General features: G+C 30.8%; 2 protein-coding genes and 3 long non-coding RNA genes across 5 annotated transcripts; 1 reads left to right on the top strand and 4 right to left on the bottom strand.

Annotated features, from left to right (window-relative positions):
• Positions 1 to 12,527: 12,527 nt before the first annotated feature.
• Positions 12,528 to 14,446, bottom strand: LOC143922490 (uncharacterized). The gene is made up of 2 exons (XR_013261581.1): positions 13,533 to 14,446; positions 12,528 to 12,997 (listed from the first exon to the last, which is right to left on the bottom strand). It is a non-coding gene; the product is annotated as an uncharacterized LOC143922490 (long non-coding RNA).
• Positions 14,447 to 26,918: 12,472 nt separating this feature from the next.
• LOC143922489 (integrator complex subunit 12-like) lies at positions 26,919 to 28,332 on the bottom strand. Its single transcript, XM_077445739.1, has 2 exons — positions 27,650 to 28,332; positions 26,919 to 27,580 (listed from the first exon to the last, which is right to left on the bottom strand). Exons 1-2 carry the CDS (start codon positions 28,049 to 28,051, stop codon positions 27,248 to 27,250), a joined length of 735 nt encoding a protein of 244 aa, XP_077301865.1. The 5' UTR covers positions 28,052 to 28,332; the 3' UTR covers positions 26,919 to 27,247.
• Positions 28,333 to 30,444: 2,112 nt separating this feature from the next.
• LOC143922487 (uncharacterized) lies at positions 30,445 to 34,150 on the bottom strand. Its single transcript, XM_077445738.1, has 2 exons — positions 33,977 to 34,150; positions 30,445 to 33,882 (listed from the first exon to the last, which is right to left on the bottom strand). The coding sequence occupies exon 2, from the start codon at positions 33,552 to 33,554 to the stop codon at positions 32,601 to 32,603; it is 954 nt and encodes a 317-aa protein (XP_077301864.1). The 5' UTR covers positions 33,555 to 33,882; positions 33,977 to 34,150; the 3' UTR covers positions 30,445 to 32,600.
• Positions 34,151 to 36,150: 2,000 nt separating this feature from the next.
• Positions 36,151 to 40,254, bottom strand: LOC143922488 (uncharacterized). The gene is made up of 3 exons (XR_013261580.1): positions 40,083 to 40,254; positions 39,271 to 39,459; positions 36,151 to 38,676 (listed from the first exon to the last, which is right to left on the bottom strand). It is a non-coding gene; the product is annotated as an uncharacterized LOC143922488 (long non-coding RNA).
• A 3,633-nt stretch (positions 40,255 to 43,887) lies between these two features.
• LOC143922486 (uncharacterized) lies at positions 43,888 to 46,501 on the top strand. The gene is made up of 2 exons (XR_013261579.1): positions 43,888 to 44,147; positions 44,687 to 46,501. It is a non-coding gene; the product is annotated as an uncharacterized LOC143922486 (long non-coding RNA).
• The last annotated feature ends 25,588 nt before the right edge of the window (positions 46,502 to 72,089 follow it).

The raw sequence follows: 72,089 nt of genomic DNA, 5'->3' as shown, positions 1-72,089 counted from the left end.
ACAATAAATAATAGTGAGCACAAAACATCAATTTGCGATTCAAATATTTTAATTTATCGAGTACTTATTGTTACAATACATATTACATCAATTTTGAGATTAAAATATTTGATATTATTCAGGAAACAACATTACAATAAATAATTGTAAGCACAATACATCAGTTTGAGATTTAAATATTTAAATTTATAGAGGACATATTGTTATAATACATATTACATCAATTTTGAGATTAAAATATTTGATATTATTAAAATATTTGATATTACAACATTACAATAAATAATAGTAAGCTCAATAAATCAGTTTGAGAATCAAATATTATAATTTATCGAGGACATATTGTTACGATACATATTACATCAATTTTGAGATTAAAATATTTGATATTATTAAAAATTTAATATTTGATATTATTAAAATATTTGATATTACAACATTACAATAAATAATGGTGAGCACAATACATCAATTTGAGATCCAAATATTTTAATTTATCGAGGACATATTGTTTCAATACATATAACATCAATTTTGAGATTAAAATATTTGATATTCTTCAGGATACAACATTACAATAAATAATAGTGAGCACAAAACATCAATTTGAGATCCAAATATTTTAATTTATCGAGGACATATTGTTTCAATACATATAACATCAATTTTGAGATTAAAATATTTGATATTCTTCAGGAAAAAACATTACAATAAATATAAGTAAGCACAATACATCACTTTGAGATTCAAATATTTTAATTTATCGAGGACATATTGTTACAATACATATTACATCAATTTTGAGATTAAAATATTTGATATTCTTCAGGATAAAACATTACAATAAATCAAAGTAGGAACAATACATCAATTTGAGATTCAAATATTTTAATTTATCGAGGACATATTCTTACAATACATATTACATCAATTTTGATATAAAAATATTTGATAATATTCAGGATACAACATTACTTGAGAATTACATTACAATATTTATTGAGATTCAAATATTTGATATTATTAAATATTTAATATTTGATGTTATTAAAATATTTGATATTACAACAATACAATAAATAATAGTGAGCACAATACATCAATTTGAGATTCAAATATTTTAATTTATCGAGGACATATTGTTTCAATACATACAACATCAATTTTGAGATTAAAATATTTGATATTTTTCAGAATACAATATTACAATAAATAATAGTGAGCACAAAACATCAATTTGCGATTCAAATATTTTAATTTATCGAGTACATATTGTTACAATACATATTACATCAATTTTGAGATTAAAATATTTGATATTATTCAGGAAACAACATTACAATAAATAATTGTAAGCACAATACATCAGTTTGAGATTTAAATATTTAAATTTATAGAGGACATATTGTTATAATACATATTACATCAATTTTGAGATTAAAATATTTGATATTATTAAAATATTTGATATTACAACATTACAATAAATAATAGTAAGCGCAATAAATCAGTTTGAGAATCAAATATTATAATTTATCGAGGACATATTGTTACGATACATATTACATCAATTTTGAGATTAAAATATTTGATATTATTAAAAATTTAATATTTGATATTATTAAAATATTTGATATTACAACATTACAATAAATAATGGTGAGCACAATACATCAATTTGAGATCCAAATATTTTAATTTATCGAGGACATATTGTTTCAATACATATAACATCAATTTTGAGATAAAAATATTTGATATTATTAAAAATTTAATATTTAATATTATTAAAATATTTGATATTACAACATTACAATAAATAATGGTGAGCACAATACATCAATTTAAGATTCAAATATTATTATTTATCGATGACATATTGTTACAATACATATTACATCAATTTTGAGATTCAAATATTTGATATTATTAAAAATTTAATATTTGATATTATTAAAATATTTGATATTAAATAATTACAATAAATAATAGTTAGCACAATACATCAATTTGAGATTAAAATATTTTAATTTATCGAGGACATATTGTTACAATACATATTACATCAGTTTTGAGATTAAAATATTTGATATTATTCAGGATACAACATTACAATAAATAATAGTTGGCACAATACATCAGTTTGAGATTCAAATATTTTAATTTATCGATGACATATTGTTACAATACATATTACATCAATTTTGAGATTAAAATATTTGATATTATTAAATATTTAATATTTGATATTATTAAAATATTTGATATTACAACATTACAATAAATAATAGTAAGCACAATACATCAATTTGAGATTCAAATATTTTAATTTATCGAGGACATATTGTTACAATACATATTACATCAATTTTGATATAAAAATATTTGATAATATTCAGGATACAACATTACTTGAGAATTACATTACAACATTTATTGAGATTCAAATATTTTAATTTATCGAGGACATTTTGTTACAATAAATATTACATAATTTTTGAGATAAAAATATTTGATATTATTCAGGAAACAACATTACAATAAATAATTGTAAGCACAATACATCAGTTTGAGATTCAAATATTTAAATTTATCGAGGACATATTGTTATAATACATATTACATCAATTTTGAGATTAAAATATTTGATATTATTAAATATTTAATATTTGATATTATTAAAATATTTGATATTACAACAATACAATAAATAATAGTGAGCACAATACATCAATTTAAGATTCAAATATTTTAATTTATCGAGGACATATTGTTTCAATACATACAACATCAATTTTGAGATTAAAATATTTGATATTTTTCAGGATACAATATTACAATAAATAATAGTGAGCACAAAACATCAATTTGCGATTCAAATATTTTAATTTATCGAGTACATATTGTTACAATACATATTACATCAATTTTGAGATTAAAATATTTGATATTATTCAGGAAACAACATTACAATAAATAATTGTAAGCACAATACATCAGTTTGAGATTTAAATATTTAAATTTATAGAGGACATATTGTTATAATACATATTACATCAATTTTGAGATTAAAATATTTGATATAATTAAAATATTTGATATTACAACATTACAATAAATAATAGTAAGCTCAATAAATCAGTTTGAGAATCAAATATTTTAATTTATCGAGGACATATTGTTACGATACATATTACATCAATTTTGAGATTAAAATATTTGATATTATTAAAAATTTAATATTTGATATTATTAAAATATTTGATATTACAACATTACAATAAATAATGGTGAGCACAATACATCAATTTGAGATTCAAATATTATTATTTATCGAGGACATATTGTTACAATACATATTACATCAATTTTGAGATTCAAATATTTGATATTCTTCAGGATACAACATTACAATAAATAATAGAGAGCACAAAACATCAATTTGAGATCCAAATATTTTAATTTATCGAGGACATATTGTTTCAATACATATAACATCAATTTTGAGATTAAAATATTTGATATTCTTCAGGAAAAAAACTTTACAATAAATATAAGTAAGCACAATAAATCAGTTTGAGATTTAAACATTTTAATTTATCGAGGACATATTGTTACAATACATATTACATCAGTTTTGAGATTAAAATATTTGATATTATTCAGGATACAACATTACAATAAATAATAGTTGGCACAATACATCAGTTTGAGATTCAAATATTTTAATTTATCGATGACATATTGTTACAATACATATTACATCAATTTTGAGATTAAAATATTTGATATTATTAAATATTTAATATTTGATATTATTGAAATATTTGATATTACAACATTACAATAAATAATAGTAAGCACAATACATCAATTTGAGATTCAAATATTTTAATATATCGAGGACATATTGTTACAATACATATTACATCAATTTTGATATAAAAATATTTGATAATATTCAGGATACAACATTACTTGAGAATTACATTACAACATTTATTGAGATTCAAATATTTTAATTTATCGAGGACATTTTGTTACAATAAATATTACATAATTTTTGAGATAAAAATATTTGATATTATTCAGGAAACAACATTACAATAAATAATTGTAAGCACAATACATCAGTTTGAGATTCAAATATTTAAATTTATCGAGGACATATTGTTATAATACATATTACATCAATTTTGAGATTAAAATATTTGATATTATTAAATATTTAATATTTGATATTATTAAAATATTTGATATTACAACAATACAATAAATAATAGTGAGCACAATACATCAATTTAAGATTCAAATATTTTAATTTATCGAGGACATATTGTTTCAATACATACAACATCAATTTTGAGATTAAAATATTTGATATTTTTCAGGATACAATATTACAATAAATAATAGTGAGCACAAAACATCAATTTGCGATTCAAATATTTTAATTTATCGAGTACATATTGTTACAATACATATTACATCAATTTTGAGATTAAAATATTTGATATTATTCAGGAAACAACATTACAATAAATAATTGTAAGCACAATACATCAGTTTGAGATTTAAATATTTAAATTTATAGAGGACATATTGTTATAATACATATTACATCAATTTTGAGATTAAAATATTTGATATTATTAAAAATTTAATATTTGATATTATTAAAATATTTGATATTACAACATAACAATAAATAATGGTGAGCACAATACATCAATTTGAGATTCAAATATTATTATTTATCGAGGACATATTGTTACAATACATATTACATCAATTTTGAGATTCAAATATTTGATATTCTTCAGGATAAAACATTACAATAAATCAAAGTAGGAACAATACATCAATTTGAGATTCAAATATTTTAATTTATCGAGGACATATTGTTACAATACATATTTCATCAATTTTGAGATTAAAATATTTGATATTCTTCAGGAAACAACATTACAATAAATAATAGTAAGCTCAATAAATCAGTTTGAGATTTAAATATTTTAATTTATCGAGGACATATTGTGACAATACATATTACATCAATTTTGAGATTAAAATATTTGATATTATTAAAAATTTAATATTTGATATTATTAAAATATTTGATATTAAATAATTACAATAAATAATAGTAAGCACAATACATCAATTTGAGATTCAAATATTTAAATTTATCGAGGACATATTGTTACAATACATATTACATCAATTTTGAGATTAAAATATTTGATATTATTAAATATTTAATAATTGATATTATTAAAATATTTGATATTACAACATTACAATAAATAATAGTAAGCACAATACATCAATTTGAGATTCAAATATTTTAATTTATCGAGGACATATTGTTACAATACATATTACATCAATTTTGATATAAAAATATTTGATAATATTCAGGATACAACATTACTTGAGAATTACATTACAATATTTTTTGAGATTCAAATATTTTAATTTAGCGAGGACATTTTGTTACAATAAATATTACATCATTTTTGAGATAAAAACATTTGATATTATTCAGGAAACAACATTACAATAAATAATTGTAAGCACAATACATCAGTTTGAGATTTAAATATTTAAATTTATCGAGGACATATTGTTATAATACATATTACATCAATTTTGAGATTAAAATATTTGATATTATTAAATATTTAATATTTGATATTATTAAAATATTTGATATTACAACAATACAATAAATAATAGTGAGCACAATACATCAATTTAAGATTCAAATATTTTAATTTATCGAGGATATATTGTTTCAATACATACAACATCAATTTTGAGATTAAAATATTTGATATTTTTCAGGATACAATATTACAATAAATAATAGTGAGCACAAAACATCAATTTGCGATTCAAATATTTTAATTTATCGAGTACATATTGTTACAATACATATTACATCAATTTTGAGATTAAAATATTTGATATTATTCAGGAAACAACATTACAATAAATAATTGTAAGCACAATACATCAGTTTGAGATTTAAATATTTAAATTTATAGAGGACATATTGTTATAATACATATTACATCAATTTTGAGATTAAAATATTTGATATTATTAAAAATTTAATATTTGATATTATTAAAATATTTGATATTACAACATTACAATAAATAATGGTGAGCACAATACATCAATTTGAGATTCAAATATTATTATTTATCGAGGACATATTGTTACAATACATATTACATCAATTTTGAGATTCAAATATTTGATATTCTTCAGGATAAAACATTACAATAAATCAAAGTAGGAACAATACAACAATTTGAGATTTAAATATTTTAATTTATCGAGGACATATTGTTACAATACATATTTCATCAATTTTGAGATTAAAATATTTGATATTCTTCAGGAAACAACATTACAATAAATAATAGTAAGCTCAATAAATCAGTTTGAGATTTAAATATTTTAATTTATCGAGGACATATTGTGACAATACATATTACATCAATTTTGAGATTAAAATATTTGATATTATTAAAAATTTAATATTTGATATTATTAAAATATTTGATATTAAATAATTACAATAAATAATAGTAAGCACAATACATCAATTTGAGATTCAAATATTTTAATTTATCGAGGACATATTGTTACAATACATATTACATCAATTTTGAGATTAAAATATTTGATATTATTAAATATTTAATATTTGATATTATTAAAATATTTGATATTACAACATTACAATAAATAATAGTAAGCACAATACATCAATTTGAGATTCAAATATTTTAATTTATCGAGGACATATTGTTACAATACATATTACATCAATTTTGATATAAAAATATTTGATAATATTCAGGATACAACATTACTTGAGAATTACATTACAATATTTTTTGAGATTCAAATATTTTAATTTATCGAGGACATTTTGTTACAATAAATATTATATCATTTTTGAGATAAAAACATTTGATATTATTCAGGAAACAACATTACAATAAATAATTGTAAGCACAATACATCAGTTTGAGATTTAAATATTTAAATTTATCGAGGACATATTGTTATAATACATATTACATCAATTTTGAGATTAAAATATTTGATATTATTAAATATTTAATATTTGATATTATTAAAATATTTGATATTACAACAATACAATAAATAATAGTGAGCACAATACATCAATTTGAGATTCAAATATTTTAATTTATCGAGGACATATTGTTTCAATACATACAACATCAATTTTGAGATTAAAATATTTGATATTATTCAGGAAACAACATTACAATAAATAATTGTAAGCACAATACATCAGTTTGAGATTTAAATATTTAAATTTATCGAGGACATATTGTTATAATACATATTACATCAATTTTGAGATTAAAATATTTTATATTATTAAAATATTTGATATTACAACATTACAATAAATAATAGTAAGCTCAATAAATCAGTTTGAGAATCAAATATTTTAATTTATCGAGGACATATTGTTACGATACATATTACATCAATTTTGAGATTAAAATATTTGATATTCTTCAGGAAACAACATTTCAATAAATAATAGTAAGCTCAATAAATCAGTTTGAGATTCAAATATTTTAATTTATCGAGGACATATTGTGACAATACATATTACATCAATTTTGAGATTAAAATATTTGATATTATTAAAAATTTAATATTTGATATTATTAAAATATTTGATATTAAATAATTACAATAAATAATAGTAAGCACAATACCTCAATTTGAGATTCAAATATTTTAATTTATCGAGGACATATTGTTACAATACATATTACATCAGTTTTGAGATTAAAATATTTGATATTATTCATGATACAACATTACAATAAATAATAGTTGTCACAATACATCAGTTTGAGATTCAAATATTTTAATTTATCGATGACATATTGTTACAATACATATTACATCAATTTTGAGATTAAAATATTTGATATTATTAAATATTTAATATTTGATATTATTAAAATATTTGATATTACAACAATACAATATATAATAGTGAGCACAATACATCAATTTGAGATTCAAATATTTTAATTTATCGAGGACATATTGTTTCAATACATACAACATCAATTTTGAGATTAAAATATTTGATATTTTTCAGGATACAATATTACAATAAATAATAGTGAGCACAAAACATCAATTTGCGATTCAAATATTTTAATTTATCGAGGACATATTGTTACAACACATATTACATCAATTTTGATATTAAAATATTTGATATTATTCAGGATACAACATTACTTGAGAATTACATTACAACATTTATTGAGATTCAAATATTTTAATTTATCGAGGACATTTTGTTACAATAAATATTACATCATTTTTGAGATAAAAATATTTGATATTATTCAGGAAACAACATTACAATAAATAATTGTAAGCACAATACATCAGTTTGAGATTCAAATATTTAAATTTATTGAGGACATATTGTTATAATACATATTACATCAATTTTGAGATTAAAATATTTGATTTTATTAAATATTAAATATTTGATATTATTAAAATATTTGATATTACAACATTACAATAAATAATAGTGAGCACAATACATCAATTTGAGATTCATATATTATAATTTATCGAGGACATATTGTTACAATACATATTACATTAATTTTGAGATTAAAATATTTGATATAATTCAGGAAACAACATTACAATAAATAATTGTAAGCACAATACATCAGTTTGACATTCAAATATTTAATTTTATCGAGGAGATATTGTTATAATACATATTACATCAATTTTGAGATTAAAATATTTGATATTCTTCAGGATAAAACATTACAATAAATCATAGTAGGAACAATACATCAATTTGAGATTCAAATATTTTAATTTATCGAGGACATATTGTTTCAATTCATATTACATCAATTTTGAGATTAAAATATTTGATATCATTCAGGATACAACATAACAATAAATAATAGTGAGCACAATACATCAATTTGAGATTCAAATATTTTAATTTATCGAGGACATATTGTAACAATACATATTACATCAATTTTGAGATTAAAATATTTGATATTATTAAATATTTAATATTTGATATTATTAAAATATTTGATATTACAACATTACAATAAATAATGGTGAGCACAATACACCAATTTGAGATTCAAATATTTAAATTAATCGAGGACATATTGTTACAATACATATTACATCAATTTTGAGATTAAAATATTTGAAATTTTTCAGGATACAACATTACAATAAATAATAGTGAGCACAATTCATCAATTTGAGATTCAAATATTTTAATTTATCGAGGACATATTGTTACAATACATTTTACATCAATTTTGAGATTAAAATTGGAGGAATCTCGCAACCGCAAATCGAAACTATCGAAATCTATTGCGACGGAGAATACATTTCTCACGCTCAACCATCTCAAGTCGAAGAACACCTGCATCCAATAATTTAAATCGAGTGGAACGACGCCAAACATTCGAGCATATTCCACCCCAACAAACCAAGCAGAACGACACGAAGAACACCTGCATCCAATAATTTAAATCGAGTGGAACGACACGAAGAACACTTGTATCCATTAAACTAAATCGAGTGAAACGATGCCAAACATTCGAGAAACGTCCACCCTAAACAACAAACCACATTCCTCGCATAACTTGCACACGTAAACACCACGTGCACCTCTCGGAATCAATCGCCAAACACAGGTCACGTGGATCCCCAAAAACAATATAAAAGGAGGTCCAGCCCAAACAACTTCAGTCGACCCACAGCAACAAGAGTCGACACACAGCAGCAGACCAGTCAACAGGCAGCATCCACCACGACAGCAGTCGACATCTAGCATCTGAGCAGCTACCACATTGCAGATCCAGCGGCCCGCACATTGCAGATCCAGCGGCCCGCACGACACCAAGTCAACAGCCAATAGCCGCTTCGAGAAAACTTCCTCAAATATTCTAATACACTTGTACAATATTTAGGCAAACAATAAAACAACTTAAAACAAGCACAACAGTGTTTCGTTAGGCTGGGATACGGTCGACACTACCTACCCCGCCTACAAAATATTTGATATTATTCAGGATACGACATTACAATAAATTATAGTAAGCACAATTCATCAATTCGGGATTCAAATATTTTAATTTATCGAGGACATATTGTTACAATACATATTACATCAATTTTGAGATTAAATTATTTGATATTATTCAGGATACAACATTACAATAAATAATAGTATACCCAATACATCAATTTGAGATTCAAATACAGGTAGTCCTCGACTTACGACGGTTCGCACTTACGACCGAAAAAAAAAAATATATTTTTTATTAATTAATTATTTTTCAAAAATTGATTGATAAATCTCAAGCGGATGTGAGTTATGAAAACGGGGAATTCTATTTCGGAAGAAATCAAAAAAAAACAGAAAAACTGAAAAAAATGAAAAATCTGAAAAAATGAAAAAACTGAAAAAATGAAAAAAAAGAAAAAAATCAAAAAAAATGAAACTGAAAAAATGAAAAAATGAAAAACTGAAAAAATGAAAAATATCAAAAAAAATGAAACTGAAAAAATTAAAAAACTGAAAAAATGAAAAAAATGAAAAAAATCAAAAAAAATGAAACTGAAAAAATGAAAAAATGAAAAAACTGAAACAATGAAAAAACTGAAAAAATGAAAAAACTGAAAAAATGAAAAAACTGAATAAACTGAAAAAATGAAAAAAATTAAAAAATGAAAAAATGAAAAAACTGAAAAAATTAAAAAAATTAAAAAACTGGAAAAATTAAAAAAATGAAAAAACTGAAAAACTGAAAAAAATTTAAAAACTGAAAAAACTGAAAAAATGAAAAAAATTAATAAACTGAAAAACTGAAAAAATGAAAAATAAGAAAAAAAAAATTTGTTCCCCATACTGGTTGATTCATTATGTTCGGCGAGAGTTAGGACACACACCCACACACACACACAGATTACCGTCTTTATATATATGACTAGTGTTGGACCCGTTGATTTCAACGGGTGGTTTCGAAAAGGAATTGAAACTCGAATAAAAATAAAGTTAAAGATATTGAATCGACTGGTTTCGAAAAGAAATTGATGCACGAATTACGAATGACAAATTACGAAGTGATTACGAGTAATTCGTATTACATTTTGTGCATCGCCGACGCCTCCGGCACCCCGGGGCCTTCGCCCCCAGCGCCGCCGACTCCTCCGGCGCCCCCGGCGCCCCCGATGCCTTCGGCACCCAAAAAAATTGGAAAAATGAAAAAACTGAAAAAATGAAAAAAATGAAAAAACTGAAAAAATTAAAAAACTGAAAAAATGAAAAAAATTAAAAAATTAAAAAAATTAAAAAATTGAAAAAATGAAAAAAATGAAAAAACTGGAAAAATGAAAAAAATGAAAAAAACTGAAAAAATTAAAAAAATGAAAAAACTGAAAAACTGAAAAAAATGAAAAAACTGAATTAAATGAAAAATTTGAAAAAATGATAAAACTGAAAAAATTAAAAAAATGAAAAATATGAAAAAAAAAAATTTGTTCCCCATACTGGTTGATTCATTATGTTCGAGAGAGACACACACACACACACACAGATTACCGTCTTTATATATATGATGATTATCGATTTGAACCTGTTTCTCTTTGCATATACGAAAAAGAAAAAAAAATGTCGAAAATATTACTAACTTAATCGTACAATTTAGCGAACGTCTATAATTTGACGTAGATAACGAAGACATCGAAACCGCTGAAAAAAAGTTGTATTGAAATAAATGGCTGCTGCTTTTAATTTAATTAATCAAGGAATACAAAAGTTTGAAGTGATGGAACCAGACATTGAAAGATTTTCAAATGTGAACCGCAGGATTCAAGAAAATCTTGCATGCTACCAAGAAATATATAGAGAAAAAATACAGGATAATTTTCAAACAAAATTAGACACATTTTTCAAAAAAACTCATACGACTGTATCTCAAACTGAAGATGAAGAAATGGATTGTACTTATGTGATAAGTGATGAGGATGTATAATTTATAATTAATAAGTACGGATGATGTAGATTTTTTTTTAAATTTAAATATGAATTCATTTGAATTACTGTATTAATAAAAGTAAGTAAAATCACCGAAAAAAAAAAATATAAATATATTCCTCGACTTACGACGGATTCGACTTACGACCGGGGTTCAGGAACGTATCTCCGTCGTAAGTCGAGGAATACCTGTATTTGAATTTATCGAGGACATATTGTTACAATACAAATTACATCAATTTTGAAATTAAATTATTTGATATTATTCAGGATACAACATTACAATAAATAATAGTGAGCACAATACATCAATTTTGAGATTAAATTATTTATTTTAAACATTTAGTAAATTTCACAAATAAACTTATTTAATTTTTGATAATTTTTTTTTTTTTTTAGATGATTTTGAAACATTGTCAACCTTTCTTGTTACATTTCACAATTTTGTCAACATACCGAATATACCACCAAGAGGCCAAATGTAACATTATGATTATGCAAGTTAAACGTTAAACAAAAATTGCAATGTGTTTATTTTGTATTGTTTCGCTTATTTTCACGGTGTTTGTTCGACTTCTTTTTGACAATCTGAAGCCGCTAATCGTCCGATATGATGTTTATAGTCGGTGTTACAACCTTGGGAGGAGTAGGCAGCTCGTCCAACGGGATTTGAGGCGGGGGTCTCACGGAATTGGCTTTTTCCGGAGATATCGGACCGCTGGCAGTCGACGACGAAGAACATTCGATCACCATCGGCGGAGAATTAATGCTGCTCGCATTGTCGAAGTCTAGAGCGTCGAGACAAGTCATACACTGCCAGGCAGATTCTGCATCGGTATCGCTTATAATTGGACTGTGACCACACTCCTAGAAAAGTCAAAGGTTGAGTCATGAGATTTAATCACATGTTTTTACATATATATATTTATTTATTTATTTATTTATTTATTCACAAATTTGCCATAGTGACTTTACAGATCAACTCCAAGTCGACACTATGGTTATATAAAAAGGAAATTAATTTCTATTATATTATAATAATATTATATATTAATTTAAAGACAAATATGGATAAAACAAATACAAAAATACAAAATTGTTAAATATGAAATATAAAAATACAAAATTGTAAAAACATGAAATATAAAAATACGAAATTGTAAAAACATAAAATATAAATATATAAATTGTAAAAATAAAAATATAAAATTGTAAATACATGAAATATAGAAATATAAAAAACATGAGAAATAAAATTATAATGAAAAATAATAATATGAAAGATAAATATATAAAAATATGAAACATAAAAATATAAAAATTTGAAAATATAAAAATGTAAAAATATGAATACGAAAAAGGAATATGTTACAAGTTGCTACGATCTCAAACTAAACAGTACCTCAACCAGATCAGTATCAGATCAGTATCTTTCTCCTTTTCGCGTTCCTTTTCCTTCTCTCGCCCCGTGTCCAAATATTTCAGCTCATCTAAAGCTGAACGCAATTGGTCGGTAGAATCGCTGCTCGAAGAGTGCAGCAATCGCAGAGCTTGGCAGATGGTGGGGTCCAGCTCTAAGGCACACATCGTGATGTCGTAGACTGACAAGCTGTGACTGACGAAAAATTAACTGAAGGCCAAAGGTTGTCAGATTTAATCAATACTTCATTGGGATATGGGTGTATAATGGTCGACTACTGCATGACTTGTACAAAAACCAACTGTTGCTCTTTATTGCGAATCATTACTAGACACGATGTCAATAAATCTCACTGCTATTTTATTTAAGACACAACAAAGCAACAGGTGTTTTTCTACAAAATATATTATTTATTTATGAGAATATATGGGGAAGACGGCGGAAGCCGATAGGTCCACGGGGCCTAATCGCTTAGTATAGATAATGATATAAAACACTAATTACTCATAACATTAATATGGTAAAAGACAAAAAAAGTAAACACTATAAAGGATATGACTAGAGATGATAAAAAATCTGTATAATGGAACATCTGGCAGCCGAAAAGTCCATCATACTAACGATAACTATCATACTAACGAGAACTCGAGTGCCAAAAATTGTGTATTTGCGATTTTCATGGAAAAATTGTCTTTGTGACCACCGCAATGTGACGAATAGTCCAATTACCTTTTAGTACATAGGTAATAATTAAAGAAAGGTCATATTAATTTAAATATAAGACTTTTTATAAAATTATTTGAATGTCAAATATCATATTTATTCAAAATTTATGCATAAAATACATTTAATATATGTAATACAAGATCCTCTTAAACATTGAAAATTTTATGTATGTATTTATATTTTAACAATAGATAAAGGACAGTTTGATACATATATTGCTTTAGCAAATGCTCTATCAAGTTGATGACATTCGGAATCAGTAATATTGTCAAAATATGATTATATTCACCTATGGTTTATGCTAAGTAAACGTGCAGTAGATTCAATGCATGAAGATTCAGAAGTAGTGGACTGGTCTATAGCATCCATGTCAATAATATCGGTATCTATGTATTAAAAGTGATGTCTCAACTACGTGATTTTTTTTCTTTTTTCTTGATATTTAGTGCAGGTAGATATGTATGTATATGATTTATCGCGCTCACATACGCACACGGTACGAGAGAGGGAGACAGAGCAGAGCCATCATCAGCGGAGACCAGACCACAGACGACGAAGGAAGACACCGTGAGGAAAGCCACGCTACTCTTACCGCTGAGCAATTCTACAAACATCACGTCCAAGTGGCTTCTCGATTGAGAACCCCTGGCGTCCATACAGTTACATTTCGTATCACAATATCTACATACAGCTGCAAACTTCTTACTTGTTCCGCATTCTTGCAGAATTCTTTTAAAGTGATTCCAAACTGCTGATTTTGGTCTTACCATTTTATAATGGGATTAAAATATGAATGAATAATAGAATTATATTTTTGAATTAATGAAAGCAAATGATATTGAAAAGAATTTATTACTTTGGATGAAAAAATAAATTCTTTATATCCACGATTTCGAATTCCGAGATCGACATATTTGCCACTTGCATTTCGAACAAACGACAATTGTACGGACGCCAGGGGTTCTTAATCGAGAGTCACCTGATGTCGGTTTATGAGATAGCTCGTGGTTAGCGTGGGCGGGGCTGGTTTCCTCACGGTATCTTCCTTCGTCTTCGGTGGTCTGGTCTCTGCTGATGATGGCTGCTCTGCTCTATCTCCTTCTCTTTCGTATAGTGTGCGTGGGATGCGTGATGTGGAAAAAGGGCGGGAGATTATATAATAGCAACAGGTTGTAAGTCTGTTTGTATGGCGACTGTATTTTATATAAATTATACAGAGATCAAGCAGGGGGGAAGGGGGGAACGATTTCGAATTCCGAGATCGACATATTTGCCACTTGCATTTCGAAAAAACGACAATAACTAATATCCAACTCAAATACAAATTGGACTCTCCTGGCGGCGACTCTCGTCGGGTGTACCGCAGGGCTCTGTCCTCGGACCATTCCTGTGGAACGCTATGTATGACGGGCTACTGAGTGTAGAGCTCCCGGAGGGTGCCAGCGCCGTTGCTTTTGCGGACGATGTCGCAATCATGGTGGTTGCGAAATCCCTCAGAAGCGTGGAGATCTGCGGCAATGATGCGCTCTATCGGGTGAAGACATGGCTAAATCGCGCTGGGCTGGAACTAGTGTGAGATCACAGTTATCGTCATGATCATGGTATCACAGTTATCGTCGTAGGGAGGCAATCTGCTTTAGAGAATATGTCAAGATTAAAAATGCTGAATTCCATAATTTATTGATAAATATTACTTATACTATGCTATTTTTAAATTTTTCGTTCTAGTATATTTAGAACTGAAATTTGGATTTAATGTACGTTTAGAATCCTAGCTCCACGCTTGAAACCCAATTATAAATGTGATATTAAATTCTGAACTAAAAAAGGAATTCGAAAAAATATGTGGCTTCAAATTTTTAAACTCTTTCCAATGTTAAATTTTATTTATCGCTGTGTGAATGAGCTGATAAGCATTAAATATTGTGCGAAACAATTAGACATGTCACAAACTGCAGTTATTGATTGAAATCATTATTTACTTAGGGTCTGTGTGGTGTCGCAAATAGAACAACCAAATACCATGATCGGTGGAGAAGAGATGGTCATTGAAATTAGCAAACGTCTTTTCGTTTATATACGTACCAAATTTTTTGTAAAAAACTTCTATAGCTTCACACAAGAGTATTTTTAATACATGACTTGATACAATAGTCAATTTTCTTTAACGTTAGTTGTTTTACATATTGATTATTCATATATTGAAAAGAATATATGTGTTCTGTGTGCATATCTAAGTTTCCCATCCGAATTTACGTTGTTACTACTACGACATTTGTTTACGTTTTTACATTTGACATTTGACGTGTGTGCATTGATACCGCGACATATATAATCCATTGAGGAGTCAGTCAGTCAGTCAGTCACTTTTCTTCGAAGCCGCTGATATAGCTGAACGCATATCTAACATCTACTGCCCCTCCTCTATCATGTCCAACTTTTCTAAAGAATACAAACATAACCCCGTGGGTTCCACATCAGATGACGGCTTATCCATAAAGCTTTTTGCCGGGATGGATTTCATTGTATGTTGGTCTAACAAATTCAACGTGGATCGTTTCCAAGTCGAAAAACATTCCCGTGATTGGGTTCCACTGATTTCAATGCTATTTTCATAGTGTAGTGGATGTGGTGGAGGCAGTTCAACAGCATGCTGCATTTTTATATGAAAGAGGTGGAAAAATGACTAGTATGATCAAGGTAATGAATATTTGACAATGAACATTTTATAAAGTACATAATAAATTTAAAATTCTTTTCTTACAGAAAATATACATTCAATGTTAGACTATTCAATGTATAGGGAGAATAGGAGGCGCCAAAATTAAATTTATAGAAAATCCCTTTTCTGTAATAATCACAACTCGGCTAATGAAGAGAGACCAAACCATAATAACATTATATTTATTGACTCAACGTCATCCTGTGATTTGCAACAACACACTATAACTTTTGTTCTGACAGAAAGTATAGCCAGCGCTGTTCCATTAGCAGTTATCACTACTAAAGTCTAACAACTTTTGAGAATTTTTCAGCATTTTCAGCTTTTTTGAAAGATTTCTGGGGAACATAAATCCAAAATATATAGTGACTGCCGATTCTCATGCCGAACGCTTAGCTCTCACTAATGTTGTTAAGGATTTGGAGATGGATCTATGATTGGAGTTTTAATAGTGGATAGACAGATATTATATAGATTATTTAAAAATATAATTATTTCCAACTCATCCCATCTCATGAAGCTGAAATAAACTTTATTATATTTAATAGTTCAGAGGTATGCAGAAAATACTTAGACTGGTTTAAACTTTTGTTTTCCATAAAAATATTGTTTATTTATAGTTCCAAACTGACTAAAATATCACGATTAGATTATAACCTTGTTTTCACATTGTTCTACTAGAACTTAAAATTGATACATACATTTTTTTACATATATTGTTTGTTTATAATGTTTTACCTTTATTACTTATTTATATTGTTAAAATGCAATTTTTCTTAAGATGTGTAATTCTGTTATTCTCATAATTACATATATGACTTAAATATTAATCAGCTAATCACTCACCATATAAAGTTTATCTCTTTTAATTAAAATAATTTAATAGTTCTAATCATTCTCTTTTGCCTATTCTATTGCGAAAAGTCCATTATCGATATTGTGTCTTAAAACTCATGAAAAGAATTCACCGAAGAACGGAGACATCTGATTTTTTTTATTTGGTGATTCTTCAATGATTCAATGTTGAAATCACTTATTTCATGTGTCTTTTTTGTGTTTTACATTAATGAATATATATATTTTTTTTTTCGATTGTTTTAAATGTTATTAAAATTATATTTTAATGCTTTTATATGAATAAATGCTATTCTGTTGCTTGAGTGGCCCGTATTTAAACCCAATTACCTGACTCTTATTTCAATTTAAAACCGAAAAATCAAGGTGGACAAGAAATGGTCAAGCATCAAAAAAAAATAAAAAATAGCCTTTGTTTGGGAATTCCGAGTCATATTATATTTACACGATCAATCATAAATTGGGATTTATTTCAGTGAATTAAGATTTCGAAACATACTTAAGTAATTATAACTCTATAAAATTGCATTATGATAGTTATTTTCTTTCTTAAATATAACATGTAAATTAAAAAGCAGAAATAGTAGATTGTAAGCAGAATATACTACGATGACAATTCATATGTGTGTAGCGGCTGGCGAGCTTTTCTGAAATAAAATTATTGTGTGGAGCGAATAGCTTGTTACAGGGACGAGGAAGAGATGATAAAAATTATAACCATTATTCTCAAATGCTTATATTATATTTTCCAAATAGCAGTTTTGTGTAAACAAGATTTAGGTAGACAAGTTTTGTAAGGAGTATCTATACAATCAGAATGATATTTGACAGTTTAGATTTGAATAGGATGTGTGATTGTAGAGTGTTGAAACAATAAAGGTTTTATTTGTTTATTTAAGATATAGCCAAGCTTAATAACTAATTATATTCAATCACACAAATAATAATGTATTAATATATTTATGTAAATGTAACCCTCTGTGGTGACCGCCGGGGTTCTGGCAGTACCAATGCGATGCACGGTCAGTCACCGTTTTGCGGGAAGCATTCTCTTCGTCAGAATAAACAACACCGTCACTGTTGCACTCGCCTTCCCCCATACCTCTAATAAAATATCTATCGAAATACCTAGGTAACATTTTCTTATCTAACTTATAAATAAAAACCAACATATATATATTTTCAGAGTATCATCAAATTTATAAAATACTTTAACACGGATCTTATACTAATATACCTATGTATTTATGTGCATCTAAGATACTCTTCGTGGCTCTATTCTGTAATGTTTGTAGCCTATCTTAGCCTAGCCTACAGAAAAGATCCACAACACATAAAATGTGGTCGGACAATTGCATTATATATGATAACTGCCTCCACCACATCCACTATACTATGAAAATAGTATTGAAATCACTTGGAAACGATCCACCTTGAATTTGTTAGACCAGCATACAATGAAATCCATCCCGGCAAAAAGCTTTATGGATAAACCGTCATCTGATGTGGAACCCACTGGGTTATGTTTGTATTCTTTAGAAAAGTTGGACATGATAAAGGAGTTAGATGGTGTTCAGCTATATCAACGGCTTCGAAGAAAAGTGTACACTGACTCATTAATGTATTATATATGCTGCATTTTGGAGTACACACACGTCAACTGTCAAAAGTGAAAACGTAAACAAATGTATGTTAGTGTGTCTGAGCTATCGACGCGGCACCGGTGGCAAAGCAAAAACGGACGGGAAACTTAGATATGCTGGCTGTTGTTTGTGGTCTTCGCGAGGAGTTCGCGGGAATCTGTCAGCCCATCTGACGTTCGAGAAGGTTCGCATGGCAATCTTGGCATCCATGGCATTTCACCTTGACAGTTCGAATGTTAGATCAAAATTTAATCTTAATTCACCGCGGTAAATGTACCGCGGGGAGGTCTACGAAAACACTGATTGTGTTAGTAAGAGTATCCTTTATTTATGTTCACTTGTTACAATAGTAATTTTATGTAAAAAAGAAGGTCGTTTTCGTTTCTCAGCTTCCGAGCCAATGGGACGTTGCCATCGGCTTCATCTTTAATATGTAACATTATTTGTTTATCTTTGTTACATTGTAAAACATTTTCTATATGTCAACTATATATTATAATATATATTTAATTGTAAATAGGTTTTTGAGCTCTTTCTCCTTTTTGTTGATGAAACTGGATGATGATATACACATAGTGCTGGATCTGCTTGGATCTCGAGTTGTACTCATACGTGCTGCTAGTTCTGCGTCACGGACTTGCGATGTCACCGTCACAGGTTGCACCGTTTCCTTTGAAGATTCTATGGTAGATCTGCTCTCTCTGCATACTGTGAATTGGCTCTGCACACTGTCTGCTTTCTTGTCAGTTGTCCCGTTAGACGTCAGAAGTCTCCGCTTAGAAGATTCTGGTAGTTGGATTTTTCGCTAGATTTTAAGGATGAAAATCCACCTGGTCCACTTCGAAGTTGTCTATACAACGGTTGTTCCTTCGTTTTAGTAGTGATGTCCAGTTGTTCAGCTATGTATATCCGCACCCGCTGCCACCAATTTTTATGTTACGGGGACAAGTAGGAGATGGTGTAGAATATTATAGTCACAGATTTTGTCAAATGATTATATTCTTTAATTAGCAGTAAATATAAACGAGATTAATGTACAAGTTTGTATTACAAGTTACTAGTCTCGAAGTGCTAGTTAGGCAGTTTAATCACAAGTGCCTTGTGAGACTCTGTTTGATCGCAAGTAACTATGTAGTAATCACAAGTTACTAGTAAGGCAGTTTAATCACAAGACTGTCAGAAATGTTTTAAGTTAGTAAGAATTCAATAATATTTTTCTTCAAGTAATTAGTAATACATTGGTTTATTTGAAATCTATAACTATACTATAAATTAGAATAATATATTATCATTATTAAACATATATGTATATTCAATTAAATCATTGTTTTGTTACCGAGTTATTCAAGAATACACATAACAATAGTTTTTACTTGTTTGATAATTATTATATCAATATATTTTTATTTAATCAAGTAAGCAAACGGTTTGTTGAACTGCTAAATACAAATACAAATTTTAAAAGTTTAAGAAAAGTATTTTATTATATAAAACATTATAATTATTAAGATTAAAAGTTTATTTACTTTTCTTAGTAAGGTATTTGTAACCTTTCAATAAGAGATTGGATTGATAAAAGTTAAAATATTGATTTCCACATATGAAATCAAATTTTATAATTAGTTTCAAATGATAATTTCATTTTAAATGTGTCTATAATATAATTGCTCAATCAATTTTTTTCTAAAACATCCATTGAATTTCAACAGGCACAATAATAATTCATTAAAATGATAAAATAATGTTTCTGAATTATATAATATAAGATTTTTAAGTATAAACTACTTTCGAAGAGGAATTCGAATAGTTTTTTTTATTTAACGTGTTGTATATAGCGTTAACTTTTCGAATATAATATTCCATTACATTATTCTATGATGTATGGTATATTTTATTTTTGATGTCGTCAATATGTGATGACAATATAAGTACATGAATAAATTGTCATTGCATTAAAATAATTCAAAAATCTTTTATTTATCAACAACTTTAGTTGTCTTCTTTCTTTTTATATTATATGTATACATGAGAGTTCAATAATGTTATACATATTTATTTTTAAATATTGTGTTCATAGTTCTGTCATAGAACTAAATTAATTGTTATTTTTAAATTTCTTTATATATTTTGCTGGTTATAAAATATTAATAAAATATAAATTTTAACGTTGAAACTAACATGTCGATATTAAACCTTTAGGTATCAGGATAACTGGTGTAATTACATTTAAACAGTTTAATTAATTTTCAAGTCATATTTATTTATAGAATATAAAATATTTCATGGGATTCACTGTTATAATAAGATTTATATTTGTTTCTAAGAAATTTACTTTTAGCTTTAGATTTCGGTTTATTTAGGTTTTTATAACTACATATGTTGGTTTACGATTTATATTAGTTGTAGATTGCGAATCTAAATGGTTGTCGATTACTTACAATCTTCTTCTCGAAATTTCACATGGTTTTTTATTTTATTTATTTTTTATTCTATATTATTTAAAATCAGAATTTAATTTATTTTACGATTTACACTTGCGTATACATACTTATGTATGTGTATGTAGTGTTTAAGAACATAGTTTGAATATATTGAATAATGACAAGTTTTACAACTACTGTCAAAATTAGATGTGAAATCTATTTTTCGATTAATCTAATTATTTTATGTAGAACTTTAAAAATAAAGAAATTTCGAATTGTCTGTTGCAACAATTTAATATTGATTAAAATGATTCTTAAAATAATGAGTTTATGAATATGAACTATCATCATTTGGAATTGTTTATTTTCGATTTAACTAATTGGATTTTTTTATTTTTATTATTATTTTTTTTTAATATTTCAAAAGTTATTAGTAATATATTTTTTAATTCTTAATTAAATAATAGTTTTAATTATTCGTAATCAAATTATTCATTTCACGTCTATGTAAGTTGTAATAGTGAAACTGAATTTCTATATTTTTAAATATGTATAGGTTGTTTATAAATTTTATAAACTTAAGATTTTTAAATATCTATATTTGAAAAGTAAGATTTTCCATAATCTTTTATTCTTTTATGATGAAAAATTTTACACTGACCTTTCATTATTAATCTTTATATTCGATAATATATGATTCGAGTATAATAATTCGATAATAATTCCTTTATAGTATTTTAAAATATATTTGACTTTTCATTTGATATAATTTTTTTTTTCATAGATACTAATAATTTTAATTATTTATAATTTGAAATATTTTTTTTTATTTCTTCAACAATATAATGCAATGTCCTACATAATATATGATCTTTATGATCCAAGGAGATTCGTCAATCTTAATAAGATAATTTCATTAGTTCAAAAGTTTGGTAATAAAATTTTAAAATTCGTAATAATTTTAAAATTCGTAATAATTTAATTTATGTAGTTCTGATTCCATTATACCATTATATTATATCTGATTCTAATTCCATTATATGGACATACGTTATATGTACGTAGTCAAAACAGTAGTGTTGAAGTTAATTTTAACAGATTTATGAACGATATTACATATAATCGTATTCTTCTAATAATGATTTGTGTTTGATGGACCTAGATTCAAGATCTTTGATTTTATTTAAAAGTGATTTATAACAAATGTGAATTTTCAACAGATGAAGAATGTTCTAATGTTGAATAATTCCATCATTCTTATTTTATTTTATTTATTCTGAAAGTATACATTTATGTGATAAGTAGATATTTAGTTATCTTACTTTGTAATATGTAATATTACTAGCTTTTTTAGTGAAAAGAAAAGAGTTCAGAAAAATAAGAAGTTTCAAAGTACGAAATTAGTTAAAAAAAATATAATTTTGTTGATCTGATCACTTCAATAGATTTTTATTTATTTAATAGAGATGTGAGGGTTTAAATGTTCCTCATCAAAACTTTGGATTTAAGATATTAATAATAAGTAAATAATCCTAGAGATATTATAATAAGCATCTTTCGCGTATTTGTATTTTATTTTGGAGCATTCGAATTGGTCGAATTATATTTTATTCCTTTCATTTTATTTTTCAAAATGAAATCCAAAAATGATTTTCAAGTTGATACATATTTATTCCTAAGTATCAGTAAGTCAATTGATACTTCTTATCTTATCAAATATAATAATTTTAAGTATCTAATAGAAATAATTTTTATTTATAGTACATATATTCATTATTTATAACTTCAAATCAATTTTCTAATTTTTTCATATATTGTATAGATGAGAGGGATCGTATAACCCTATTTATACGATAAATTTTATTATTATTGTTTATTATTAATTGTTTCAAAATAATCTTCGATATATGCAAATAAGTGTCTTGTCGATATATGTATGCTTCGATATTGTATATGCTTCGTTTATTATTAATTGATTCGATATATGCTTAAATAATGTTTAGCATAGTATAATATTTAAATCCTTTTTTTTATAACTAATTAATTGCTCTTATAAATTGTTAATAATAGCATACATCACTGTCTGTGATATAATTTAATTCATAATTGAAATTTTTAACTTTATCTGACAACTTTCTGCTTGAGTTTCTTAAAAAACATGTTTTTTTTTTTTATTGAAAATAAAATAATAGATCAAAACAATAAATTAATTTGAATCTATGTATTTATGTTGATGATTTAAAGTTTAGTATACATACATGTAGAATGTACATACATATGTCATAAGTGATTTTAAAAAGAGAACACTAGTCATAAATCGTGATGTTATCTAATTTACGATTCTTCATTTGGGTACTATTTCCATTATCAGTTTTGTTTTTATTTTTATTTTTTTTAAATACTTCCCAGATTAGTATTCGTCTACGGGATTTACGGTTTTACTTTGATTATCAATTTTTTATTTCGGAATTACCGAACTCAATAACACATTTTCTATGAAATGGTTAAAACGAGTTGGTTTGATATATTGTCGATACATACAGATAGTTAAATTGTCAGTTAAATGCATTCAATGAAAATTATTTATTTTTTTATTCTGGATAACATGTTCGCATTCATGTTATTTAAATTTCCGTTACAATATCGATTATCGCGATGTACTTGAACGAAAGTGACATGATTTTTCATTTTTATATTTCTTCGAAGTAAATTTATTTTTCTTTTTATTTTTACCGTAGGTTTGCATAACGTTTTGTTAGTGAATCGAAGTTCATTTATGAACTTCGATTCGTATGTTCGATTCGTTCATTTATGAACTTCGAAGTTCGGGGACAAGTAGGAGATGGTGTAGAATATTATAGTCACAGATTTTGTCAAATGATTATATTCTTTAATTAGCAGTATAAATTAGTATAAACGAGATTAATGTACAAGTTTGTATTACAAGTTACTAGTCTCGAAGTGCTAGTTAGGCAGTTTAATCACAAGTGCCTTGTGAGACTCTGTTTGATCGCAAGTAACTATGTAGTAATCACAAGTTACTAGTGAGGCAGTTTAATCACAAGACTGTTTGATCGCAAGTGAGGTTCAATAGATCTAACATGAGCATTTATACACAAAAGAATGATAAGTTTTAACCAATCACAGAATGTTGGTAAATAACAAAGTGATTAAGATACAGAGCAACATCCGTGTGTAAGACAGTTTTAATATTTGATTTATGTATCCTTTGAGAGTATCGAGACATTATTGAGTAGAAACACAATTTATCATAGAGATAAATGGTGATAATAATATATAAGGTTAAAGGGTATTATACATAAGTATATACATAGGTTGTAAGATCGTACCACATAACAATATAATACTATGATTACTAACCAAATAAAATAAAATTGTAAAATAGAAGATGATCAGTAGATCAGTAGCTATTAAAATATGTAGATATAAGATTTATTGTGAACATAATTTCGTAATAATAAAAAGCATTTAAAAATCAAACCAAATAATATATATTCAAGAATATGTTTATGTATAATGTGTTGAAAACATAATAAATCATTGTATTTACTGTGCATAAAAGGTTTTTTTTTTTAATTTTGTCCCTGTAATTTAGATTTAGGTACATACATATATATTTTCGAATTTTTATGTTATGCATTTCAAAGCAGCAAAATCGTAAACTTTGTGTTTGTTTTTAACAATACGGATAATCGTGGTTCTATTGTACATACATATTACTTACTTATCAATACATTGGTAATTAAATCGGTGATAGTCAGCAACTCGAAACAATATCACTTGTACTATTCCATATTTTTCACTTCTCATATTCAACAATTAGCAATGTTTTATATATGTACGAAACATGAAAATATAGGTCTGATGCATGGATCTTATCTCAAAGCTACGAATTGAATTGCTCCCGATGAAATATGAGCGATCAGGCTCGACGGCTGCAGTTTTTGACGGATTAGTGTATATATGTGGAGGCACCGAGGAGTATCCCAATGATTCTTCGATGTGTTTTCAATGTTACCAGCCAACATTAAATATTTATTTACATACTTACATACAAAGAATCTTTCGAAATTATATACTCAAAAGAAAGAAAATCAAGCCCACTAAAAGCTAACAAATAAAAAGTAAAAAAAAAACATTGTTTTTTTTACGAAGAATTTGAAAATTCTTATGATAGAGTTTTTTATTTACGATTTAATTATTATTCTTCCATAAAAATAAATACATAGAATGACCGTATATTTAAAGTAAATGATATAATAAATAAGTAGTTTGGGACGATTCAGACTTACCCATCAGCTGTCGTCATATCGCTTTGGACTTGCTCGATGTAATTATTAAAATTAATTTATTAAAAGTACCATAATGATCGTAAAGCAATACCACTTGCTTGGTAATTATACAATTTCAATTCTATGCAAAGTACTTCAAATCGCCGAGTGTTATTAGCATAAGATGAAATGTACAATAAAACAAAAATAAAAAATTATATATATATATTTTTTTTATATGTGTATAATATTTAATAATATAAATATAAAATAATGATTTTAAACTGATTTTATTATTATTTTAAGAATTTTTTATTTATTTCAAGAATTTAAGAATTTTTGTGTTTGTTTTTAATAATACGGATAATCGTGGTTCTATTGTACATACATATTACTTACTTATCAATACATTGGTAATTAAATCGGTGATAGTCAGCAACTCGAAACAATATCACTTGTACTATTCCATATTTTTCACTTCTCATATTCAACAATTAGCAATGTTTTATATATGTACGAAACATGAAAATATAGGTCTGGTGCATGGATCTTATCTCAAAGCTACGAACTGAATTGCTCCCGATGAAATATAAGCGATCAGGCTCGACGGCTGCAGTTTTTGACGGATTAGTGCATGCATGTGGAGGCACCGAGGAGTAGTTACGAAATCCATCAGAAGCGTGGAACACACAATAAATAACAATAAGCACAATACATCAATTTGAAATTCAAATATTTTACTTTATTAAGGACATATTGTTACAATAAATATTACATCAATTTTGAGATTAAATTATTTATTTTAAACATTTAGTAAATTTCACAAATAAACTTGTTTAATTTTTGATAATTTTTTTTTTTTTTTTTAGATAATTTGAAACATTCAATTAAATTAAATCTAAAGAATGTAGTATTTCAGGGCTACCCTTTCTTGTTACATTTCACAATTTTCTCAACATTCCAAATATACCACCAAGAGGCCAAATGTAACATTACGATTATACAAGTTAAACGTTAAACAAAAATTGCAATGTGTTTATTTTTTATTCTTTCGCTTATTTTCACGATGCTTGTTCGACTTCTTTTTGACAATCCGAAGCCGCTGATCGCCCGATATGATGTTTATAGTCGGTGTTACAACCTTGGGAGGAGTAGGCAGCTCGTCCAACGGGATTTGAGGCGGGGGGCTCACGGAATTGGCTTTTTCCGGAGATATCGGACCGTTGGCAGTCGACGACGAAGAACATTCGATCACCATCGGCGGAGAATTAATGCTGCTCGCATTGTCGAAGTCCAGAGCGTCGAGACAAGTCATACACTGCCAGGCAGATTCTGCATTGGTCTCGATTATAATTGGAATGTGACACTCCTAGAAAAGTCAAAGGTTGAGTTTCTTTTGTCATGAGATTTAATCAGATGTTTTTACATATATACATACCTGGTGATAGAGTTTATGGCAGAAATCACATTCTACGAGTTTGTTGCCTGCTTGTGTGGCTAGATGGCGACAGACAGCACAGGTGAGCTCCAATTCCAGCAACTCCAGGGAAATCTCATCACAATCACGTTCACGTTCACGTTCCCTTTCACGTTCTCGCTCCCGTTCCCTTTCCATTTCCCGATCCATTTCCTTATCTTTCTCCTTTTCGCGTTCCTTTTCCTTCTCTCGCCCTATATCCAAATATTTCTTCGGCAAGACGTTGGCCATGGTGCGCGATGGGTCAACTTTAGCGATCAGCTCATCTAAAGCTGAACGCAATTTGTCGGTAGAATCGCTGCTCGAAGAGTGCAGCAATCGCAGAGCTTCGCAGATGTTGGGGTCCAGCTTTAGAGCACACATCGTGACGTCGTAGACTGACAAGCTGTGACTGACGAAAAACCGATAGTGAAAAAATTCTGTGTTGCTAGCCGATAAAATATTAACTGAAGGCCAAAGGTTGTCAGATTTAATCAATACTTCATTGGGATATGGGTGTATAATGGTCGACTACTGCATGACTTGTACAAAAACCAACTGTTGCTCTTTATTGCGAATCATTACTAGACACGATGTCAATAAATCTCACTGCTATTTTATTTAAGACACAACAAAGCAACAGGTGTTTTTCTACAAAATATATTATTTATTTATGAGAATACATGGGGAAGACGGCGGAAGCCGATAGGTCCACGGGGCCTAATCGCTTAGTATAGATAATGAGATAAAACACTAATTACTCATAACATTAATATGGTAAAAGACAAAAAAAGTAAACACTATAAAGGATATGACTAGAGATGATAAAAAACCAGGACCTCTGGAAAAAAACCGCTTTTATAAAAACTGTATTTAAAATACAGTTTTTTTTACATAAAACTGTATTTTTTAATTGAGAATGGGGCCGTCCACACATAAGATAACGATATTGAAAATAATTTATTACTTTGGATGAAAAAATAAACTCTTTATATCCACGATTTCAAATTCCGAGATCGACATATTTGCCACTTGCATTTCGAACAAACGACAATAACTAATATCCAACTCAAATACAAATTGGACATTTAAAGTACTGCCACTACACGAAAACGTTTAGATTCATTCAAGTTGTAGGAATATAGCACAACTTGTACTATACGAAACTAGGTCGATGATATCACCTATTTTCCTCATCGAACTTAAGCTGTACAAATGACATCCTGCTAACACGAAAGTCATCCTTGGCCGAACTAGGGCAAAGGCACCATAAACTCGCTCCAGATACGCAATTACGAGTACACTGGAACCCCCAAGGAGCCAACTAACAACGCATCAAACATAGCACACAAAGGAAGACCTTGGACCCTTTAGGAATCTTCCAGAACATGATCTCCCAAAAGAAAATTTTTGCCATGAAAACGCGAATACGGAATATTTGGCACTCGAGTTCTCGTTAGTAAGATAGTTATCGTTAGTATGATGGATTTTTTGGCTGCCAGATGTTCCGTTATAGAGAGTGACTTTTGGGCGAGCGTTTTGTAACCAATAATCACCGAACCGTATTAATCGAGCAATAAAGATCCTCTTCAAAACCCAACTGAGTTTTCATAGACCGGGAAACGGTCGAAACCTATCACCCGCCCTATAAAGTGTTGCATGTGTCAATGGTATTGTTGCGTAGAGATGGGTGGATGATCCACATTAAAGGCCAAAATCACTTCACAGCATTTATTGGGTGATCCAAGGATATCCACGCACTGCCAGTACAGCCAGTCCGTCCAGAATGCCTTCATATGGCCTAAGTACCTGCACATAAAAGGCAGGTCGCTCACTGCATCTTCCTCGATGCGTTTGTTTACTTATTGTTATATAGTCATGTACTAGATATGCAGTCCCACGTTTTCGCGCTGTCACCTCTGAGAACTCTAGCGGGAAGTGACCGAATGCCGTTACCGACCACTTAGTCCATTCGGGGGTAAAACAGTCTTGTGATTAAACTGCCTGACTAGTAACTTGTGATTACTACATAGTTACTTGCGATCAAACAGTCTCACAAGGCACTTGTGATTAAATTGCGTAACTAGCACTTCGAGACTAGTAACTTGTAATACAATCTTGTACATTAATCTCGTTTATATTTACTGGTAATTAAAGAATATAATCATTTGACAAAATCTGTGACTATAATATTCTACACCATCTCCTACTTGTCACCGTAACATAAAAATTGGTGGCAGCGGGTGCGGATATAGCTGAACAACTGGACATCACTACTAAAACGAAGGAACAACCGTTGTATAGACAACTTCGAAGTGGACCAGGTGGATTTTCATCCTTTCGAATCTAGCGAAAAATCCAACTACCAGAATCTTCTAAGCGGAGACTTCTGGCGTCTAACTGGACAACTGACAAGAAAGCAGACAGTGTGCAGAGCCAATTCACAGTATGCAGAGAGAGCAGATCTACCATAGAATCTTCAAAGGAAACGGTGCAACCTCTGAGGACATCGCAAGTCCGTGACGCAGAACTAGCAGCACGTACGAATACAACTCGAGATCCAAGCAGATCCAGCACTATGTGTATATCATCATCCAGTTTCATCAACAAAAAGGAGAAAGAGCTCAAAAACCTATGAACGATAGCTGCAGGAGCTGTAATGTGTGTATATGTATGGGTGACCAGTGGCTGTGTGTGTGTGTGTCGTCGTCTCTCGTTCAGCTCGCTCTGGAGCACGTGCTGGAACAGGGCGGGGTGGGGAATTAGACACGTCAAGTCGGTTTTATCCTCGTTTATTAAGGAGTAGACGGCGAGCCGGGGAGTTTCTCGGCGCCTGTGCCCCTTTATGGCGGGAGCTGTGGATGAGTACACTGGCTGGTCAGGCAAGGTAGACCAGCCACGCCAAGACCGTCTCGGCCGGCGGATGGCGGGCGTCTCGTTTGACAGATGAGCGCGCCTCGTAAAATGAGTGCGCGCCCGTAAGAGCCCAAAACACGACCATGTGGGTTTTTTGGCTCGGACATACTCCCCGGGGTTGGAATATTAACAAATATTTCAAGAATCAACATAAACAATTCAAATGATACAGATAAGAGGTCTTTGCAATCATTTGCAAAGCTAATATGTTGAGCTCCGAGCAGTGGTAACAAACATCAACATTTTTGTCTATTTTAGTGGTAAAATAAAGTAGGGCACCGCTTACACGGCAGGCCATCATAAAGCTAATAGAAAAGAAATAGCCTTCAAACATATATGAAGCTGTAAAATAAGAATACAATATTAAACATTGAGTGCATAGCAGAGATTGGCTTATTAAACTAGGACAAAATTCATTAAACAATGAATCACTAATACCGCGCTAACTAGCCGGGGTGGTATGAATTCACCATCACAAACACAAAACAAAATTAAAGGATAAAGCGTCAATTAGCGCACCACAACCAAACCACTACTACACCGGCAATGGCATTTTTGTCATAAGTTTTACCATCACCACAGAACAAAACACAAACACAAAATTATATGGGGGCGGGAGAACAGTGAGTGCACCCAGGCCTAGTCGGCTGGTCAGGGGGCCAACGAGCGTCTCGCCAGCTGCCCTGTCGGTGATGCCCCTCTGAGTGCACAGGGTGATAATTCGTGCGAAGCCGTCGTGCCCAGGAAGCACCAACGTGACTCGCCCCATGTTCTCCATGCCGCACGATCGGCAGTCGAGCTACTCGTTGGGCTGCCTTCCTGGTGTTGCTGTTGAAGGAGTGTGCCGCACTCCTCCAGTGACCATCTCTGCCCGCTGCTGCAGATGCTGGTGCGGCAGCGCCCGTGCTGCGGGCTGATTGAGCAGATCCTCCCGCTGTTGAGCAACCAGTGGTTCGCCAGCTAGGAATTGACCAGGAGTTTTTGGAGCTGGGTTGGGAAGGTCGGATGAAATGAGGAACAACGGGTGCGGGTTTACCGCGGCTTCTTTTAGAAGCGGGTTCCCTAGGCTTTGGCAACGGAACTCTTCGGTCCGCCGACGGATCACGAGAAGCTTTTTGATGGCAGTTCCCGGAGCGGTTGGTTGTTGGGACTGAGCCCAGTTCCCCACTAACAACCCAGCCGAACGAAGTGTTCAACAGGTGAATGGTAGAGCCCCGTTCGCTGGCGAGTGAGGGAGGAATGGAAATATTCCTCCTACCGTCTTTAAGGGACTGATGGAATGCCAAGCATCCGAGGACCATGTCGACTGCCCCCGGCGAATCAAATGTGGGGTCAGCCAGGTAAATACGCTGGGGCAACCCCAGCCGTAATTCCGACAGGTCTCTGGATGGAGCATTGTTCGTGATCTTAGGGATCACTAAAAACTCCATCTCCTTTATTTTGGCATGGCTCCTCGACCCCCGAGGAGCAACGTGCAAGACTACGCCCTGGGAGATTGGCGTTTCCTTACAGCCTATCCCGACCATGCTTGCATTCAATGCATGCGGTTGGACGTTCAACCGCTGACGCAGGTCATTGAAGATGATGTTCATCTCTGACCCACTGTCGAGCAGTGCTCGACACTTATGCCAACGCCCATCGCCTCCACGGGCAGACAGCACCACTGTGGATAACAGAACGGTGCGAGGGGCTGTTGCTGCCCTGACGGTTGAATGCAGGGAATGAAGGCTAGGCGCGTGTGGCGCTTCGTTAGCGAAGCTTGCTTCCCTTGGGGCAGGAGCAGCGTTGAGGTACTTAGAAGTCCGAGTAAACTCGGCGTGCAGAAGTATGTGGTGTGGGTTGCGACAGTGGGAGCAACGAGTTTGGCTCTTGCATGCTGTCGTATTGTGGCCAGGACGCAGACAGTTCATGCAGAGGTTTACCCTTTTGACCAGGCTGATTCGCTCTGGTAGGGCCAGCTTCCGGAACGATGAGCATGAGTGGAGCAAGTGGTCACCCCGACACTTAGGGCAGGGAGCTACCTTGACTCTCGCGTGGTGAACGAAAGCCTCTGGATGGCCTCACCGTTCATTTGCACCTGGCACTGAAACTTGAGGAAACTCAGAAATTTTTCGAAGGTCCAGTCCTCGTACTTGACCGACTGCATGTCCCATTGCCGGGCCGTGTACCGGTCTAGCTTGGACGACAGGGAAGTCACGAGGACGTCGTCCCATTTGTCGACGGGGATGCCCATGGAACCGAGGGTGCGGATATGCATGGTGATGTCATCCACCAGCCGCCGCAACCCTTGACCGACGTGACGGCCCACAGGCTCAGCGTTGAGCAATGCTTGCACGTGTCTCGGGACCAACAACCTCTTGTTGTTGTACCGGTTCTCGAGAATGGACCAAGCGGTGGTGAAGGCCCCTTCCGCACAGTCGAGGCCGCGGATAATGTTGCGGGCCTCACCGGTAAGACTGGCAGTAAGATATTGGAAGCGGACTGAATCCACCTTACTGCCGTCTATTGCGGCTTGGAAGCGTTGGGAGAACTGGGGCCAATCTTCGAGCTTCCCATCGAATGTTGGCAGTTCCAGTGCCGGGAGACGAATGGGTTGGTCCACTGGGGGAGTAGCGAGTTGGTCAACAGTGCGACGGACGGTTTGATCGACCGGGAGAAGGTCACTTGGGGGGGAGGTTCCTCCCGACAAGGTGATGCGCTTTGCGGCATCTAGTTTGTCCAGCACTGCATCTGTATATGCCAAATAGGCGTCCTCAAAATCGTCCCATGTTCGCACGGAATCCTCCGCCTCTGTGGGCTCCAACGCTTCTAACTCGGACTGCGTGTCCAGAAAATCGAGACGCAGTTGGCGCGCCTCCTCGAGCTTATATTCGAGTCGGGCCACGCTCAGCGGTAATTGCTCGACCAGATTCGCGTTTCTCGTCAGCATTCCCCGAAGGGCGCCACGACGACTTCGCAATTGAGTCGCCATGACTCCGAGAAACTGTAAGGGGTGAAACGAGAAGAGAGGGGGGGGGCACGCCGTGATGCCGAAGGCCAAACGAAAATGGCGGGAGTTTAAACAAAGAGAAGCGGGATCACAAAATGGCGGGAGCCCGAACAAAGGGATAACGGGAGAGGCAAAATGGCTGACGACCAACCTGGTGCTCTGACGACAGAATCCAGCGCTGAGATCATCCCGATTCGAAGGACCATGAACGATAGCTGCAGGAGCTGTAATGTGTGTAGATGTATGGATGACCAATGGCTGTGTGTGTGTGTCGTCGTCTGTGTGTGTTCAGCTCGCTCTGGAGCACGTGCTGAAACAGGGCGGGGTGGGGAATTAGACACGTCAAGTCGGTTTTATCCTCGTTTATTAAGGAGTAGATGGCGAGCCGGGGAGTTTCTCGGCACCTGTGTCCCTTTATGGCGGGGGCTGTGGATGAGGTCAGGCAAGATGAGGATGAGGTCAGGCTGGTCAGGCAAGGTAGACCAGCCACGCCAAGACCGTCTCGGCTGGCGGATGGCGGGCGTTTGATTTTGACAGATGAGCGCGCCTCGTAAAATGAGTGCGCGCCCGTAAGAGCCCAAAACACGGCCATGTGGGTTTTTTGGCTCGGACATCCTATTTACAATTGAATATATATTATAATATATAGATGACATATAGAAAATGTTTTACAATGTAACAAAGATAAACAAATAATGTTAGCGACGATTTATTTATGTAGATGAGATGTAACAAGTTCATTATAAAATGACGAATTCACTTGTAGATACCGTCCATATTAAAGATGAAGCCGATGGCATAATCATCGCTCTTGTACAAACATGCAGAATGAATCTCTGGCAGCGTCCCATTGGCTCCGAAGCTGAGAAACGAAAACGACCTTCTTTTTTACATATAATTACTATTGTAACAAGTGAACATAAATAAAGGATCCTCTTAGTGTTAGTACACAATCAGTGTTTTCATACCTCGTACCTCTCTGCGGTACATTTAGCGCGGTGAATTAAGATTAAATTTTGATTTGATATTCGAACTGTCAAAGTGAAATGAACGCAAAAGCGATTGCCATGCGAACCTTTTTCGGATGAGCTGACAGATTCCCGCGAACTCCTCGCGAAGACCACAAACAACGGCCAGCATATCTAAGTTTCCCGTCCGTTTTTGCTTTGCCACCGGTGCCGCGTCGATAGCTCAGACACACTAACAGACATTTGTTTACGTTTTCACTTTTGACAGTTGACGTGTGTGTACTCCAAAATGCGGCATATATAATACATTAATGAGTCAGTGTACACTTTTCTTCGAAGCCGTTGATATAGCTGAACACCATCTAACTCCTCTATCATGTCCAACTTTTCTATAGAATACAAACATAACCCCGTGGGTTCCACATCAGATGACGGTTTATCCATAAAGCTTTTTGCCGGGATGGATTTCATTGTATGCTGGTCTAACAAATTCAAGGTGGATCGTTTCCAAGTGATTTCAATACTATTTTCATAGTATAGTGGATGTGGTGGAGGCAGTTATCATATATAATGCAATTGTCCGACCACATTTTATGTGTTGTGGATCTTTTCTGTAGGCTAGGCTAAGATAGGCTACAAAAATTACAGAATAGAGCCACGAAGAGTATCTTAGATGCACATAAATACATAGGTATATTAGTATAAGATCCGTGTTAAAGTATTTAATAAATTTGATGATACTCTGAAAATATGTATATATATGTTGGTTTTTATTTATAAGTTAGATAAGAAAATGTTACCTAGGTATTTCGATAGATATTTTATTAGAGGTATGGGGGAAGGCGAGTGCAACAGTGACGGTGTTGTTTATTCTGACGAAGAGAATGCTTCCCGCAAAACGGTGACTGACCGTGCATCGCATTGGTACTGCCAGAACCCCGGCGGTCACCACAGAGGGTTACATTTACATAAATATATTAATACATTATTATTTGTGTGATTGAATATAATCAGTTATTAAGCTTGGCTATATCTTAAATAAACAAATAAAACCTTTATTGTTTCAACACTCTACAATCACACATCCTATTCAAATCTAAACTGTCAAATATCATTCTGATTGTATAGATACTCCTTTCAAAACTTGTCTACCTAAATCTTGTTTACACAAAACTGCTATTTGGAAAATATAATATAAGCATTTGAGAATAATGGTTATAATTTTTATCATCTCTTCCTCGTCCCTGTAACAAGCTACTCGCTCCACAAAATAATTTTATTTCAGAAAAGCTCGCCAGCCGCTACACACATATGAATTGTCATCGTAGTATATTCTGCTTTTTAATTTACATGTTATATTTAAGAAAGAAAATAACTGTATCATAATGCAATTTTATAGAGTTATAATTACTTAAGTATGTTTCGAAATCTTAATTCACTGAAATAAATCCCAATTTATGATTGATCGTGTAAATATAATATGACTCGGAATTCCCAAACATAGGCTATTTTTTTTTTTTTTTTGATTTTTGACCATTTCTTGTCCACCTTGATTTTTCGGTTTTAAATTGAAATAAGAGTCAGGTAATTGGGTTTAAATACGGGCCACTCAAGCAACAGAATAGCATTTATTCATATAAAAGCATTAAAATATAATTTTAATAACATTTAAAACAATCGTAACAAAAAATATATATTCATTAATGTAAAACACAAAAAAGACACATGAAATAAGTGATTTCAACATTGAATCATTGAAGAATCACCAAATAAAAAAAAATCAGATATCTCCATTCTTCGGTGAATTCTTTTCATGAGTTTTAAGACACAATATCGATAATGGACTTTTCGCAAGAGAATAGGTAAAAGACAATGATTAGAACTATTAAATTATTTTAATTAAAAGAGATAAACTTTATATGGTGAGTGATTAGCTGATTAATATTTAAGTCATATATGTAATTATGAGAATAACAGAATTACACATCTTAAGAAAAATTGCTTTTAACAATATAAATAAGTAATAAAGGTAAAACATTATAAACAAACAATATATGTAAAACATTAATTATTTAGAAAAGTTAAAAACATATATACATAATTTAAAAAATATGAAGATATGTACATACATATATACAAAAAAAATTATGTATCAATTTTAAGTTCTGGTAGAACAATGTGAAAACAAGGTTATAATCTAATCGTGATATTTTAGTTAGTTTGGAACTATAAATAAACAATATTTTTATGGAAAACAAAAGTTTAAACCAGTCTAAGTATTTTCTGCATACCTCTGAACTATTAAATATAATAAAGTTTATTTCAGCTTCATGAGATGGGATGAGTTGGAAATAATTATATTTTTAAATAATCTATATAATATCTGTCTATCCACTATTAAAACTCCAATCATAGATCCATCTCCAAATCCTTAACAACATTACTGAGAGCTAAGCGTTCGGCATGAGAATCGGCAGTCACTATATATTTTGGATTTATGTTCCCCAGAAATCTTTCGAAAATGCTGAAAAATTCTCAAAAGTTGTTAGACTTTAGTAGTGATAACTGCTAATGGAACAGCGCTGGCTATACTTTCTGTCAGAACAAAAGTTATAGTGTGTTGTTGCAAATCACAGGATGACGTTGAGTAAATAAATACAATGTTATTATTTTTTGGTCTCTCTTCATTAGCCGAGTTGTGATTATTACAGAAAAGGGATTTTCTATAAATTTAATTTTGGCGCCTCCTATTCTCCCTATACATTGAATAGTCTAACATTGAATGTATATTTTCTGTAAGAAAAGAATTTTAAATTTATTATGTACTTTATAAAATGTTCATTGTCAAATATTCATTACCTTGATCATACTAGTCATTTTTCCACCTCTTTCATATAAAAATGCAGCATGCTGTTGAACTGCCTCCACCACATCCACTACACTATGAAAATAGCATTGAAATCAGTGGAACCCAATCACGGGAATGTTTATCGACTTGGAAACGATCCACCTTGAATTTGTTAGACCAACATAAAATGAAATCCATCCCGGCAAAAAGCTTTATGGATATGCCGTCATCTGATGTGGAACCCACGGGGTTATGTTTGTATTCTTTAGAAAAGTTGGACATGATAGAGGAGGGGCAGTAGATGTTAGATATGCGTTCAGCTATATCAGCGGCTTCGAAGAAAAGTGACTGACTGACTGACTCATGAATGGATTATATGTATATGTCGCGGTATCAATGCACACACGTCAAATGTCAAATGTAAAAACGTAAATAAATGTCGTAGTAGTAACAACGTAAATTCGGATGGGAAACTTAGATATGCACACAGAACACATATATTCTTTTCAATATATGAATAATCAATATGTAAAACAACTAACGTTAAAGAAAATTGACTATTGTATCAAGTCATGTAATAAAAATACTCTTGTGTGAAGCTATAGAAGTTTTTTACAAAAAATTTGGTACGTATATAAACGAAAAGACGTTTGCTAATTTCAATGACCATCTCTTCTCCACCGATCATGGTATTTGGTTGTTCTATTAGCGACACCACACAGACCCTAAGTAAATAATGATTTCAATCAATAACTGTAGCTTGTGACATGTCTAATTGTTTCGCACAAAATTTAATGCTTATCAGCTCATTCACACAGCGATAAATAAAATTTAATATTGGAAAGAGTTTAAAAATTTGAAGCCACATCTTTTTTCGAATTCCTTTTTTAGTTCAGAATTTAATATCACATTTATAATTGGGTTTCAAGCGTGGAGCTAGGATTCTTAACGTACATTAAATCCAAATTTCAGTTCTAAATATACTAGAACGAAAAATTTAAAAATAGCATACTATAAGTAATATTTATCAATAAATTATGGAATTCAGCATTTTTAATCTTGACATATTCTCTAAAGCAGATTGCCTCCCTGCGACGATAACTGTGAACAAAACAGCTCCCATATCAAATTTTGCTAACACAAATGTGATACTGTTCCATTAGTTGTCGCATAAATCTACTAACAACAAATTTAGGATATTCTCGGCTCGATGAGTAGGGCCAACGGGTCCTCAGCAGTTTCCACAGTTATTCCAACCCTTTCCTCTTCAGAAATAGTTTTCCAATGTCTAAAAAAAAAATCATTACCTTAATTGATCCCATGTTATCAAAACTTAATAAATAAAATAAGTAGGGTGAAATTGATTATATTGAGTAATGAAATGTTTCGTGCTTTTCTAAGATAATGTGATTGCAATTGCGAAATATAACTTCACTTAAATCATACGTGTACTTCATATTAATGGTTGTGGTTGGTGAGAACAACTGCGGGAAAGTTTTGCTAGTGTTTAATTATTACATAAAATAAAATAGTGAATATGGCATTTTTCTAAAGTACAATATTCTAAATGAATTATTACTGGTATGAATTATTTCAAGTTTTATGGAGTGATTTGGCATACAATATAACTGTATAAATGAAAGTATTGAATTTTGACATGTAACATTTCAGCACAAATAAAAGTTGCATATTATATATTTTCTTGAAATGTTCATTATGAGTATAACAAAAGTACATTTAAATGATAAAAAAGAGCCTCGTAAAAAAGGCTTCATTTTGACTATAGAACACATGTACGACTTTTGCCGTGCAGAATCAACAAGACTTGAGTATGCATTGCAAAAAATATTTTGATTTTTCAATGGAGAAGTTATCTGAATACCAAAATCGACATTTTGAGCAATCCAGATGTTAGGGTTTTTTGCAGACACGGGTTGTCCCTTATATTTAGATATGAATTTCTCTAGTCCACCGTATATTCGATTTCCTGGTCTTCTTTTAAGTACTTTTACAACATTTTCACTGTTCTGGTAGGATAAACAATCTGCAGTATTATTAATGGTATCTGCATCTAAAACAATACAATACAAATAAAACAATACAACAATACATAAATAATTGTACTAGTTCAAGAACGTATTATTTACACAGTTTCATTATGATTTTATTGATGTGAATAATTTATCTCCCGAGTGATATCATATTCATAATAATATAACATCATCAGTGATTATAATTACTCGTAGCTAATGATGATAGAGTATGAATTAAAATATGAATAGAATGAAAAATCAGTCCCACCGTATCTAAAGTGGGAGGTATAATTAATTCAACATTCCTAAAAAATGGGAAAATTAATTCTGGGTCCTATGACAAATTAAAAAAAAAGATCTTATAAATATATTTTAATGAGTTAAAAATCTATCAGAAATATCATAAAAGTACCTATATGTTAGTTGCTATTTTTTAATTTAAGATGTCGGCTGCTCTGCTCTGTCCCTTTCTCCTTCGTAGTGTGCGTGGGATGCGTGATGTGGAAAAAAGGGAGGAAATTGTAAACCAATGAAAACGTTTATGTATTGCGACTGTATTTTGTATAAGTTATACAGAGATCAAGCAGAGCAGCCGAGGAAAGGGGGGGAGTAAACAAAGAAAGCTGAGTTGTCTGCCTTCTGGACGACAACTGAGACAGACCCTCTGATGCTTCCTCTGGCGCACACCGCTATACTGGCGATACTGGAGCTGGTCGCTGGTCGCTGGTCTCCAAGTATCGTCACAACCCATCACCAGTGGCCGAGCTGCTGATTTCGGTGGCGAGAAAAACTACGTGTTTATGCCGAAGCCGTTGGCTGTCATGTTGACTGTCAGTGGCCGTCAGTGACAGGTGGCCAGCACAAAAATATATCGGACAAATCGTGGGTCGAAAGGCCACGAAATCTCGAGATTTGAGAATCTTATTTTCTGGAAATATTTGAATCTCGACAATTCGACATTTTCTTTTTTGTTTCGAATCTCGAGAATTCTCGACAAAGTATAATTTTTTTTTTTTTTTTAATATAGTGAATTGATTTTTTAGCATATAAAATCGACAACATCAAAAGGACACAAACACTACATATGCACATTGTTTAAAGAAGTGAAGAAATTGCTTCCGGGGTCAAATCCGTCACCAAGAACAATAATGACTGATTTTGAAGTAGCAGTCATAAGTGCCATCCGAACCGAGTTACCACTCACTGTGCATCGTGGCTGCTTCTTCCATTTCAGTCAATGCATATTCCGACGGATACAAAAAAGAGCTCGCACTGACTCTCAAAATGCTACCGGCTTTGGCGTTCGTTCCGGCAAACGAAGTAGTTCCCACTTTCGAGTATTTGGTCAATACATCGACATTCCCCGAAGAGATCCAGCGTGTCGTCGACTACTTCGAGGATACGTGGATCGGCCGCCCGCAATCAGGACATCAGCGGCGTCCGCCATATTTCGCACACGAAATGTGGAACTGCTTTGCAGGTGTGCAAGATGGTCTTCCAAAAACCAACAATTTTTTAGAAGGCTGGCATCGCCGTTTTCATACACAGGTATCGGCTGACCATCCTAACATTTGGAAGTTTATTTCTGCCCTGAAGAGGGAATAAAGATTTAATGAAATACAAATAGAGCAGTCACTAAGTGGAATACAATCCAGCAACCCACGTAGAGTTTATCGAGATTGTGCGGAGAGACTGTCGAGGTTGATCGAGAATTATAGGAGCAACTCCAGCGTTCTCGATTATTTACGTGGGGTTGCTCACAATTTATCATTTTAATCTGTGTTTTCGTTGATTGTTGGGATATGTTGTTTTGAATTGTTGTTATTGTGGTAAAATCAAGTTTTGCAAGTGATGTGTCACCGCTCATGGTTATTGTGTAGTGAAAAGACTGCCAATAAATCGCCACCCCATGAGTTTTTTTTATATTTTAAATATTTGTATACCAGACCATTCATTAAATACTGTGTTTTCGTTGATTTCCGAATTGATATGTTGTTATTGTGGAATGAATTGTTTTTATGAATTGTTATGTAATGACTGCCACTTAAAATCAAGTTTTGCAAGTGATGTGTCACCGCTCATGGTTATTGTGTAGTGAAAAGACTGATTAGCTTTGATACTATTGCATAAATCGTCACCCCATGTTCGGGTAAAAAGTATATATCTACATATATAAGAAAAATATTAACAGAGTACATATGTATAGTAAAAGTGTATTTACCTGTTGTAATATATTCTGATTAGTAACAATATGTTTCATCTATCCCATATATAATAATTATTTCATATGACGATGGATTTAAAATATGACTTATCGGAATTAGTCGATATGTAAAATGGTAAGTGTTCATCGTATGACATTTCTTCGCTGAATTCCGTTTCTTCTATCTACTTAATGAATATGATTTATAGAACCTAGGCTTTCAATGAATGTAACATAGTATTGCTTATCACTTAATAAAACGGCACTTGACTTCGAGGCAATTCGAGTCGGCATGACACTATCAACTATTAGTTTAATGTGAGCATCCAATAGTTTCGAAAAAATCAATTAGTCGCAGCATTTTTGAGATTTGTATGTAATAAAAGGCTCGTTTCCAGTTTATAAAACTTATTGATTATTTATTATTTATGTAATATTAATTGAAGGACTATATTTTTTCGATAAGAGTAGACATTTAATTAATAAGTCGAAAAAATAGTAAAAGTTCGAGCGTACAAGTTAATACAAGTTATAGATATAAAATTTCAGTTCGATACACGGTCTAGGATATATAATAATTCAAAGAAAAATAATGCTACTTCACACCAGAGTACAGAGTGGACCACCGAGTTCAGGAGTATCCTCCTAATACTCTTAGGCCCCCCTACATTCGGCGTGAGGCGGGCAAACTGACAGGCAGTCACGTCTGCCCTGGCGGATGCCCGCTCCACATGCTCCGTGATCCTGAGCTTCCGGTCGAGCTGGATTCCGAGGTATCGCACCGAGTTACGGAACGGTACCTCAAAACCCTCCAGCTCCAATTTCGGTGGGCCGAAACCTCTTCGTCTGGTAAAGAACACTGCCTCCGCCTTCTGGACTGCTAGTTCCAGCCCAGCGCGATTTAGCCATGTCTTCACCCGATAGAGCGCATCATTGCCGCAGATCTCCACGCTTCTGAGGGATTTCGCAACCACCATGATTGCGACATCGTCCGCAAAAGCAACGGCGCTGGCACCCTCCGGGAGCTCTACACTCAGTAGCCCGTCATACATAGCGTTCCACAGGAATGGTCCGAGGACAGAGCCCTGCGGTACACCCGACGAGAGTCGCCGCCAGGAGAGTCCAATTTGTATTTGAGTTGGATATTAGTTATTGTCGTTTTTTCGAAATGCAAGTGGCAAATATGTCGATCTCGGAATTCGAAATCGTTCCCCCCTTCCCCCCTGCTTGATCTCTGTATAATTTATATAAAATACAGTCGCCATACAAACAGACTTACAACCTGTTGTTATTATATAATCTCCCGCCCTTTTTCCACATCACGCATCCCACGCACACTACACTAATACATAGATACCGATATTATTGACTTGGATGCTATAGACCAGTCCACTACTTCTGAATCTTCATGCATTGAATCTACTGCACGTTTACTTAGCATAAACCATAGGCGAATATAATCATATTTTGACAATATTACTGATTCTGAATGTCATCAACTTGATAGAACATTTGCTAAAGCAATATATGTATCAAACTGTCCTTTATCTATTGTTAAAATATAAATACATACATAAAATTTTCAATGCTTAAGAGGATCTTGTATTACATATATTAAATGTATTTTATGCATAAATTTTGAATAAATATGATATTTGACATTCAAATAATTTTATAAAAAGTCTTATATTTAAATTAATATGACCTTTCTTTAATAATTACCTATGTACTAAAAGGTAATTGGACTATTCGTCACATTGCGGTGGTCACAAAGACAATTTTTCCATGAAAATCGCAAATACACAATATTTGGCACTCGAGTTCTCGTTAGTATGATAGTTATCGTTATTATGATGGACTTTTCGGCTGCCAGATGTTCCATTATACAGATTTTTTATTATCTCTAGTCATATCCTTTATAGTGTTTACTTTTTTTGTCTTTTACCAAATTAATGTTATGAGTAATTAGTGTTTTATCTCATTATCTATACTAAGCGATTAGGCCCCGTGGACCTATCGACTTCCGCCGTCTTCCCCATGTATTCTTATAAATAAATAATATATTTTGTAGAAAAACACCTGTTGCTTTGTTGTGTCTTAAATAAAATAGCAGTGAGACTTATTGACATCGTGTCTAATAATGATTCGCAATAAAGAGCAACAGTTGGTTTTTGTACAAGTCATGCAGTAGTCGACCATTATACACCCATATCCCAATGAAGTATTGATTAATTCTGAAAACCTTTGGCCTTCAGTTAATATTGTATCGGCTAGCAACACAGAATTTTTTCACTATCGGTTTTTCGTCAGTCACAGCTTGTCAGTCTACGACGTCACGATGTGTGCCTTAGAGCTGGACCCCACCATCTGCCAAGCTCTGCGATTGCTGCACTCTTCGAGCAGCGATTCTACCGACCAATTGCGTTCAGCTTTAGATGAGCTGAAATATTTGGACACGGGGCGAGAGAAGGAAAAGGAACGCGAAAAGGAGAAAGATACTGATCTGATACTGATCTGGTTGAGGTACTGTTTAGTTTGAGATCGTAGCAACTTGTAACATATTGCATTTTTATATTCATATTTTTATATTTTCAAATTTTTATATTTTTATGTTTCATATTTTTATATATTTATCTTTCATATTATTATTTTTCATTATAATTTTATTTCTCATGTTTTTTATATTTCTATATTTCATGTATTTACAATTTTATATTTTTATTTTTACAATTTATATTTTTATATTTTATGTTTTTACAATTTCGTATTTTTATATTTTTATATTTCATGTTTTTACAATTTTGTATTTTTATATTTCATGTTTTAACAATTTTGTATTTTTGTATTTGTTTTATCCATATTTGTCTTTTAATTAATATATAATATTATTATAATATAATAGAAATTAATTTCCTTTTTATATAACCATAGTGTCGAATTGGAGTTGATCTGTAAAGTCACTTTGGCAAATTGGTGAATAAATAAATAAATAAATAAATATATATGTAAAAGCATCTGATTAAATCTCATGACAAAAGAAACTCAACCTTTGACTTTTCTAGGAGTGTCACAGTCCAATTATAAGCGAAACCGATGCAGAATCTGCCTGGCAGTGTATGACTTGTCTCGACGCTCAAGACCAGGCCTGGGCAAACTTTTTGGATGAAGGGCCACATTAGAAATTAAAAATGAGCGGCGGGCCGCAAGTAAAATACTATTTTTGGATATCATTATCGTAAAAGGAATTAAAACATCATTTATTTTAAATTTCATACAAAAAAAAAATTTAATTTGACGAATGAAACTGTTTCACATCTTTAACAGTTTTTTTTTAATTTCGGGAGGAAATTTTGTAGTTGAAATTCTTAAAAATGCTTGTAAATTTTCATCTGTGATGCTTGATTGTAAAGAATTTTTATTGATATTAATGATTGCAAATGTTTGTTTACATATTTAGGTTGATCAAAAACGATCGATACGCTATGAATATATATTGCAATTGATTTCGTATAATTGCCAAGCCTATCTCAATTTTTCGGAAGTCGCCAAATCTTCATGGAAACTCACCACTTAAATCGTTGATAATTTCACCATATTTTTCAAATTTATTTTCTGGTATCTTCAGCCATTTCATGGTTGAAAAGTGGTCTACCCGTTTAATAAATAAATGGTGAAGAGATAGTCGTAGTTTTAATTTAAATCCATTCAAACTTTACACCATATCATGGACATATAAATTTTCCCCTTGGAACATTGTGTTGAAAGTATTTAAATGTTTCACGATGTCCAAAGTAAATGCAAAATCACACAGCCAGTCATTATCAGTTCGGGAAAGTCGATAATATTTTTCATTTTTAAAAATAGAACATACTCGCCGAAGTATTTTTTCCTAGGCTAAGCCATCGAATATGATTATGATAAATAATATCTGTGAACTCAGATTCAATATCCATTTAATAGAGAAGCAATGAATTGTCTGTGTTTCAAGCCACTTGATCGTATTAAATTTACAAGTTTAATAATACAAGATGTCACATGTTCAACTTTTAACACATTTTCGTACAATACTTGTTGATGAATAATACAATGAATTATAATTAAATTGTAATCAGGACAATTTTCGCAAATTTTATCCTGGATAAAATTTGATCTTTAAGTGATTGCAATGACAAAAGCTCTTCAATAATTTCAAATTTAGAGTTACATCCGCGTATGAAAATTTATTACTGTGCGGTATCTTTTTGATCATTACTTTCGTCGAGATCTATCGAGTACCTTGTGATCGATTCTAATATTGATGATATTTGCTCATTTAAGTTTGTAGTCTAGTTGGGCCCAAATTCGAATTGTATCTTATGTCAGAAACGATAAAACATTTAACAAATCAAAAAAAAAAATTTTAGATCAGAAAATAGTAAACGTATTTGAATTTTGCTCGCGGGCCGCACCAAAATACTTGGCGGGCCGCAGTTTGCCCAGGCCTGCTCAAGACTTCGACACTGCGAGCAGCATTAATTCTCCGCCGATGGTGATCGAATGTTCTTCGTCGTCGACTGCCAGCGGTCCGATATCTCCGGAAAAAGCCAATTCCGTGAGCCCCCCGCCTCAGATCCCGTTGGACGAGCTGCCTACTCCTCCCAAGGTTGTAACACCGACTATAAACATCATATCGGGCGATCAGCGGCTTCAGATTGTCAAAAAGAAGTCGAACAAACACCGTGAAAATAAGCGAAACAATACAAAATAAACACATTGCAATTTTTGTTTAACGTCTTTGCATAATCATAATGTTACATTTGGCCTCTTGGTGGTATATTCGGTATGTTGACAAAATTGTGAAATGTAACAAGAAAGGTTGACAATGTTTCAAATTATCTAAAAAAAAAAAAAACTATCAAAAATTAAATAAGTTTATTTGTGAAATTTACTAAATGTTTAAAATAAATAATTTAATCTCAAAATTGATGTATTGTGCTCACTATTATTTATTGTAATGTTGTATCCTTAATAATATCAAATATTTTAATTTCAAAATTGATGTAATATGTATTGTAACAATATGTCCTCGATAAATTCAAATACAGGTATTCCTCGACATACGTCGGAGATACGTTCCTGAACCTCGGTCGTAAGTCGAATCCGTCGTATGTCGAGGAATATATTTATATTTTTTTTTTCGGTGATTTTACTTACTTTTATTAATACAGTAATTCAAATGAATTCATATTTAAATTTAAAAAAAAATCTACATCATCCGTACTTATTAATTATAAATTATACATCCTCATCACTTATCACATAAGTACAATCCATTTCTTCATCTTCAGTTTGAGATACAGTCGTATGAGTTTTTTTGAAAAATGTGTCTAATTTTGTTTGAAAATTATCCTGTATTTTTTCTCTATATATTTCTTGGTAGCATGCAAGATTTTCTTGAATCCTGCGGTTCACAGATGTGATTGATTAAGATCTAATAATTCTGCGTTGGTTAGATCTTCTAAATCATTTTCAAGAAGTTAGTTGATGTCTTCGTTATCTACGTCAAATTGTAGACGTTCGCTAAATTGTACGATTAGGTTAGTAATATCCACGACATTATTTTTTCTTTTTCGTATATGCAAAGAGAAACGGGTTCAAATCGATAATTTTTAAATAATGAGCTATAAGAGACGCAATGGAATTCGCTTTTCAATCTTGTCTTCAATCCAAATCACTAGTAATTTTTCCATTTGTTGAATGGGTCCGAGTCTTTTTTTATTTATTATTTTAGATTTGAATGACAAGGACCCTTTAACGGCTTTACGATTTTTTTTATTGTTTGATCACTTCAAGTTTCATTTATAAGTCTATCACCTTTCTCTTTTTTTTTAACAAGAGTTTATTTATCAGTCATTATCACGTTTCTTTATCACACATTATAAATCTTCTTATAAATAAAAATTTGAGCATAAATCAACACGAAATTTAGAAAATAAGCATTCTAAAACAATAACGAACAGTTATGTAACAAACAGTAACGACCGTATGAGTTTGTTACCGTCGTGCGATTGGTGACGAAACCCAAAAGAATGAGTCATAACTTAATTTGTAAAACTACTGATATGTTTCATTTCTACAGAAAGAGAATTCCCCGTTTTCATAACTCACATCCGCTTGAGATTTATCAATCAATTTTTGAAAAATAATTAATTAGTAAAAAATATATTATTTTTTTTCGGTCGTAAGTTCGAACCGTCGTAAGTCGAGGACTACCTGTATTTGAATCTCAAATTGATGTATTGCGCTTACTATTATTTATTGTAATGTTTTAATATCAAATATTTTAATAATATCAAATATTAAATATTTAATAATATCAAATATTTTAATCTCAAAATTGATGTAATATGTATTGTAACAATATGTCCTCGATAAATTAAAATATTTGAATCTCAAACTGATGTATTGTGCTTACAATTATATATTGTAATGTTGTATCCTGAATAATATCAAATATTTATATCTCAAAATTGTTGTAATATTTATAGAAACAAAATGTCATCGATAAATTAAAATATTTGAATCTCAAATTGATGTATAGTGCTTACTATTATTTATTGTAATGTTGTAATATCAAATATTTTAATAATATCAAATATTAAATATTTAATAATATCAAATATTTTAATCTCAAAATTGATGTAATATGTATTGTAACAATATATCCTCGATAAATTAAAATATTTGAATCTCAAATTGATGTATTGTGCTCACTATTATTTATTGTAATGTTATATCCTGAATAATATCAAATATTTTAATCTCAAAATTAATGTAATATGTATTGTAACAATATGTCCTCGATAAATTAAAATATTTGAATCTCAAACTGATGTATTGTGCTTACTATTATTTGTTGTAATGTTGTTTCCTGAATAATATCAAATATTTTAATCTCAAAATTGATGTAATATGTATTGAAACAATATGTCCTCGATTAATTAAAATATTTGAATCACAAATTGATGTATTGTGCTTACTATTATTTATTGTCATGTTGTAATATCAAATATTTTAATAATATCAAATATTAAATATTTAATAATATCAAATATTTTAATCTCAAAATTGATGTAATATGTATTGTAACAATATGTCCTCGATAAATTAAAATATTTGAATCTCAAATTGATGTATTGTGCTTACTATTATTTGTTGTAATGTTGTTTCCTGAATAATATCAAATATTTTAATCTCAAAATTGTTGTAATATGTATTGAAACAATATGTCCTCGATAAATTAAAATATTTGAATCTCAAATTGATGTATTGTGCTTACTATTATTTATTGTCATGTTGTAATATCAAATATTTTAATAATATCAAATATTAAATATTTAATAATATCAAATATTTTAATCTCAAAATTGATGTAATATGTATTGTAAAAATATGTCCTCGATAAATTAAAATATTTGAATCTCAAACTGATGTATTGTGCTTACTATTATTTGTTGTAATGTTGTTTCCTGAATAATATCAAATATTTTAATCTCAAAATTGTTGTAATATGTATTGAAACAATATGTCCTCGATAAATTAAAATATTTGAATCTCAAACTGATGTATTGTGCTTACAATTATATATTGTAATGTTGTATCCTGAATAATATCAAATATTTATATCTCAAAATTGTTGTAATATTTATAGAAACAAAATGTCATCGATAAATTAAAATATTTGAATCTCAAATTGATGTATAGTGCTTACTATTATTTATTGTAATGTTGTAATATCAAATATTTTAATAATATCAAATATTAAATATTTAATAATATCAAATATTTTAATCTCAAAATTGATGTAATATGTATTGTAACAATATATCCTCGATAAATTAAAATATTTGAATCTCAAATTGATGTATTGTGCTCACTATTATTTATTGTAATGTTATATCCTGAATAATATCAAATATTTTAATCTCAAAATTAATGTAATATGTATTGTAACAATATGTCCTCGATAAATTAAAATATTTGAATCTCAAACTGATGTATTGTGCTTACTATTATTTGTTGTAATGTTGTTTCCTGAATAATATCAAATATTTTAATCTCAAAATTGATGTAATATGTATTGAAACAATATGTCCTCGATTAATTAAAATATTTGAATCACAAATTGATGTATTGTGCTTACTATTATTTATTGTCATGTTGTAATATCAAATATTTTAATAATATCAAATATTAAATATTTAATAATATCAAATATTTTAATCTCAAAATTGATGTAATATGTATTGTAACAATATGTCCTCGATAAATTAAAATATTTGAATCTCAAATTGATGTATTGTGCTTACTATTATTTGTTGTAATGTTGTTTCCTGAATAATATCAAATATTTTAATCTCAAAATTGTTGTAATATGTATTGAAACAATATGTCCTCGATAAATTAAAATATTTGAATCTCAAATTGATGTATTGTGCTTACTATTATTTATTGTCATGTTGTAATATCAAATATTTTAATAATATCAAATATTAAATATTTAATAATATCAAATATTTTAATCTCAAAATTGATGTAATATGTATTGTAACAATATGTCCTCGATAAATTAAAATATTTGAATCTCAAACTGATGTATTGTGCTTACTATTATTTGTTGTAATGTTGTTTCCTGAATAATATCAAATATTTTAATCTCAAAATTGTTGTAATATGTATTGAAACAATATGTCCTCGATAAATTAAAATATTTGAATCTCAAATTGATGTATTGTGCTCACTATTATTTATTGTAATGCTGTATCCTGAAGAAAATCAAAAATTTTAATCTCAAAATTGATGTAATATGTATTGAAACAACATGTCCTCGATAAATTAAAATATTTGAATCTCAAATTGATGTATTGTGCTCACTATTATTTATTGTAATGTTGTATCCTGAATAATATCAAATATTTTTATCTCAAAATTGGTGTAATATGTTTTGTAACAATATGTCCTCGATAAATTAAAATATTTGAATCTCAAATTGATGTATTGTGCTTACTATTATTTATTGTAATGTTGTTTCCTGAATAATATCAAATATTTTAATCTCAAAATTGATGTAATATGTATTGAAACAATATGTCCTCGATAAATTAAAATATTTGAATCACAAATTGATGTATTGTGCTTACTATTATTTATTGTCATGTTGTAATATCAAATATTTTAATAATATCAAATATTAAATATTTAATAATATCAAATATTTTAATCTCAAAATTGATGTAATATGTATTGTAACAATATGTCCTCGATAAATTAAAATATTTGAATCTCAAACTGATGTATTGTGCTTACTATTATTTGTTGTAATGTTGTTTCCTGAATAATATCAAATATTTTAATCTCAAAATTGTTGTAATATGTATTGAAACAATATGTCCTCGATAAATTAAAATATTTGAATCTCAAATTGATGTATTTATTATTTATTGTCATGTTGTAATATCAAATATTTTAATAATATCAAATATTAAATATTTAATAATATCAAATATTTTAATCTCAAAATTGTTGTAATATGTATTGAAACAATATGTCCTCGATAAATTAAAATATTTGAATCTCAAATTGATGTATTGTGCTCACTATTATTTATTGTAATGTTGTATCCTGAATAATATCAAATATTTTAATCTCAAAATTGATGTAATATGTATTGTAACAATATGTCCTCGATAAATTAAAATATTTGAATCTCAAACTGATGTATTGTGCTTACTATTATTTGTTGTAATGTTGTTTCCTGAATAATATCAAATATTTTAATCTCAAAATTGTTGTAATATGTATTGAAACAATATGTCCTCGATAAATTAAAATATTTGAATCTCAAATTGATGTATTGTGCTCACTATTATTTATTGTAATGCTGTATCCTGAAGAAAATCAAAAATTTTAATCTCAAAATTGATGTAATATGTATTGAAACAACATGTCCTCGATAAATTAAAATATTTGAATCTCAAATTGATGTATTGTGCTCACTATTATTTATTGTAATGTTGTATCCTGAATAATATCAAATATTTTTATCTCAAAATTGGTGTAATATGTTTTGTTTCAATATGTCCTCGATAAATTAAAATATTTGAATCTCAAATTGATGTATTGTGCTAAATATTATTTATTGAATGTTGTAATATCAAATATTTTAATAATATCAAATATTAAATATTTAATAATATCGAATATTTTAATCTCAAAATTGATGTAATATGTATTGTAACAATATATCCTCGATAAATTAAAATATTTGAATCTCAAACTGATGTATTGTGCTTACTATTATTTGTTGTAATGTTGTTTCCTGAATAATATCAAATATTTTAATCTCAAAATTGATGTAATATGTATTGAAACAATATGTCCTCGATAAATTAAAATATTTGAATCACAAATTGATGTATTGTGCTTACCATTATTTATTGTCATGTTGTAATATCAAATATTTTAATAATATCAAATATTAAATATTTAATAATATCAAATATTTTAATCTCAAAATTGATGTAATATGTATTGTAACAATATGTCCTCGATAAATTAAAATATTTGAATCTCAAACTGATGTATTGTGCTTACTATTATTTGTTGTAATGTTGTTTCCTGAATAATATCAAATATTTTAATCTCAAAATTGTTGTAATATGTATTGAAACAATATGTCCTCGATAAATTAAAATATTTGAATCTCAAATTGATGTATTGTGCTCACTATTATTTATTGTAATGCTGTATCCTGAAGAAAATCAAAAATTTTAATCTCAAAATTGATGTAATATGTATTGAAACAACATGTCCTCGATAAATTAAAATATTTGAATCTCAAATTGATGTATTGTGCTCACTATTATTTATTGTAATGTTGTATCCTGAATAATATCAAATATTTTTATCTCAAAATTGGTGTAATATGTTTTGTAACAATATGTCCTCGATAAATTAAAATATTTGAATCTCAAATTGATGTATTGTGCTTACTATTATTTATTGTAATGTTGTAATATCAAATATTTTAATAATATCAAATATTAAATATTTAATAATATCGAATATTTTAATCTCAAAATTGATGTAATATGTATTGTAACAATATATCCTCGATAAATTAAAATATTTGAATCTCAAACTGATGTATTGTGCTTACTATTATTTGTTGTAATGTTGTTTCCTGAATAATATCAAATATTTTAATCTCAAAATTGATGTAATATGTATTGAAACAATATGTCCTCGATAAATTAAAATATTTGAATCACAAATTGATGTATTGTGCTTACTATTATTTATTGTCATGTTGTAATATCAAATATTTTAATAATATCAAATATTAAATATTTAATAATATCAAATATTTTAATCTCAAAATTGATGTAATATGTATTGTAACAATATGTCCTCGATAAATTAAAATATTTGAATCTCAAATTGATGTATTGTGCTCACTATTATTTTTTGTAATGTTGTTATCGGAGTGACCTCACCCGAAAACCTGGGTAAGAAGCTAATAGAGAAGATGGAAGCTTGGGTAATGATCGACACGATCGCGTCAACGGTGATGCGCAAGAAGGAGGCGCATGAACGAGAGAGAAGAATGCACGCGAGATGAACGGAAGAAAGGAAAGAAAGAAGACTAGAAACAAAGAATGAATGAAGATGAATAAATGGACCACCACTCTTTGAAGTAATACACAGAAGTCCCAGAGAGTGGAGGTCGGGGGTGGGGTTTAGCCGGTAAAAATCCGGCACTACCCTGCAGTTCGGACTGTAGGCTGTCTTTCGAAGATTCCCCACCTCCAGCGCAGCGAAAAAAAAAAAAAAAAAAAAAGTTGTATCCTGAATAATATCTAATATTTTAATCTCAAAATTGATGTAATATGTATTGTTATAAAATGTCCTCGATAAATTAAAATATTTGAATCTATTATTATATCTAACATTATTTATTGTAATGTTGTATCCTGAATAATATCAAATATTCTAATCTCAAAATTGATGTTATATTTATTTTAACAATATGTCCTTAATAAAGTCAAATATTTGAATTTCAAATTGATGTATTGTGCTTATTGTTATTTATTGTGTGTTCCACGCTTCTGTGGGATTTCGTAACTACCATGATTGCGACATCGTCCGCAAAAGCAACGGCGCTGGCACCCTCCGGGAGCTCCACACTCAGTAGCCCGTCATACATAGCGTTCCACAGGACTGGTCCGAGGACAGAGCCCTGCGGGACGCCCGACGAGAGTCGCCGCCAGGACAGATTGGTTTTCACAGTATCTCTCCAGCAGTCTCGTCAGGTAGCGGGTCACCCACGGTCCTCTCCCACGGCTCTTAGGATATTATCCCATCGAGCCGAGTTGAAGGCATTTCAGATATCCAGCGTCACCAACGCGACATGCTTGCTCCGCTTCACAGATCCTTTACATGCCGATCGTACTGTTCCGATGACATGGTCGACAGCGTCAATCGTTGATCGGCCCCGCCTGAATCCGTATTGAAGCGGGGAGAGTCCCGTAGCGCCATCTTCGAGGAACGGCTGAAGTCTCTTAAGAGTCAGTCTCTCCAGGAGCTTCCCGAATCCATCGAGCATACACAGCGGCCTGTAAGAGGACGGTCCCACCGCAGGGCTCTTCTTAGGTATTAGCACAAGCTTTTGCCTCTTCCGCACCCCGCCGAAAGTCCCCTCCCGCAGACACGCGTTGTAAACGTCGAGTAGGACATCGGGGAAGGCCCTCCCTACCGCCGAGACTATTTCGTTCGGGACTCCATCCGGGCCCGGAGCTTTGTGGGCCTTGCGGCCCTTCAGAGCCCTTTTGGAACAGCGGGCATTCTTCGCCATCAATTAAGACGTCGAGCGCTCGCGTTCGTTCCGGGTGTTCCGGAAAGAGCCCATCGAACACAGTTTTCAGATTCTCCGGATCGGCCGACCGACCGCGCAGTTTCTGTCGCACTATTTTGTACGGTAGTCCCCACGGATCGGTGTCAACCATCTCACGCAGCTCCCGCCAGCACCTCCTTTTACTGTCCTTGATGGCACCCTTGAGTGCCTTCCGCGCATTTCGGTTTATGGACTAGGCCTTGGGCGTTGTATTGTTGTCAAGTGAAGATTGTTCACAGTATGTGAACAATCGTCACTTGTGAATCACAAACATTCCTAAATAATTTTAGCATCAATCGTATTTGATGCTTGGTGATCGACGTATGTCCGATAAAAACTTATCTGGACAAGGGCAATGGCGTCGTCCACACACACGGTAACTACACCCGATATTTACGAAATTTTCCATATCCAGTTCCCACATTGCAAACTGTGGTTGCTATTTAGGAACTGGTTATGGAAAATTTCGTAAATATCGGGTGTAGATACCGTGTGTGTGGACGACGCCAATGGGCAAGTGCATCGTTGAAAATTGCACGATGCATTCATGAAAACACACAATAAACAACACGGGATACATTTTTATAAATTAATTGATCATTTAAGTAGCAATTAATTTGAGTTTAATTTGACAGTTTAATTATTCAATTAATTTGACAGTTTTCATGAAAGCGTCATAGCGACAGCTAGCATTCAGCAATAGCATACGCCTACGCGTACAATATTGCGTAGTTATGGAAACGGTACGCGTGTTTTGAAACAAAAAATGTATTCGAAAGGGCAATTCTATATGCATATGCTAAAAGGAGCCGCCGCTATAATTGGTTTTGAGGATTATCTCCAGGCTTAAGTGCAAGTGGGCTAAACAATGAGAGACCCCCGAATGCACTTAGTGGCACTCGATCGCATTCCCGTGGAGTTCTTAGAACTGACAACGCCAAAGCGTGGGACTGCACATCCGCGTACGTGACTAAACAATGGGAAAGTAACCGGACGTCGAAGATGTCCTGATCGACCTGTCCTTTATAAGGAGGTACTTAGACCATATCAGTGGCGGCTCGTGACATTATGCTGCGTATGGACCAAACCAACGACGATTTTGGGCCAACTTTTAAAACCAGTAGCGTAAAAAATATCGAAAGAAAATTGAATTAAATTAAAAAATTGAAATTAAATATCAAAATTAAGCTAAAGAGCGAGATTGAGCTAAAACTAGATCATCGTTGATGTTTTGAATTACAACAATGTTTTGAATTACGATGATACGCATTTACAACCAGAGAAATATTATAATTTCTCTGATTAAAAAAAAATCTTATTATTTCTTAAAAGTACTAATACATGATATATTCTCAGTAAACGTGCATTACGGGGAAGTAAAAATAATAATTCTTTGATTGTTTTTCGATCTTAGTGCGTATCTTCGTAAATCAAAACATCTTCGACAAACAAAAGTCGAGGAATACCTGAAGTCAATCTCGAAAATGTATTTAAATTGGGCATGTTCTTTTTTAACTTTCAATATTTTATTTTAATTTTAATATAATGATTATAATTTTATTTTGATATTTGAATTTAATTTTTATATAATAATAATAGTTTTAATTTTGATATTTAATTTCAATTTTTAAATTTAATTTTTATTTCGATATTTTGTAAAGGTAAACGGACTACTAGTCAAATGTGAACCTGTCACAGGACAACTGGTCGCTCTAGATCGGTCACTCGTGATCATCCGTCACGCTAAAACTGGTCACGAGAAAACTAGTCACACGCTAAAACTGGTCACGGGAAAACTGGTCACACCCAAAAATTTAAAATTGGTCACACAAACAAAAATATTCTCAAATACTTTTTATTTACGAAATTTGTATTGTTATCGACTAGAAATATGTTCGAGCCAAAGGCCCTCGTGGCCGTTGTTTGTGGTCTTCGCGAGGAGTTCGCGGGAATCTGTCAGCCCATCTGACGTTCGCATCCGAGAAGGTTCGCATGGCAATCTTGGCATCCATGGCATTTCACCTTGACAGTTCGAATGTCAAATCAAAATTTAATCTTAATTCACCGCGGTAAATGTACCGCGGGGAGGTCTACGAAAACACTGATTGTGTTAGTAAGAGGATCCTTTATTTATGTTCACTTGTTACAATAGTAATTATATGTAAAAAAGAAGGTCGTTTTCGTTTCTCAGCTTCCGAGCCAATGGGACGTTGCCATCGGCTTCATCTTTAATATGGACGGTATCTAAAAGTGAATTCGTCATTTTATAATGAACTTGTTACATCTCATCTACATAAATAAATCGTCGGTAACATTATTTGTTTATCTTTGTTACATTGTAAAACATTTTCTATATGTCATCTATATATTATAATATATATTCAATTGTAAATAGGTTTTTGAGCTCTTTCTCCTTTTTGTTGATGAAACTGGATGATGATATACACATAGTGCTGGATCTGCTTGGATCTCGAGTTGTACTCGTACGTGCTGCTAGTTCTGCGTCACGGACTTGCGATGTCCTCAGAGGTTGCACCGTTTCCTTTGAAGATTCTATGGTAGATCTGCTCTCTCTGCATACTGTGAATTGGCTCTGCACACTGTCTGCTTTCTTGTCAGTTGTCCCGTTAGACGTCAGAAGTCTCCACTTAGAAGATTCTGGTAGTTGGATTTTTCGCTAGATTTTAAGGATGAAAATCCACCTGGTCCACTTCGAAGTTGTCTATACAACGGTTGTTCCCTCGTTTTAGTAGTGATGTCCAGTTGTTCAGCTATATCCGCACCCGCTGCCACCAATTTTTATGTTACGGGGACAAGTAGGAGATGGTGTAGAATATTATAGTCACAGATTTTGTCAAATGATTATATTCTTTAATTAGCAGTAAATATAAACGAGATTAATGTACAAGTTTGTATTACAAGTTACTAGTCTCGAAGTGCTAGTTAGGCAATTTAATCACAAGTGCCTTGTGAGACTCTGTTTGATCGCAAGTAACTATGTAGTAATCACAAGTTACTAGTAAGGCAGTTTAATCACAAGACTGTTTGATCGCAAGTGAGGTTCAATAGATCTAACATGGCAATTTTTATACACAAAAGAATGATAAGTTTTAACCAATCACAGAATGTAGGTAAATAACAAAGTGATTAAGATACAGAGCAACATCTGTGTGTAAGACAGTTTTAATATTTGATTTATGTATCCTTTGAGAGTATCGAGACATTATTGAGAAGACGGCTGCAGTTTTTGACGGATTTGTGTATGTATGCGGAGGCACCGAGGAGTATTCCAATGATTCACTGAATGCTGTTGAACGGCGATTTTTTTATATTTCATATATTCAAGAATATGTTTATGTATAATGTGTTGAAAACATAATAAATCATTGTATTTACTGTGCATAAAAGGTTTCTATTTATTTTGTCCCTGTAAATAAGATATATATTTTAAAATTTATTTGAAAGTACATATATCATACAATAATATATATAAAAACGGACTGTCGCTAAATATATATATTTGTATATTTGTATATTTGTATATTTGTATATTTGTATATTTGTATATTTGTACATATATATGTGACGGACGATCAACCATCAACCAGTTATGGGGAACAATTTTTTTTTTTTCATATTTTTCATTTTTTACATTTTTTTCATTTTTTCAGATTTTTCATTTTTTCAGTTTTTTCATATTTTTCAGTTTTTTCATTTTTTTCAGTTTTTCAGTTTTTTCATTTTTTCAGTTTTTTCATTTTTTAAACTTTTTCAGTTTTTTCATTTTTTTAATTTTTTCAGTTTTTTCATTTTTTCAGTTTTTTCATTTTTTTCATTTTTTTCATTTTTTCAGTTTTTTCATTTTTTTCAGTTTTTTCATTTTTTTCAGTTTTTTCATTTTTTTCATTTTTTCATTTTTTCAGTTTTTTCATTTTTTTCATTTTTTCATTTTTTCAGTTTTTTCATTTTTTTCATATTTTTCATTTTTGTGCGTCGGTGGCGCCGGGGGCGCTGGGGGCGAAGCCCCCGGGGTGCCGAAGGCATCGGAGCGACGGAAGCGCCGGGGGCGAAGGCCCCGGGGTGCCGAAGGCGTCGGCGATGCACAAAACGTAATTCGTAATTCGTAATCACTTCGTAATTTGTCATTCGTAATTCGTGCATCAATTTCTTTCCGAAACCAGTCGATTCAATATCTTTAACTTTATTTTTATTCGAGTTTCAATTCCTTTTCGAAACCACCCGTTGAAATCAACGGGTCCAACACTATTTATAATATAGTAGCCAATATTGTCGATCTTCTCACAGGTATTTTTTTTTTTATATATTTGAACCGTTCCATAAGATACATTTCATGTTAAAGTTAAATTATGATACAATTAAGTGTCCTATAAGGAACTGCAACGTGTAATCTGTAAAAAAAAATGTGAACGAAACATATAGCTTATATATAAATAAAAAATCTTAAAATAATAATAAAATCAGTTTAAAATCATTATTTTATATTTTTATTATAAAATATTATACACATATAAAAAAAATATATATATGTATATAATTTTTTATTTTTGTTTTATTGTACATTTCATCTTATGCTAATAACACTCGGCGATTTGAAGTACTTTGCATAAAATTGAAATTGTATAATTACCAAGCAAGTGGTATTGTATTTAATTTCATTTTTTTAATTTCATTTTTATTTCGATATTTTGTACGCTTCTGGTTTTAAAAGTTGGCCCAAAATCGTCGTTGGTTTGGTCCGTACGCAGCATAATGTCACGAGCCGCCACTGATATGGTCTAAGTACCTCCTTATAAAGGACAGGTCGATCAGGACATCTTCGACGTCCGGCTACTTTCCCATTGTTTAGTCACGTACGCGGACGTGCAGTCCCACGCTTTGGCGTTGTCAGTTCGATCGAATGCGATCGAGTGCCACTAAGTGCATTCGGGGGTCTCTCATTGTTTAGCCCACTTGCACTTAAGCCTGGATATAATCCTCGAAACCAATTATAGCGGCGGCTCCTCTAAGCATACGCTACAATATTATAATAATAGAATTGCCCTTTCGAATACATTTTTTGTTTCAAAACACGCGTACCGTTTCCATAACTACTCAATATTGTACGCGTAGGCGTACGCTATTGCCGAATGCTAGTTGTCGCTATGACGCTTTCATGAAAACTGTCAAATTAATTGAATAATTAAACTGTCAAATTAAACTCAAATTAATTGCTACTTAAATGATCAATTTATTTATAAAAAAGTATATGTTGTTTATTGTGTGTTTTCATGAATGCATGGTGCAATTTTCAACGATGCACTTGCCCATTGGCGTCGTCCACACACACGGTATCTACACCCGATATTTACGAAATTTTCCATAACCAGTTCCTAAATAGCAACCACATTATTATTAATTATTTATTGTTTGCCTATGGTTGTACAAAGGTATTATATTTGGGCAAAAGTATGTCGTTCAGCGGTCTCTGGATATAGTAGAGTGTCGCTGGCTCGGCATTCAGCTATGTTCAGAAGGTCTCTGGATGCGGCAGTGTGTTGCTGGCTCGTTGTTCGGCTATGTTCAGAAGGTCTCTGGATGCGGCAGTGTGTTGCTGGCTCGTCGTTCGGCTATGTTCGGAAGGTCTCTGGATGCGGCAGTGTGTTGCTGGCTCGTTGTTCGGCTATGTTTAGAAGGTCTCTGGTCTGCTGCTGTGTGTCGACGCTTGCTGCTGTGGGTCGACTGGTCTGGTGCTGTGTGTCGACGCTTGCTGTTGTGGGTCGACTGGTCTGGTGCTGTGTGTCGACGCTTGCTGCTGTGGGTCGACTGGTCTGGTGCTGTGTGTCGACGCTTGCTGTTGTGGGTCGACTGGTCTGGTGCTGTGTGTCGACGCTTGCTGTTGTCGGTCGACTGGCGTTGTTTGGGTTGAACCTCCTTTTATAGTGTTTCTGGAATCACCTGACCCATGATGGTGGTTGTTGATGCGTAAGCGAGGAATGCGCTTTTGTCGATGGGGTGGACTTTTCTGGAACGATTGGCGCCGTTCCGCTCGATGTAGTTTAATGGCGGCGGCGTGTTTCGACCGTTTTGGTACCGCTCGCCTGGTAGGGGCGTTCCGCTTGAGTTTAATATAATGGCTGCAGGTGTGCTTCGACTGGTTTTGTTTCCGCTCGACTGGTAGGGGCGTTCCGCTTGAGTGTGAGGGGTGGAACTGTCTCGAAGGTTTTGGCGATTGATTCCAAGAAGTGCAAGTGTTGTTTACGTGTGTGAGTTCTGCGCGGAATATGGTTTGTTGTTGTGGAATATTCTCGAATATTTCGATGACGATGACGATGACGAGATTCCTACAGATGCTAAAATTATTTAGGAATGTTTGTGATTCACAAGTGACGATTGTTCACATACTGTGAACAATCGTCACTTGAAAACAATACAACGCCCAAGGCCTAGTCCATAAACCGAAATGCGCGAAAGGCACTCAAGGGTGCCATCAAGGACAGTAAAAGGAGGTGCTGGCGGGAGCTGCGTGAGATGGTTGACACCGATCCGTGGAGACTACCGTACAAAATAGTGCGACAGAAACTGCGCGGTCGGTCGGCCGATCCGGAGAATCTGAAAACTGTGTTCGATGGGCTCTTTCCGGAACACCCGGAACGAACGCGAGCGCTCGACGTCTTAATTGATGGCGAAGAATGCCCGCTGTTCCAAAAGGGCTCTGAAGGGCCGCAAGGCCCACAAAGCTCCGGGCCCGGATGGAGTCCCGAACGAAATAGTCTCGGCGGTAGGGAGGGCCTTCCCCGATGTCCTACTCGACGTTTACAACGCGTGTCTGCGGGAGGGGACTTTCGGCGGGGTTTAGAAGAGGCAAAAACTTGTGCTAATACCTAATAAGAGCCCTGCGGTGGGACCGTCCTCTTACAGGCCGCTGTGTATGCTCGATGGATTCGAGAAGCTCCTGGAGAGACTGACTCTTAAGAGACTTCAGCCGTTCCTCGAAGATGACGCTACGGGACTCTCCCCGCTTCAATACGGATTCAGGCGGGGCCGATCTACGATTGATGCTGTCGACCATGTCATCGGAACAGTACGATCGGCATGTGAAGGATCTGTGAAGCGGAGCAAGCATGTCGCGTTGATGACGCTGGATATCTGAAATGCCTTCAAATCGGCTCGATGGGATAATATCCTAAGAGCCGTGGGGGAGGACCGTCGGGTGCCCCGCTACCTGACGAGACTGCTGGAGAGATACTGTGAAAACCGATTTGTCCTGGCGGCGACTCTCGTCGGGCGTCCCGCAGGGCTCTGTCCTCGGACCAGTCCTGTGGAACGCTATGTATGACGGGCTACTGAGTGTGGAGCTCCCGGAGGGTGCCAGCGCCGTTGCTTTTGCGGACGATGTCGCAATCATGGTAGTTACGAAATCCCACAGAAGCGTGGAACACACAATAAATAACAATAAGCACAATACATCAATTTGAAATTCAAATATTTGACTTTATTAAGGACATATTGTTAAAATAAATATAACATCATTTTTGAGATTAGAATATTTGATATTATTCAGGATACAACATTACAATAAATAAAAGTAAGCACAATACATCAATTTGAGATTAAAATATTTGATATTATTCAGGAAAAAACATTTTTTTTTTTTTTTTTTTTTCGCTGCGCTGGAGGTGGGGAATCTTCGAAAGACAGCCAACAGTCCGAACTGTAGGGTAGTGCCGGATTTTTACCGGCTAAACCCCACCCCCGACCTCCACTCTCTGGGACTTCTGTGTATTACTTCAAAGAGTGGTGGTCCATTCATTCATCTTCATTCATTCTTTGTTTCTAGTCTTCTTTCTTTCCTTTCTTCCGTTCATCTCGCGTGCATTCTTCTCTCTCGTTCATGCGCCTCCTTCTTGCGCATCACCGTTGACGCGATCGTGTCGATCATTACCCAAGCTTCCATCTTCTCTATTAGCTTCTTACCCAGGTTTTCGGGTGAGGTCACTCCGATTACAACATTACAATAAATAATAGTGAGCACAATACATCAATTTGAGATTCAAAGATTTTAATTTATCGAGGACATATTGTTTCAATACATATTACATCAATTTTGAGATTAAAATATTTGATATCATTCAGGATACAACATAACAATAAATAATAGTAAGCACAATACATCAGTTTGAGATTCAAATATTTTAATTTATCGAGGACATATTGTTACAATACATATTATATCAATTTTGAGATTAAAATATTTGATATTATTTAGGATACAACATAACAATAAATAAAAGTGAGCACAATACAACAATTTGAGATTCAAATATTTTAATTTATCGAGGACAAATTGTTACAATACATATTACATCAATTTTGAGATTAAAATATTTGATATTATTCAAGATAACACATTACAATAAATAATAGTGAGCAGAATACATCAATTTGAGATTAAAATATTTTAATTTATCGAGGACATACTGTTACAATACATATTACATCAATTTTGAGATTAAAATATTTGATATTATTAAATATTTAATATTTGATATTATTAAAATATTTGATATAACAACATTACAATAAGAAATAGTAAGCACAAGACATTAATTTGAGATTCAAATATTTTAATTTATCGAGGACATATTGTTACAATAATTTTAATTTAATTTAATTTTAATCTCAAATTGATGTATTCTGCTCACATCAATTTTGAGATTAAAATATTTGATATTATTCAAGATAACACATTACAATAAATAATAGTGAGCACAATACATCAATTTGAGATTCAAATATTTTAATTTATCGAGGACATATTGTTACAATACATATAACATCAATTTTGAGTTTAAAATATTTGATATTATTTAGGATACAACATAACAATAAATAAAAGTGATCACAATACATCAATTTGAGATTCAAATATTTTAATTTATCGAGGACATATTGTTACAATACATATTACATCAATTTTGAGATTAAAATATTTGATATTTTTCAGGATACAACATTACAATAAATAATAGTGAGCACAATACATCAATTTGAGATTCAAATATTTTAATTTATCGAGGACATATTGTTACAATACATATTACATCAATTTTGAGATTAAAATATTTGATATTATTCAAGATAACACATTACAATAAATAAAAGTGAGCAGAATACATCAATTTGAGATTAAAATATTTTAATTTATCGAGGACATATTGTTACAAAACATATTACATCAATTTTGAGATTAAAATATTTGTTTTATAATGTCTTATAAATAAGACATCAATTTGAGATTCAAATATTTTAATTTATCGAGGACATATTGTTACAATACATATTACATCAATTTTGAGTTAAAAATATTTGATATTATTTAGGATACAACATTACAATAAATAAAAGTGAGCACAATACATCAATTTGAGATTCAAATATTTTAATTTATCGAGGACATATTGTTACAATACATATAACATCAATTTTGAGATTAAAATATTTGATATTATTAAATATTTAATATTTGATATTATTAAAATATTTGATATAACAACATTACAATAAATAATAGTAAGCACAAGACATCAATTTGAGATTCAAATATTTTAATTTATCGAGGACATATTGTTACAATACATATTACATCAATTTTGAGATTAAAATATTTGATATTATTCAAGATAACACATAACAATAAATAATAGTGAGCAGAATACATCAATTTGAGATTAAAATATTTTAATTTATCGAGGACATATTGTTACAATACATATTACATCAATTTTGAGACTAAAATATTTGATATTATTCAGGATACAACATTTTTTTTTTTTTTTTTTTTTCGCTGCGCTGGAGGTGGGGAATCTTCGAAAGACAGCCAACAGTCCGAACTGTAGGGTAGTGCCGGATTTTTACCGGCTAAACCCCACCCCCGACGTCCACTCTCTGGGACTTCTGTGTATTACTTCAAAGAGTGGTGGTCCATTCATTCATCTTCATTCATTCTTTGTTTCTAGTCTTCTTTCTTTCCTTTCTTCCGTTCATCTCGCGTGCATTCTTATCTCTCGTTCATGCGCCTCCTTCTTGCGCATCACCGTTGACGCGATCGTGTCGATCATTACCCAAGCTTCCATCTTCTCTATTAGCTTCTTACCCAGGTTTTCGGGTGAGGTCACTCCGATTACAACATTACAATAAATAATAGTGAGCACAATACATCAATTTGAGATTCAAAGATTTTAATTTATCGAGGACATATTGTTTCAATACATATAACATCAATTTTGAGATTAAAATATTTGTTATCATTCAGGATACAACATAACAATAAATAATAGTAAGCACAATACATTAGTTTGAGATTCAAATATTTTAATTTATCGAGGACATATTGTTACAATACATATTATATCAATTTTGAGATTAAAATATTTGATATTATTTAGGATACAACATAACAATAAATAAAAGTGAGCACAATACAACAATTTGAGATTCAAATATTTTAATTTATCGAGGACAAATTGTTACAATACATATTATATCAATTTTGAGATTAAAATATTTGATATTATTCAAGATAACACATTACAATAAATAATAGTGAGCAGAATACATCAATTTGAGATTAAAATATTTTAATTTATCGAGGACATACTGTTACAATACATATTACATCAATTTTGAGATTAAAATATTTGATATTATTAAATATTTAATATTTGATATTATTAAAATATTTGATATAACAACATTACAATAAATAATAGTTAGCACAAGACATCAATTTGAGATTCAAATATTTTAATTTATCGAGGACATATTGTTACAATACATATAACACCAATTTTGAGATTATAATATGTGATATTATTTAAGATAACACATTACAATAAATAATAGTGAGCACAATACCTCAATTAGAGATTCAAATATTTTAATTTATCGAGGACATATTGTTACAATACATATTACATCAATTTTGAGATTAAAATATTTGATATTATTCAAGATAACACATTACAATAAATAATAGTGAGCACAATACATCAATTTGAGATTCAAATATTTTAATTTATCGAGGACATATTGTTACAATACATATAACATCAATTTTGAGTTTAAAATATTTGATATTATTTAGGATACAACATAACAATAAATAAAAGTGAGCACAATACATCAATTTGAGATTCAAATATTTTAATTTATCGAGGACATATTGTTACAATACATATTACATCAATTTTGAGATTAAAATATTTGATATTTTTCAGGATACAACATTACAATAAATAATAGTGAGCACAATACATCAATTTGAGATTCAAATATTTTAATTTATCGAGGACATATTGTTACAATACATATTACATCAATTTTGAGATTAAAATATTTGATATTATTCAAGATAACACATTACAATAAATAATAGTGAGCACAATACATCAATTTGAGATTCAAATATTTTAATGTATCGAGGACATATTGTTACAATACATATTACATCAATTTTGAGATTAAAATATTTGATATTTTTCAGGATACAACATTACAATAAATAATAGTGAGCACAATACATCAATTTGAGATTCAAATATTTTAATTTATCGAGGACATATTGTTACAATACATATTACATCAATTTTGAGATTAAAATATTTGATATTATTCAAGATAACACATTACAATAAATAATAGTGAGCACAATACATCAATTTGAGATTCAAATATTTTAATTTATCGAGGACATAGTGTTACAATACATATTACATCAATTTTGAGATTAAAATATTTGATATTATTCAAGATAACACATTACAATAAATAATAGTGAGCACAATACATCAATTTGAGATTCAAATATTTTAATTTATCGAGGACATATTGTTACAATACATATTACATCAATTTTGAGATTAAAATATTTGATATTATTCAAGATAACACATTACAATAAATTATAGTGAGCACAATACATCAATTTGAGATTCAAATATTTTAATTTATCGAGGACATATTGTTACAATACATATAACACCAATTTTGAGATTATAATATGTGATATTATTTAAGATAACACATTACAATAAATAATAGTGAGCACAATACCTCAATTAGAGATTCAAATATTTTAATTTATCGAGGACATATTGTTACAATACATATTACATCAATTTTGAGATTAAAATATTTGATATTATTCAAGATAACACATTACGATAAATAATAGTGAGCACAATACATCAATTTGAGATTCAAATATTTTAATTTATCGAGGACATATTGTTACAATACATATTACATCAATTTTGAGATTAAAATATTTGATATTTTTCAGGATACAACATTACAATAAATAATAGTGAGCACAATACATCAATTTGAGATTCAAATATTTTAATTTATCGAGGACATATTGTTACAATACATATTACATCAATTTTGAGATTAAAATATTTGATATTATTCAAGATAACACATTACAATAAATAATAGTGAGCACAATACATCAATTTGAGATTCAAATATTTTAATTTATCGAGGACATATTGTTACAATACATATTACATCAATTTTGAGATTAAAATATTTGATATTTTTCAGGATACAACATTACAATAAATAATAGTGAGCACAATACATCAATTTGAGATTTAAATATTTTAATTTATCGAGGACATATTGTTACAATACATATTACATCAATTTTGAGAATAAAATATTTGATATTATTCAAGATAACACATTACAATAAATAATAGTGAGCACAATACATCAATTTGAGATTCAAATATTTTAATTTATCGAGGACATATTGTTACAATACATATAACATCAATTTTGAGTTTAAAATATTTGATATTATTTAGGATACAACATAACAATAAATAAAAGTGAGCACAATACATCAATTTGAGATTCAAATATTTTAATGTATCGAGGACATATTGTTACAATACATATTACATCAATTTTGAGATTAAAATATTTGATATTTTTCAGGATACAACATTACAATAAATAATAGTGAGCACAATACATCAATTTGAGATTCAAATATTTTAATTTATCGAGGACATATTGTTACAATACATATTACATCAATTTTGAGATTAAAATATTTGATATTATTCAAGATAACACATTACAATAAATAATAGTGAGCACAATACATCAATTTGAGATTCAAATATTTTAATTTATCGAGGACATATTGTTACAATACATATTACATCAATTTTGAGATTAAAATATTTGATATTATTCAAGATAACACATTACAATAAATTATAGTGAGCACAATACATCAATTTGAGATTCAAATATTTTAATTTATCGAGGACATATTGTTACAATACATATAACACCAATTTTGAGATTATAATATGTGATATTATTTAAGATAACACATTACAATAAATAATAGTGAGCACAATACCTCAATTAGAGATTCAAATATTTTAATTTATCGAGGACATATTGTTACAATACATATTACATCAATTTTGAGATTAAAATATTTGATATTATTCAAGATAACACATTACGATAAATAATAGTGAGCACAATACATCAATTTGAGATTCAAATATTTTAATTTATCGAGGACATATTGTTACAATACATATTACATCAATTTTGAGATTAAAATATTTGATATTTTTCAGGATACAACATTACAATAAATAATAGTGAGCACAATACATCAATTTGAGATTCAAATATTTTAATTTATCGAGGACATATTGTTACAATACATATTACATCAATTTTGAGATTAAAATATTTGATATTATTCAAGATAACACATTACAATAAATAATAGTGAGCACAATACATCAATTTGAGATTCAAATATTTTAATTTATCGAGGACATATTGTTACAATACATATTACATCAATTTTGAGATTAAAATATTTGATATTTTTCAGGATACAACATTACAATAAATAATAGTGAGCACAATACATCAATTTGAGATTTAAATATTTTAATTTATCGAGGACATATTGTTACAATACATATTACATCAATTTTGAGAATAAAATATTTGATATTATTCAAGATAACACATTACAATAAATAATAGTGAGCACAATACATCAATTTGAGATTCAAATATTTTAATTTATCGAGGACATATTGTTACAATACATATAACATCAATTTTGAGTTTAAAATATTTGATATTATTTAGGATACAACATAACAATAAATAAAAGTGAGCACAATACATCAATTTGAGATTCAAATATTTTAATTTATCGAGGACATATTGTTACAATACATATTACATCAATTTTGAGATTAAAATATTTGATATTTTTCAGGATACAACATTACAATAAATAATAGTGAGCACAATACATCAATTTGAGATTCAAATATTTTAATTTATCGAGGACATATTGTTACAATACATATTACATCAATTTTGAGATTAAAATATTTGATATTATTCAAGATAACACATTACAATAAATAATAGTGAGCACAATACATCAATTTGAGATTCAAATATTTTAATGTATCGAGGACATATTGTTACAATACATATTACATCAATTTTGAGATTAAAATATTTGATATTTTTCAGGATACAACATTACAATAAATAATAGTGAGCACAATACATCAATTTGAGATTCAAATATTTTAATTTATCGAGGACATATTGTTACAATACATATTACATCAATTTTGAGATTAAAATATTTGATATTATTCAAGATAACACATTACAATAAATAATAGTGAGCACAATACATCAATTTGAGATTCAAATATTTTAATTTATCGAGGACATATTGTTACAATACATATTACATCAATTTTGAGATTAAAATATTTGATATTATTCAAGATAACACATTACAATAAATAATAGTGACCACAATACATCAATTTGAGATTCAAATATTTTAATTTATCGAGGACATATTGTTACAATACATATAACATCAATTTTGAGTTTAAAATATTTGATATTATTCAAGATAACACATTACAATAAATAATAGTGAGCACAATACATCAATTTGAGATTCAAATATTTTAATTTATCGAGGACATATTGTTACAATACATATTACATCAATTTTGAGATTAAAATATTTGATATTATTCAAGATAACACATTACAATAAATAATAGTGAGCACAATACATCAATTTGAGATTCAAATATTTTAATTTATCGAGGACATATTGTTACAATACATATAACACCAATTTTGAGATTATAATATGTGATATTATTTAAGATAACACATTACAATAAATAATAGTGAGCACAATACATCAATTTTGAGATTAAATTATTTATTTTAAACATTTAGTAAATTTCACAAATAAACTTATTTAATTTTTGATAGTTTTTTTTTTTTTTAGATAATTTGAAACATTGTCAACCTTTCTTGTTACATTTCACAATTTTGTCAACATACCGAATATACCACCAAGAGGCCAAATGTAACATTATGATTATGCAAAGACGTTAAACAAAAATTGCAATGTGTTTATTTTGTATTGTTTCGCTTATTTTCACGGTGTTTGTTCGACTTCTTTTTGACAATCTGAAGCCGCTGATCGCCCGATATGATGTTTATAGTCGGTGTTACAACCTTGGGAGGAGTAGGCAGCTCGTCCAACGGGATCTGAGGCGGGGGGCTCACGGAATTGGCTTTTTCCGGAGATATCGGACCGCTGGCAGTCGACGACGAAGAACATTCGATCACCATCGGCGGAGAATTAATGCTGCTCGCATTGTCGAAGTCTTGAGCAGGCCTGGGCAAACTGCGGCCCGCGAGCAAAATTCAAAAACGTTTACTATTTTCTGATCTAAAAATTTTTTTTTTGATTTGTTAAATGTTTTATGGTTTCTGACATAAAATACAATTCGAATTTGGGCCAAACTAGACTACAAACTTAAATGAGCAAATATCATCAATATTAGAATCGATCACAAGGTACTCGATAGATCTCGACGAAAGTAATGATCAAAAAGATACCGCACAGTAATTAATTTTCATACGCGGATGTAACTCTAAATTTGAAATTATTGAAGAGCTTTTGTCATTGCAATCACTTAAAGATCAAATTTTATCCAGGATAAAATTTGCGAAAATTGTCCTGATTACAATTTAATTATAATTCATTGTATTATTCATCAACAAGTATTGTACGAAAATGTGTTAAAAGTTGAACATGTGACATCTTGTATTATTAAACTTGTAAATTTAATACGATCAAGTGGCTTGAAACACAGACAATTCATTGCTTTTCTATTAAATCGATATTGAATCTGAGTTCACAGATATTATTTATCATAATCATATTCGATGGCTTAGCCTAGGAAAAAATACTTCGGCGAGTATGTTCTATTTTTAAAAATGAAAAATATTATCGACTTTCCCGAACTGATAATGACTGGCTGTGTGATTTTGCATTTACTTTGGACATCGTGAAACATTTAAATACTTTCAACACAATGTTCCAAGGGGAAAATTTATATGTCCATGATATGGTGAAAAGTTTGAATGGATTTAAATTAAAACTACGACTGTCTCTTCACCATTTATTTATTAAACGGGTAGACCACTTTTCAACCATGAAATGGCTGAAGATACCAGAAAATAAATTTGAAGAATATGGTGAAATTATCAACGATTTAAGTGGTGAGTTTCCATGAAGATTTGGCGACTTCCGAAAAATTGAGATAGGCTTGGCAATTATACGAAATCAATTGCAATATATATTGATAGCGTATCGACGGAGATATAAATTAAGATTATATATTTACAGTGGGAAAAATTCGACAAACTTAGAGATTTTGCTCAAAAAATGTTGGTGGTTTTTTGATCAACCTAAATATGTAAACAAACATTTGCAATCATTAATATCAATAAAAATTCTTTACAATCAAGCATCACAGATGAAAATTTACAAGCATTTTTAAGAATTTCAACTACAAAATTTCCTCCCGAAATTAAAAAAAAACTGTTAAAGATGTGAAACAGTTTCATTCGTCAAATTAAATTATTTTTTTTGTATGAAATTTAAAATAAATGATGTTTTAATTCCTTTTACGATAATGATATCTAAAAATAGTATTTTACTTGCGGCCCGCCGCTCATTTTTAATTTCTAATGTGGCCCTTCATCCAAAAAGTTTGCCCAGGCCTGGTCTTGAGCGTCGAGACAAGTCATACACTGCCAGGCAGATTCTGCATCGGTTTCGCTTATAATTGGACTGTGACACTCCTAGAAAAGTCAAAGGTTGAGTTTCTTTTGTCATGAGATTTAATCAGATGCTTTTACATATATATTTATTTATTTATTTATTTATTCACAAATTTGCCAAAGTGACTTTACAGATCAACTCCAATTCGACACTATGGTTATATAAAAAGGAAATTAATTTCTATTATATTATAATAATATTATATATTAATTAAAAGACAAATATGGATAAAACAAATATAAAAATACAAAATTGTTAAAACATGAAATATAAAAATATAAAAATACGA

This window comes from Arctopsyche grandis, chromosome 2 (genome assembly GCF_051622035.1).
Source record: "Arctopsyche grandis isolate Sample6627 chromosome 2, ASM5162203v2, whole genome shotgun sequence".
NCBI classification, from domain to species: domain Eukaryota; kingdom Metazoa; phylum Arthropoda; class Insecta; order Trichoptera; family Hydropsychidae; genus Arctopsyche; species Arctopsyche grandis.
The sequence above is the reverse complement of the archived record's forward strand: the minus strand, read 5'-3'. Positions and strand labels throughout refer to the sequence as shown.

What these genes read in the sequence shown, in the direction of transcription:
- LOC143922489 (XM_077445739.1), bottom strand. Translation starts at nt 28,051, where the DNA reads ATGTGTGCTCTAAAGCTGGACCCCAACATCTGCGAAGCTCTGCGATTG. An exon ending in GCCATAAACTCTATCACCAG is followed by an intron (nt 27,581 to 27,649) that starts GTATGTATATAT and finishes TGACTTTTCTAG; the next exon opens with GAGTGTCACATTCCAATTAT.
- LOC143922487 (XM_077445738.1), bottom strand. Translation starts at nt 33,554, where the DNA reads ATGGCGACTCAATTGCGAAGTCGTCGTGGCGCCCTTCGGGGAATGCTG.